The 72089-nt window shown below is 43.1% G+C and overlaps 1 protein-coding gene across 1 annotated transcript; it reads left to right on the forward strand.

The window, feature by feature from the left end:
• The first annotated feature begins 1590 nt into the window (after window positions 1-1590).
• Window positions 1591-59002, forward strand: LOC126188531 (insulin-like growth factor-binding protein complex acid labile subunit). The gene is made up of 4 exons (XM_049930132.1): window positions 1591-1666; window positions 21732-22104; window positions 31798-33153; window positions 58376-59002. The coding sequence occupies exons 2-4, from the start codon at window positions 21781-21783 to the stop codon at window positions 59000-59002; spliced, it is 2307 nt and encodes a 768-aa protein (XP_049786089.1). The 5' UTR covers window positions 1591-1666; window positions 21732-21780.
• Window positions 59003-72089: the final 13087 nt, after the last annotated feature.

Raw genomic sequence — 72089 nt, forward strand, 5'->3', positions numbered from 1 at the left:
GCGTACATTGAACAAGTCGCATCATTAGCTGCGTGAATTAAAATGTTGCCGCTTAGGCGATGGAAAGATTAACTCAGTGTAATTTGCTACCAAGGATGTTACCCAAAGAGTGAAAATTTAAATTAATTCAGAAAACAAAAGAAGCATCTGACACACACTACACAGAAGAGCCAAAGAAGTTAGTACACCTGCCTAATATCATGTAGGTTCCCCCGCAAGCACTCAGAAGTACCGCAACATGGCGTGGCATGAACTCGACTAATGTCTCAAATAGTGCTGGAGGGAACTGACACCGTGAATACTGCAGGGCTGTCCATAAATCCGTAAGTGTACGATGGGGTTGGCGGCGGCGGGGGGGGGGAGGGGGCGGCAAGGTGGACTGGGGGGGGGGGTGGAAGGATGAATCTCATTTGAAGAGCATGTTGCAAGGCTTTCCAGATATGCTCAACAATGTTCATGTCTGGAGAGTTTGGTGATTAGTGGAAGTATTTAAAATCAGAAAATCAGAAGGGTGTTCCCGGAGTCACTCCGTAGCAATTCTGGACATATGGGGAGTCGCACTGTCCATCTGGAACTGCACAAGTCCTTCAGAATGCACACTGGACGTGAATGGATGCAGGTGATCAGACAGGATGCTTACGAACGTGTCACCTGTCAGAGTCGTATCTAGACGTATCAGGGGTCCCATATCAATCCAACTACACTCACCCCACACTATTACAGAACCTCCACCAGCTTGAACAGTCCCCTGCTGATACGCGGGGATCATGGATTCATGAGGTTGTCTCCATGCCAGTACACGTCCATCCTATCGATATAATTTGAAACGAGACTCGCCCGACCACGCAACACGATTTCAGTCTTCAACAATCCAATGTCGGGGTTGATAGGGCCAGGCGAGGCGTACAGCTTTGTGTCGTGCAGTTATCAAGGCTACATGAGTGGGCCTTTGGCTCCGAAAGCCCATATCGATGATGTTTCGTTGAAATTTGTACTAATTTGCGGAAGGGTTGCACTTCTGTCACTTTTAACGATTCTCTTTAGTCGTCGTTGGTTCCGGTCTTTTTTCGGGCGCAGCTATGTCGGAGATTTTATGTTTTACGGGATTCATGGTACACTCGTGAAATGGTCGTACGGGAAAATCCCCACTTCGTTGCTACCTCGGAGATGCTGTGTTCCATCGCTCTTGCGCCGATTGTAACACCACGTTCACACTCACATCTTGACAACCTGCCACTGTAGCAGCAGTAACCGATCTAACAACTACGCCAGAGACTTGCAGTCTTTTATATGGGTTGCCGACCGCAGCGCTGTATTCTAGCTGTTTACATATCTCTTAATACACATTTCTATATCAGTTTCTTTGGCACTTCATTGTAGCTGTGTAAAATGTGCGGTTAATTTCCCACAAATTTTGTGTGACTGACGCTCTTGGAGGGAGCTAGGTCAGTATTTGATGTGCATTCTATGGAAGTGCGGCTAGGGAAGTGCGTGGATGTTGGCTGTGGCCACAGCGACGGGAAGTTCGCCGCTCCCACGAGCGTTTATCTGGTATGTCGCGAGGCCTCGATACCGCGTCACTGAGATAACGCTCTCAGTTCTCGGCCAGATTCCTCGGGAAACGGACGGCCCGTCACGTCACATCACAACGTACCATATGTTCGCAGTAAGCAATACTTGTATTTAAACATTGTTTTCCTTAGAACTGCAATCCTTGTGTTCTTTGTAGTCATTGGAAGCAGCTACTCAGCTCCGGCCAGTGTTCAGCCATTTGTTGGTAGACTTATACTACTTGCGATGTTTTATATATTTGTGAGGACGTAGTTTTTATTTGCGTTACAACGTAAGGATGGCTCTCAACTGTTTACTACTGTTTCCCACATACGTATTTGTGTTGTAGACAGTTTTTATTTGTCCAAGAACATAACCTTATTTTCAAAACACATGGGAAGGCGTTTGTTGTAACCCCTAACTTACGATAAAACGCTCAGTACACTCACACGGTAAAATAAACTATCTTGCCTGTTATTCTCACTTACGGCTAGGTGTTTAAAGGACAATGGCGTTAACTTCTAAATGAATTCGAAGGACATGAAATTTACGCTCTGCACATGTTGTGTATACGCGCTTGACATCACGTACAGAATTCCGATGGAGAGAGAATTTCTTAACCATTACTCGTCACGTCACGTTCCGGCAGCTGACAAGACAGCACAGTACTGCCGAAGTACAAATTTTGAAACTGCGACTTCACTTGACGTACGCCAGATTTCAACAACAAGCCGTATTATCTGTCGATATATCAGCTAGAACATAGCATACTCTTCTCCGAGCCAAATCGATCTCCCCTACTGACGCAACAAGATAGTGGTGTGGAGAAACAGAACGATTTCATTAAATACGGTGTCACAAATCGCTGAAACGGACCGTACAGTAGGGAGCGGACCGCCATTCAGCACCACTTGTTTCGTAACACAACTACGTAGTGATGGTTCCAAAGAAGCCCACGTCAGCGGAAGTGTGAGGTTAGCGCACGCGGGAATCACGACCTTGATAGCTGATTTCTGAATAACCGCCAGTTAGTCGACAGAAGAAGCAATCTACTAGAAACAAAATCGACAAACCGAGTCTTCGTTATCGGGAATATAGTGACTGTTAACAATTAACGTGCAGTTAAGCCACCATAGGTCATTTATTACTTTATCTATTACTAGTTTCACTAATCAGTCGCGAGCGTCTTTAGACGTTCATTGCCCTGATGGCAATATGTTAGCTGATATACAACATAACGCAGGCGACTCACGACGTTTTGAGTAGAGGATTGCGCCGTATGGTGCTTTAAACAATCAACGAGTTGTATTCGGGGCAATTAAAGACTGAAGATACTCGCAGCCTATGACCGAAACTAGTAATAGAACATATAATAAGCAACATTTGGCCGCTTCTCTGTCGATTAAGAAACAAAATTTTTTATAATATCGTAGTTTGAACTAACAAGTTCCACAACGTTTCACTTCTGTATTTGGCTAAAAAAGATCTTTAAAACCCGACAATGCAGGACCGAAGAAAGCTCAATATAAACATTTGTAGAATAGCGTGTATTTGGACTAGCATGTGACTATGAACAAATACCATCTTGAAAAATTACAGATCTTGGAAAATTTCTAGTAACGCAGAAAATATGGTTATTAAAAATTTGTGCAATTCCTTAGGTACTGGTACTGTTCATTTTATTGATAAAAATATTACTATTCAGTAAGAGTCTTGTTACTTACACTGAACTCCCTGTGAAGAATGAATGAAATATTTGCTAGGAAACTAAGCAAATCAAAGTTCTAGACCCTTTTTTCTGAAGATACATCGTAACTGATGAAATTTCCTCGGGCTACAAGCCAAGTCGTGGTGTCGTGTTTTGGCAACGGCGTGTATGAACTTGTAATCTTGAAGATGACGTATAGGAAATTTATCTAAACGTTGCGACAACACGATGATACGGCTCAACTTATAACACGCGAATATTTCATTATTAAATTTTCCGAGAAAACCGTGATTCCCATACTTTGTAACTACTACTTATTACGATTAAAAGATATCGAAAAGACATCGACGGCCATTTTGGAGATAGCTGAGTTAGTTCCAACAGAAATGATACGTTTTCTTGAATCTCGAAAGTCCTCTCACGTCCATTCTAACGTATACGTACACGTCACTGTCGTCTTTTGTCAGGCTAGTAATTTGTTAATAATTTTATAGCGTATTGCACTGTTTTATTCTCTTGTTTATATTAGTTTTGTGTATTTTACTGATTTCTTCATCAGTTCATAAACGAAGTACTGCAAAAAAAATGATTATTTATTTCTTCGGTTGGAAAGCAGCATCTAGTAGCACGTTCAGTGTTTCTTATCTCACTATTCGCTAGATACAATGCCCACTAAATTTCAAGGTAGATTCTAAAACAGTGTAGCGTTTCAAGATATGATACGAAATACTACAGTGAAATAAACTCACAAACAATACGACAGGGCAAAATTTCTTCTTTTGTGGTTCACCATCTACGGAAAGCAGAACAGAACAACACCCAGGGAGAGCCAGCAGACAGATAAAATAACGGTACAGAATCGGTCTGTGAAATATACACTGAGGAAATTCGGGACATAACAGTGAAAAGGTACTGTAAATGGATATTCAAAAAAGTGCAAATGAATACAAATGCCGGAGTAGAACACATCACTGACAACATCTGCATTGTTAACTCTTCGTTTAAAAGTGAGGTTTATCCGCAGCCTCCAGGTTACACCGTACACCGAATTCCAGTGTAATCTGACACTGTTGTGGCTTTCTCTCAGTTTTTGAGAGAGTGCTACTGCGCAGTTGTGTGTATATGACATTATCGGTAATTCACGAATTTTTGGATCAACGCTCCTAACTGCCAGAATTCTCAGCACTATTTTGTATAGTCGGTTAGTTGCCATAAGCCTAGCACGTCTGCTTCAAGACTTCAGTGAAATCATGTACAATACGAATTCTGGTCTTGATATGTGTTCTCTCATTCTGCCACATTTTTAATGTTTTTAAAAGTGGAGTGGTGTTAAAAACATTCAGCGGCACCACACACGTATGAACCTAACATTGTGACCACCTGCTTAATAGGGTGTTGGTTCATTACTGCAACACAATGCAGCTCCAATTGTGAGTGGCATGCATTCGACAAGTCGTTGATAGGTTTCCGGTGGTAAGTGCCACCAGATGTAAGCGCACAAGCACGCAATCTTCATAAACTATGGGCCGGTGGTATGTGGCAGAGGAGCTGACACCCGATAGCGTCCGGGATATTTTCCAAAACAAAAATTTGAGTTCACTATCACGCTCCTCAAAACACTGCAGCACTATTCTCACCTTATTATATAGGGAGTTATCGTGCTGGAAGATGCCATCGCCATTGGGGAAGACATCAAGCATGAAGGCATGCAAATCGTCTGCAATTACATTCACAGCTGTCAATGTGTTTTTGATTGTTAATGAATGTTGTAAGAGGTCCATGACTAAGGATTTTATTGTCAGCGCACTCGAGCAGATGTAATTTCGATGGATTGCTCACGCGCTGCCTGCGGTATGTAAGCGAGAATCTCAGACCAGAGAGCAGTGTTGTACGCAGTAGGAACTGAGTGGCAGTAGGAGTAAGTGGTAGCTAGGAGTCTCATGTATCGAGTTGGTTGGGCCGGTCGTGGGGAGCGAGGGCGATGCCTGAGCGTTGTAGTATAAGGTAAAAGCAGCCTCGCGCATATGTAATATTGTTATATCAAGTCCCATGTAAATACTTTTAAAAAATCTCTTAATAATAATCTTTCTTATAAAAATTAACTTTTGACAATCAATCAAGTTAATTAATTTTTGACAATCATTCATCTGAATGATTGTCAAAAGTTAATTTTTATAAGAAAGATTATTATTAAGAGATTTTTTTAAAAACATTCACATGGGACTTAATATAACAATAGTACACATGCGCCGCCTACGCTGCTTTATAGAGTGGTCATGCCTCAGACTTCCAAGTTCTCTGATGAGGTATGAAAGTCCAACAACTTTTCTACTGGAATTAGATGTTCACTCTGTAGCACAGTGTGCGCTGTTATGAAACTTCCTGGCAGTTTAAAACTGTGTGCCGGACCGGGAATCGGACTCGGGACCTTTGCCTTTCACGGGCAAGTGCTCTACCGACTGAACTACCCAAGCACGAGTCACGACCTGTCCTCACACCTTCAGTTCTGCCAGTACCTCGTCTCCTACCTTCCAAACCTCACAGAAGCTTTTCTGCGATTCTTGCAGAAGTAGCACTCCTGGAAGAAAGGATATTGCGGAGACATGGCTTAACAACAGCTTGGGGGGGGGGGGGGGGTCCAGAATAAGAGCACTTGCCTGCGAAAGGCAAAGATCTCGAGTTCGAGTCTCGGTGCGGGACATAGTTTTAATCTGCCAGGAAGTTTCTGCTTTTCTACTACTCTTGGTTACACCGTCCTTAAGCCATTCTCCATGGATACCCATGATAGTATCACACGAACAGCAGATCAGCTTCGCCATCTGTGGGGTACTCTTCTGGGTCATCACAGTCAGTACTTTGTCAAAATCAAGCACTTCAGAGTATGTGAATCGATCCCCATATGTTTCTGCAGATCATATGCCCATTATCACACTAAGTATCATTCTGTCTCTCTGTGGGCAGTTGTCATAATGCTTTATCACACTAGTGTATACGACTGAAAATACATAAGTACCTGTGGAGTTGTTACGACCAATAACTTTGTGTAGAGATATAATTTACACATGTAACTTCCAATTCAAAAGATACACTTTTTCTGAATATTACTGTGAAAGAGAAATATGAGAAGATTTATTGGATACCTTTTAGATTTATAAGCATCTGTACATGTGAAATTTACCATAATTCTACTACGGACTTCACTAAAATTTTCATCTCTATCTGCAATAATGCAAGTACTTGTTTCATGATTTATTTGACTTCATTTTATAATAGCAAATATTAAAAGATCTGATATAGAGACAAACATTTTATAAGCCCCTGTCATATAGGCTGCCCAGCATGACAGATACATTATGTGGGAACTGCTGCAACCATGTACTATATTAGCAATGCAGCCTACATGTCAGGGGCAAGAAACAGTTATCCAGCGCTTTAGGTGTAGGCTGCCCACCAATACAGGTGTTTTGTGCTGTTGCAGTAGTATTGGCCTACTTCATTGACCTGTTTTGCATCACAGCCAGTACATTATGGGGAAAAAAATGTTTTCAAGCCCTTGACGCATAGGCGGTGCTGCACAAGAGGCATTTTGTGGGAGTATTACCAGCACATATTATCGACTTCTTTCGTAGGCACTACATGGGCAGGTGGGAATGCCTGAAGGGAAGTTGAGATGGAGAGATGAGGAGATGGAGAGATAGAGGCAGGGGACAGGATAGGAAGAGAGTGGCCAAGAGGGATACACAGAGGGAGGGTGGGATGAGGTGGACAGAGAGAGAGAGAGAGGGAGAGGGGTGGAGGAGATAGACAGAGAGAGGGGAGGTCAGAGGGAGGGGGAAAGAAGATATAGACTGAAAGAGGAGAGGGATGATGTGTGATTGGGGAAGGAGGAGAAGTGCAGATAGGGAGATAAAGAGGTGATGGGCAGAGAGGAGGAAGGAGATGGACTAAGACATGTATTATAATTTGTGACATATTTCTACACACACAATGTTTTGTGGAGAAGTCTTTATTAAAAGAAAATTTCTTCCAGTATTTCTCTTAGTTCGATTTATGGTTGTCTCCATATAGAGCCAGTGTAAGGTACCCAATATGAAACAAATTCGTGACATGGGATGTGGATCACCATGTCCAAAATATTGTACAGAGAAAAGAGGTAAAGAAGTCTCTTGGCAAGGAGAGGGTTTTTGACAGATGACATATGCAAGCTTCACATTTTTTCACTGCTATCACTACCTGCTATCACTACTACCGAAATTAATCAATAATTAGTCATGTGCCCATTGTCTAATTTTGTGGGTAACTCTTGAGTCACTTATTAATTGTTTTAAGGCCTACTGCGGATAGTTGCGGCGTCTTTTTCTCTTTTCCGGACTGGTTGTGAGGAATCATCTGTCTGCAAGTGATTTTTTTCCCCTTGAAGGAGCACAGTTTTGAAGGAGGCAACAAAGAACAGGAGCTGAGACGTACTACTATTTTAGATTATTATCAAGAAAGCAAGTCCAATTTACTGTCTCCATCTGAAGGATGAATCACAAGGCAGACAAGAGCGTCACACATAACTTCACTAAAAGTGTCTGTCCTTTATAAGTTACGAAGTAGTTATGACAATGATGTTGGAAATGTTATGGTACACCTCGTAATATGACACCTCATAATATCGTGTTGGTCCTTCTTTTGCCTGGAGTACTGTAGCAGTTCGACGTGGCACAACCAAGTCATTGGAACTCCCATGCAGAAATATTGATCTATACTACCTCTAGAGCCATCCATAATTGCTGAAGTGTAGCCAGTGCAGGATGTTTTGCACGAACTGACCTCTAGATTATGTCCCATAAATGTTCCTTGGGAGTCACGTGGGGCGATCTGGGTGGCCAAATGATACGCTCAAATTGTCCAGAATGCTCTTTACATCTATCGCGAACAGCTGCAGCTCGGTGACATGACATTGTTGTCTGAGAGCATGAAGTTCATGAACGGCTGCAGATGGCCTGTAGGTAGCCAAACATACCAACACAAGTGAATGACAAGTTCAGGTTGACCGGGTAACCCAGTCTATTGCATGGAAACACGGCCCAGACCATTATGAAGTCACCACCAGCTAGCACAGTGCCTTGTTGACAACTTGGGCCTATCGGTTCTTGGGGTCTGCACCACACTCTAACCCTACCATCAGGTCTTACCTAATGAATCGGGACTCATCTAACCAAGCCATGGTCCCCAGTCATCTAGGGTCCAAACGATTAGGCCGCAAGCCTAGGAGAGGAGATGCAGGCGATGTCATGCTGTTAGCAAAGGCACTCGTGTTGGTCGTCTGCTTCCACAGCGCAATAATACTATATTCTGACGCACTGTCCTAACGGATACGTTCGTCGTGCGTCCCACACTGATTTCTGAGATTATTTCACGCAGTACTCCCTGTGTGTTAGCACTGACAACTCTAAGCAAACGCCACTGCTCTCGGTCGTTAACTGAAGGTCGTCAGGCATTGGGTTGTTCATGACGAGAGGTAATGCCTGTAATTTGGTATTCTCGGCACACTCTTCAGACTGTGGATCTCGGAGAACTGAATTCCCTAACGGTTTCCGAAATGGAAAAGCCCACGCGTCTAACTCCAGCTACCATTCCCCATTCAAAGTCTATTAATTCCCGTAATCACCCGAGTATAAACAATGGCTCTGCCAATGCATTACCCTTTTATACCTTGTGTACGCGATGCAATCGCCATCTGTACATGTGCATATTGCTATACGATGATTTGTCACCTTGAGAGGAGGCATGAGCCCCCTCTCATATTTCTATCTTACGATTTTCCTCTCTAATTGCATGCGGTGAAAAGTTGCTATTCCTTCACACGTGGACTTCCCACACAGCGTCTCTCGTCACCCGGGTGGTCCGGTGACAGGCGGGCTCTTCTGATCTTGAAAGGGTAAACCGACGGGTGTGAGGGAGTCGAGTGAATGCTTTCCAGATGCCGACATTGTAGAATAGCGGCGGAGACACGCTTGCAGGGGCCTGAAGTAGCGGCTGGGCTAGAGGTTCCGTTACTTTGCAGAAACTTAGCGAAAACACCTTCTGGCGGGCTGCCAGCGAGGCGTGGGAATGACTTGTGTACCCAGGCAGTTTTGGCGGGCAAATTCCCGCGCTTTCTGCAAAATCGTAACTGTGATTGGCTTGCTCAGGGCATAGCTCCGTGACGTAGCAAAATCGGCGCAGAAATTGGCACCAAGAAGCTCCATTGATGGAATGGTAGTGCTATGGCAATAGAGTGGAATTTTCCGCCGGTTTTCGAGTTGCTGATTGGAACAGTTAACCACGGCCACTGTCGTGGGGGCGGGAATGTTCTGTGTTCAGTTTGTACGGGTGCTCTTGTGGGGAGTCGGCTCTCGCCTTTCGGTCGGAGTAGGTTACAAGACTGAGCTCTCGCTGCTCTGGTCAGCCTGCCTTCCGTTGGCTGTGTAATATACTTTTATTTAATTGTAACTGTTTGACGAAGTTGCTGAAGTTTCGACTTCAACGTAACTTTCCGAGTACAGTTGGCAATTGAGCGTTCTGCGTACAAGAGGCCTATGTTGTCTGTCTTGAGCAGTTTTGGCTAAAATTGACTGTATCGGAGTTACTGGGTGACTTCGCTTGTTAAAATCAATCACTGTACCGTCAGTGATTGTGTGGCGAGCCTTCTTCGTCTCCCTCAGAGGCGCATTTGTATTGCTAGGAAGTCTTTAGTCTGAAACAACCAGGCCAGGATAATTTGTTTCGGGCTATATTCGCGACATTATCATCACCACGACGGGACGTCGAAGCAACCAGCCATCGCCTCCAGTATGCCAGATCGTGTCCGTGCAGTTAAAAAGACAGCTTGGTAATGTACGTCCGCAGCACCAGCAAAGCAGGCAATTTTGCTAGGTGATAATCCGAGCTCAGCAGAGCGCACCTGTTTGTCTTTTCTAACTTTGATCTGTCTTGGGTGTTTATTGTCAGAGTTCTCACTAATGTAGCAGCAATTAATGCTGGGTTGGCTGTGTGTCTCTCTTAAGACTTGAGTTGCAAGGCATTGGCTCCACATACCACTTCATCATAAATGTCACAATCTAGTTTAGGGACAACTTCACCTTCACAGCAATTATTTGAGTCTCCAACTTGAGCCAATTTGATGTATTGTAAATGTTTCATGTGTTTTTGTTTATTATTTTGAGTTATAATAAATCATATTGTTATTTTGGACAGAAATTTCATTCTGTTAATCGGTAGAGCAACCCTATCATTTCTCACTACGTTAATGAAACTTTCCTTTATTTAACTTATTTACCAAATTAAATTATTGCAGGTGCCAAAAACTTATCTACTCCACTTGCAGGGTCGATTACAGCCAGTTCGCGTTTCGTTTTAATCCATGTGCAACAGCAAAAGTCGGAGTTAGAAAAGGGGGGGGGGCTTAGAGCATCATTTACATATGTAGATTCTAGAAGAATTTAGTGTTAAATACACTACTAGCCCCGGCACCTCATAACCTCAGTGGGTTTCGGTTTCGGATTAGTGATAGTATCAAAGGTCAGACACGGTCAGGCCAGTAAGATTCTGGTTTTCGTGGTTTCTCTAAAACTCCTCCGATTAACGAGGACGACAGCTTCAAACAGATCCAGATCGCGTCTCTTTCCATTTTTAGCGTAATTTAGCTACTTGTCTGTCTCCCATGATTCTGATGTCTAAAGGAGGTTTAGTTATAACTGCTACCTATTTTGACTCCTTGACGCACTGAAAATGTTTGAGAATGACTCTACAAGAAAGACTCTGGAAGTGATGTTCAGAAACTGGATGACAGCACATCTAGCCATCGAAATATTTCTGAAGCAACGTTTTGCACAAGAGGGATTCCAAGCGCTGACACGCTAGTACTCTTCCTATGGACGGATAGTATTTGACAATTGCTCATACGAATGAACTAATGATGCAAACTTAATTCATCTGTAGGCAGCTCTCCTGTCAAACAAGCCTTTACTTGAAAGAAACTCGAAACGAGTTGTCCTTTTAAAGAGACTCTTCAGTATAAAACTGAAACTATCCTAGCGATTGTGAAACGATCACAGATCGTCCGCAGTATAAATCGACGGCAAATGTCTGCCACCTTATAGCTTCATTAAACGGCGCGCTACAGTTGCATCATCCGCATTATTTCAGAATAAAAAAAAAAGTTTTGCTCGTTCCCCATTCGGGTCATTAACAAGTAGTTAATTTCGTCAGTTCGCCTTTCATTAGATGTTTTTGATAATTTGAGCTTTTACCGTTTCCCTACTTACACCTGTTCTAATGTAATCGCTGAGACTAACGGTGAGAAAATTGTGCGGTTTCAGCGCAGCATGATGGGCGAAAGTAAACTAATGCGCTGCCAGATACGGAAATTAATTACCATGGAGACGTCCTGTGATCTTATTTGGGAAACGCTTAAAGAAATAAGATGTTCTCCTCGACTTGAGGCAGTGAGAAAATTTTGAAACATGGACTGGGAAATAGACAGTTGCTTCCAACTAATATCATTCAAGTAAGGCTGATAAGAAAGATAAGAGAGAGTAGAAGGCCTGTTAAGGCTCTCGAACTGTGCTTTCTCTTCGGCAGTTCCTGAATGGATCGGGAAATAGCGAGATTCATACTAATAATTAACTTCACGCAGTCTCTGAATAGTCTCCAATATGCCTTTTGACTCCGCACTTCCCAATACTGTGAAACTACGGAGCACATAACATATGAACGCCGTGTATTCATTAGTAACTACGAAATTGGATGCAAAAGCAAATGTCCTTCCCGCTTCATTTATCTGTCGTCAGTATGTTATGGTTGAGAGGCTACAACTTCAATTAAACAACTGTATTCAGGTTATGTGATGTGCAGCAGTCTTGTTGTTACCTGTTTGCACACGCCATTTCGTATTCGCTACAAAAGCTAATCATTATTTACTTGAATTCATTGAAGTATCCGACTATAGATTTTGTGATCTGTAATGGGCACTTTCCCAAATCGTAATGTTGTGACCAATTTGATCGATGTTCTTGGAATATACTGATATACTGAAAACAGATCCTTATTATTTTCTCCAAGTAACAACGGTTTTTTAAATAGAGACAGACTAATTTAGATGTTAGCGGAACGTATTCCGCCACCAATGTTTCTGATACATTTACTGTTCATTTCACCTCAGAGATATCGTGACACTTAACTGCAACAACAATTATGTTTCACTCAAAATTTTTATCATTACTTTCCTGAACTTATGGAAGAACCCTTGAACGTTTTATGTAATGTGTGGGCACTTTTTCAAACTGCAGTTATTACGATTGCCTCAAGAGTTCTATTTTTGTGATTTGTAGTGATAAAGAAATATGGAAACTGAAAGCCTTTCTTTTCAGTTGATACATGAAGTATGACAGTTGTTGTTGTTGTGGTCTTCAGTCCTGAGACTGGTTTGATGCAGCTCTCCGTGCTAATCAATCCTGTGCAAGCTTCTTCATCTCCCAGTACCTACTGCAACCTACATCCTTCTGAATCTGCTTAGTGTATTCATCTCTTGGTCTCCGTCTACGATTTTTACCCTCCACGCTGCCCTCCAATACAAAACTGGTGATCCCTTGATGCCTCAGAACATGTCCTACCCACCGATCCCTTCTTCTGGTCAAGTTGTGCCACAAACTTCTCTTTTCCCCAATCCTATTCAATACTTCCTCATTAGTTATGTCATCTACCCATCTAATCTTCAGCATTCTTCTGTAGCACCACATTTCGAAAGCTTCTATTCTCTTCTTGTCCAAACTATGTATCGTCCATGTTTCACTTCCATACGTGGCTACACTCCATACAAATACTTTCAGAAATGACTTCCTGACACTTAAATCTATACTCAATGTTAACAAATTTCTCTTCTTCAGAAACGCTTTCCTTGCCATTGCCAGTCTGCATTTTATATCCTCTCTACTTCGACCATCATCAGTTAGTTTGCTCCCCAAATAGCAAAGCTCCTTTACTACTTTAAGTGTCTCATTTCCTAATCTAATTCTCTCGGCATTACCAGACTTAATTCGACTACATTCCATTATCCTCGTTTTGCTTTTGTTGATGTTCATCTTATATCCTCCTTTCAAGACACTGTCCTTTCCATTCAACTGCTCTTCCAAGTCCTTTGCTGTCTCTGACAGAATTACAATGTCATCGGCGAACCTCCAAGCTTTTATTTCTTCTCCATGTATTTTAATACCTACTCCGAATTTTTCTTTTGTTTCCATTACTGCTTGCTCAATATACTCCCTGTATTTTACCCCTGCCACCTTTAGAATTTGAAAGAGAGTATTCCAGCCAACATTGTCAAAAGCTTTCTCTAAGTCTACAAATGCTAGAAACGAAGGTTTGCCTTTCCTTAATCTTTCTTCTAAGATAAGTCGTAAGGTCAGTATTGCCTCACGTGTTCCAGTGTTTCTACAGAATCCAAACTGATCTTCCCCGAGGTCGGCTTCAACTAGTTTTTCCATTCGTCTGTAAAGATTCGTGTTAGTATTTTGCTGCTGTGGCTTATTAAACTGATTGTTCGGTAATTTTCACATCTGTCAACATCTGCTTTCTTTGGGATTGGAATTATTATATTCTTCTTGAAGTCTGAGGGTATTTCGCCTGTTTAATACATCTTGCTCACCAGATGGTAGAGTTTTGTCAGGACTGGCTCTCCCAAGGCCGTCAGTAGTTCTAATGGAATGTTGTCTACTCCGGGGGCCTTCTTTCGACTCAGGTCTTTCAGTGCTCTGTCAAACTCTTCACGCAGTATCGCATCTCCCATTTCATCTTCATCTACATCCTCTTCCATTTCCATAATATTGTCCTCAAGTACATCGCCCTTGTATAGACCCTCTATATACTCCTTCCACCTTTCTGCTTTCCCTTCTTTGCTTAGAACTGGGTTTCCATCTGAGCTCTTGATGTTCATACAAGTGTTTCTCTTATCTCCAAAGGTCTCTTTAATTTTCCTGTAGGCAGTATCTATCTTACCCCTAGTGAGATAAGCCTCTACATCCTTACATTTGTGCTCTAGCCATCCCTGCTTAGCCATTTTGCACTTCCTGTCGATCTCATTTTTGAGACATTTGTATTCCTTTTTGCCTGCTTCATTTACTGCATTTTTATATTTTCTCCTTTCATCAATTAAATTCAATATTTCTTCTGTTACCCAAGGATTTCTACTAGCCCTCGTCTTTTTACCTACTTGATCGTCTGCTGCCTTCACTACTTCATCCCTCAAAACTACCCATTCTTCTTCTACTGTATTTCTTACCCACATTCCTGTCAATTGTTCCCTTATGCTCTCCCGGAAACTCCGTACAACCTCTGGTTCTTTCAGTTTATCCAGGTCCCATCTCCTAAAATTCCCACCTTTTTGCAGTTTCTTCAGTTTTAATCTACAGGTCATAACCAATAGATTGTGGTCAGAGCCTACATCTGCCCCTGGAAGTGTCTTACAATTTAAAACCTGGGTCCTAAATCTCTGTCTTACCATTATATAATCTATATGATACCTTTTAGTTACTGAACTGTATTAAATAAGTAACTTAGCTACAAACTACGGCTTGCACACCCTTAATTCAACCTGTAAATGTCACTACAGATATTTGGATTTAGGTTATGACATGTTCGATATGACTGCCATCATTGGCTATGAACTGGCGGAGACGAATATCGAGATTCTGCATGACCCACTGAAGTGTCGGAACATGACTGCTGTCGATGACCTCCTGAATGGCTATTTTCAGCTCAGCGATGATTTTAGGGGTACTGCTGTGCACCTTGTTTTTAATATAGTACCACGAAAAGAAGTTGCATGTGTTCAGATCCGGAGAATTTGGTTGCCAATCGAGGCCATGCCATTGGCCTCTGGGTACCCCAGAGCCAGAATGCGTTCCCCAAAGTGCTTCTCCAGGGCGTCAAAAACACTCCTGATTCGACTGGGTCGAGCTCTGTCTTGGATAAATGCGGTTTCTCAGTCCCCCAAATGCGCCCATTTTGCTTATTGATGAACCCACCAAAATGAAAGTGGGCTTCGTCGCTAAACGAAACCATATTTCTATCAAAGTCCTGCTCGTTATTTCTGTGGACAATAGTGTTGGCGAAACACAGCCGCAGTTCCAGGGTCCTGGGGCTTAATGACTGATGGGTCTGAATTTTGTATGGGAAGAGGAGGAAGTCTTCAACAACAATTTGTCGCAGTCTCCCAGTTGATTTCCACCTGTTGTGCAGCTCGTCTGACCAATTTCCTGGGGCTGTTTTGAAACACAGTGCGTGTCTTCTCGATGTTTTCGGGCATTTTCACTCTTCCTGGACGGCCGACATTGCCGTCATCACGAACACTACCCGTTCTCTCAAATTTGCGATTCAAATTCTTGATTGTTACCACACTTGGACCGGTTGTCTTCGGTTTGAACTCGGTCACAAACTTCCTTTGAAACGCATTTGGGCTGTTATTGCTCGCATCATAGGCCTTCAGTAGCGCTATACTCTCAGGCACGCTGTAACGTGACATTTTCACGTACAAATGGCCGACAACAGCAAGGCGCTTGCGCATACCAATTCCCGTCATGGCCTGCGACCAACCGTGCCGTTTGAACGTCCTAAGGCTACCTTTTAGGAGTTATGACGACTTTGTTTTATATAATTCAATAATTGTCACCCTGTATCTGGAAACATATGCAATGGTTACACATTACATTGCACGCACATTTAACAATAACGTGAGTATGAAACTTGCTAGTCATTGACACCTGCGAGATAGGAATATATGTTAAGTCTTATCTTATGAACCTAAAGAATCTGATATCTACAAGCATTATCTTCTCTCACTGTCAGCAAGAATACCTGCTTTGTAATTTGTAGACTACCATTGTACTCACATTTATCGTATGTACGAATAATAATAATAGACCTCTGATGCAAGTAATATTGCTATTAACTTGTGAGAAACAACAAGTTCTTGTATTTGAAAGGCTATTAGCACCTACACCTATATAGATATTCCGCAAGCCACCATAAGTTGTATGGCGGAAGGCACCATTTCCCCCCACTAGTAGTTCCCTTTCATGTTCCACCCGCAAACGTAACGAGGGAAAACGACTGTTCATACATTTCCGTACGCGCCCTAATTTCTTCGTGATGCTTACTTACGTTGGCAGCAGGTGAATCGTTCTGCACTTGGCGGTTCTACAAATTTTCTCACTAGCGTTTCGCGAAAAGAATGTCGTCTTCCCTCCATGGATTCCAATCTTCATAATAAAACATAAAACTACAACAAATTTTCTAGTGTTATATCACCGTTACACGACATAAAAACGACTAATTTTCAAATTAAATATGCTTCTTTTCGTCAATGGCAAAACCTGGGGTTTGTGTTACTGAAGACAGTAAGTTCCGAAAACGCGTTAATGGAGAAAGGTATAGGTAAACTTAAAGTTTATGTTGAGATTTCCAGTGAGCCAGAAATATTCAGCTCCATAATGTGGGCTGCGGGGACGGAGGTCTGAGTTACCGTTCTCAAATGTATTCCTCAGGAAAGAAGACTGACGTCCTGTCAGTGACGAATTTCAGGCGGTGCAACACTGTCAGGAAGATTGATTGAGTTTTCTGCCTTGTTAAGGAATTTGGAAACTGGCTGTCACATTACTCAACTGCCGAAAAAGTAACTCGAAAGGTATGATTTACTGGCAGTTGGTAGAACGCTTTTCTTTCTAAATTAACCCAATGATATGAGTTTCTATATCTAATATGTCACCTAAGTAACGATGTTTGAGCGCCGAAAAAGCGTTTTAGGTAAAGAAATAGTTGTGGGTTTCAGTGTTTTCCTGGGACTTTTGTGAATGGTACGTCAGTGTAGGAACACTACAGTGTGGATAATTAAAGACAGCTAGGGGGCAAGATATGGCGTTAAGAGATAGACTTTTTTACTCGGATAGCACTAATTCTTGATAATCTTTATACTTTCAGTGATACTTTCAGCGAAAGGAGGTCATATCCTGCCACACACAGTCTCGTCAGTAAGTTTCAGTCTCTCGCTTCCTTCATTGTCAAATGATGGGAACTGAATGCTATTTCACCTCTACCATTTCAGCCAACTTGCTCTATGTCGTTTCGGCAGCGAATTTTAGAAATATGTATCAATATCTTCGTAACGATAATGGGCTGTCCACAACTCAAAGAGAAATCAGGCACGGAAAATACGCATCAAAAAGCTAGAGGATGTCCTGAAATCGCTGAAAGGGAAAGGAAGAAAGACAAGGGGCGAATGAAACCACCCTGTACCTCTTCGTTACGCCAATGGTTCTGTGTTGTCTGCCCTTAGTGTAACAACAACTAGACGAAATTAATAGAGAAATTTTGAAATTATGAGTGAAAATAAGTTACAACACTAAAACAAGATGTAATGAGTACTTCGAGATCAACTGCACAAATTTATAATGATAACGGCAGCTGAATTCTCCGTAGTTGCTGAAAAATATATGATAATCGAACAAAAAAAGAATTTATTTTCGCTTGCAGATACGTTAAGTTAAGAATGGATAATGAAGTTACAGTACGAGCTGACGGTCTTTTGTATTTAGAGCATTTGAAGACAACCTATAAGTAAAAGCAATAAACAGAAGAATAGAAAACAGCGTACTGCAACACTTACCCCACTTCTTATTACAGTCGCTTAAGAGTTGCGAGAGAAACGGTATTATTAATCTCTCCCTGTCAGTTGGAAACCCTCTAACTTTGCCTCCGTGGTCTTTTGGTGTGATATATGTTGGAGGAAGCAAAAGTTTGATTCACTGTTCTAGGAATGTACGCTGTTCGAACTTAAGCTGTGAGCCCCACCGTGATTCGCAACATCTGTATTGCAGCGTTCACCAATGGAGTTGATGAGCATCTTCGTGGCGCTTTCGCACTAACTAAACGATCCTGTGATGAAACCTGCTGCCGAATTCTCAAGTGTAGGTAGAAAAAGGGTTTCGTAAGACGCCTCCTTCGTGAGAGGTCTACACCGCCCGAGAATTCTTTCCATGTATCTCGGTGTAGCACTACCTGTCCTACTATCAATTTCATGTGATGAGCCCACGTGAAAGTATTCCGTATGCATTTCCAAGATGTTTAATGAGAGTGTTTATTTCAGTTATTGTTCGACAGCTATGTAATCAAACAATAACGGATCATTTAATTTACCCTCTTGGTCAGTTTTTTAATGCTTCCTGTGACATAAAATTGGGGCCAGTCCTGAAGTGGGTGAGCTCATGGTGATAACTATCTCCGCAAGTAGTTAGAAGGGCACGATTAAACCATAGCAAGTCAACCCCACTCCCAAATTTGGCGGATAGTAAACGCTACTCATTATTGTTTGGGCGTCCGCCACCACTCACCTGCGAGTAAATGAAACCAGTCGTGCGCCCTTGCGTACATGTTTGTGTGTGTGTGTGTGTGTGTGTGTTTGTTCATATTTCTAGGTTCCGTCCTCTTCTCTTCTTTTGTTATAGCCTCTGTAGGGCTACTGGTATCTCCTTCATATTTTCCTCTTCTCGACCCCCAACATCGCGCTTTCCCTTTTTCCCTTCCACTCTTTTTATGAGCTCTTTCAAATGCTTTTCTCCTCTCTGTTACACTGGTGGCTCTCCATAGTTTAGCTGTATTGAGTACCTGCTTTTCAAGTATTCCTTTCCTTCCAGTTAAATCCCACCTCCGAACAACCCATCCTGAATTCAACAACTCGCCCAAGGAAATGGCACTAATAGAGGCTACCAAGACGATGCGTAGTGAAAACGTAAACAATCTTGAAAATGTAACAGCAGTAAGATTGTAAATAGACTCGAAAAAGTGGCAGCCAACGGTGCCACATATTTTAGTAGTCTGTAAATGTGGCAAACATTTCGGTTTTTCTTTTATATGTATGTGTAGTAGATGTTATAATGTAGATGTTATAATGTAATTAGATGTAATAAAGTAATGTGTTAAACACACCACTGCACTGAAGAATACGGTTTAAGAAATTTCCATTATCGCTGTGATAGCCTGTGTTATGAAAATTAATTCTGAAGTGTGTAACTTAGAACTTTCTAGATCCTATCTTAGCAAAAGGTTTACAGTTCTGACGTTATAACAATTACAGTAAATGCACTAACGAAAGTTTTATTGCTCTGACGTCCTAACTATAATTAAGGATATTTTGGACAAACACAGGACTTAACAGTGTCACATACAGACAGGAAGTAAAACTTAGCTTTTTCAATAAGATTATCAAATGTACAAAAATGTTCAAATGTGTGTCAAATCTCATGAGACTTAACTGTTAAGGCCATCAGTCCCTAAGCTTACACACTACTGATCCTAAATTATCCTAAGGACAAACACACACGCCCACGCCCCAGAGAGGACTCGAACCTCCGCCGGGACCAGCCGCACAGTCCATGACTGCAGCGCCTAAGATTATCCTTTACAATGATAACCATAACGGCTTTATTCACTTAAGATAAATTAAAGCTAATTTAAGAAATGTCAGGTTTTATAATGTTTCCTTAACAGCAGGATTGCCAAAGTAATGGTTGTATTAGGTTTATCTTTCAAGTTCAGTTTATTTGAGAGAGACTTCCACAAGAATTATTTTAAAATGGGCTTATTGGACGTCAAATGAGATTATATCACTTAGTACTTACGAGGCAATTAAAACTGTAAATGAGAGCACTCAGGATTTAAGGACTAACGTATAGCAAGAAGGCAGTAAGCACAACTGCATATACAGTAAGTTCTCGCTAAAAATGAGAATTGTAAGTTGCATAGAAATTGTACGCTTAAGCAATTAATAACAGTCTACTGCAAATTAAGGTCTAGACTCCAATAATATAAATGTAGAAAATTTCAAGATTACTAGTTAAAGTAATATAATACATTCACGCACTGAAGAACAAAAGAAGCAGGTACACCTGCCTAATATCGTGTAAGGGCCCCGCGAGCGTGCAGAAGTGAGGCAACTCGACGTGACGTGGACTCGAAAAATGTCTGAAGCAATGCTGAGAGAATTGACACAATAAATCCTGCAGGGCTCCATAAATCCATAAGAATACCACGGGTTGGAGATCTCTTCTGAAGAGCAAGCTGCAAGGCATCCCAGATATACTCAGTAATGTTCATCTCTCTGGAGTGTGGCGGCAAGCGAAAGTGTTTAAACTCAAAAGAGCGTTTCTGGAGCCACATTGCACCAAACCTAGGGGTGTGGTGAGTCCCATTGTCCTGCTGGAATACCCGAAGTCCTTGGCAATGCACAATGGACGTGAATGGATGCAGGTGATCAGACAGGATGCTTACGTACGTGTCACCTTTCATAGTCGTATCTAGACGTATCGGGGTTCCCATATCAATCCATCTGCACACTCCCCACACCATTGCAGAGCCTCCACCACCTTGAACAGTCCCTGCTGACATGCAGGGTCCATGGATTCATGAGGTTGTTTCCATACCCGTACATGTCGATCCGCTAGGTACAATTTGAAATGAGAGTCGTCCGACCAGGCAACATGTTTCCAGTCATCAACACTCCAGTGTCGGTGTTGACGGGACAAGGTAAGGCTTAAGAGTTTGTGTCGTGCAGGTATCAAGGGTACACGGGTCGGCCTTCGCCTCCTGAGGCCCATATCGATGATGTTTCGTTGAATGTTTCGGACGATGACACTTGTTGATGGACCAGCATTGATATATGTAGCGATTTGCGGAAGGGTTGCAATTCTGTTGAACGATTCTCTTGAGTTGTCATTGGTGCCGTTCTTGCAGGTTCTATTTCTCGCCGCAGCGGTGTCACAGATTTGATGTTTTACTGGATTTCTGATATTCACGGTACACTCGTGAAATGGTCGTACCGAAAAATCCCCCATCATCGCTACTTCGGACATGCTGTACCCATCGCTCGCGTTCCGACTATAACATCACGTTCAAACTGGCTAAAATCTTTATAACCCGCCATTGTAGTAGCAGTAACCGATCTAACAACTGCGCCAAACACTTGTGGTGTTATATAGGCGTTGCCGACCGCGGCGCCGTATTCTGCCTGTTTACACATCTCTGTATTTGAATACGCATGCTTATGCCAGTTTGTTCTCGCTTCAGTGTATATCATTTAACATAAGCGTGCTTAACGAAAGAAAACCAATTTTTTTCAGCTTAACTTTATCAATAATTTCTCGAACTGTTTAAAATGTATGTTATAGTTTGTATCTTATATCTGTGCATATTTATTTGTAAATATGTAAGTAAAACTGCAAAATACTATTCAGAAAAGAGGGCACAGTGCTCCACCTCCACGTTGCTCGGACCACGGGCAACACCGCCAAAGGCAACAGTAGCAGCAGTGGAGAAAAAAATAAGAAATAAACAAAAGAACCTCGATTCCAGTATTACCTCTTTCCCACTCTCTTATTTAAAACGTTTGCTTCTCCAGACATGTCACACACCAACCCACCAGTCTCTCTCCGTGATGATGGTGATCGATGGACGTGAGTCACGGATTAGCAACGGATGGTGACATTCGGCGATTCTCGCGGCGGCGAGGGGACATGTTTCCCCTGGTGACGGCCGTGCTAGTGGCGCTGGCGGCTTCGGCGGCTGGTGCTGCTGGCGGCTACGTGCACCCCGTCAACTGCCTGTGCAGGCCCCCGCCCTCCACCCCGCAGATGGCCTACTGCAGCCACGGCGGCCTCTCCAGGGTCCCGCGCTGCGTCGCCTCCGACGTCGCCGACCTGCACCTCGCCTACCCGCTGGTGCACTCCGTGCTGCCGGACGTGTTCGTCGGCAACGAATTCTACAAGCTTCAAGTATGTCGACTTCTATCGTTGTAGAGTTGCTTCGTCCCGAGGCATCGAGTTAGTCTTATCCACTCTTGCGACGAGAAGCCATCAGCGGCTCGTGAGGAAAATTAGACCCCCTATCGAACCTTTGACAAATTCGGAAACGTTTGTTTGGGACGGTTTCTTGTTCCTAAGACTTTTAGTATTCTCATATTTAAATATGTCGACTTCTTTCGTTGTAGCGTTCCTTCCTCGCGAGGCATCGACGGTAGTCTTATCCACTCTTGCGGCGAGAAGCCATGAGCGGCTCGTGAGGAAAATTAGACCCCCTCATCGAACCTTTGACAATTTCGGAAACATTTGTTTGGGGCGGTTGCTTGTTCCTAAGACTGCTAGTATTCTCATATTTAAATAACTTGCATTAACCAATCCAGTCTCATCCCCACGAACATTACATTGGTCACTGACAAGATCACACGATTTAAACACTACTTACACACAAATATCCTGATGTCAGACACTCAATCGGTTCCAAACGTTGTATGTCGAAAGACTATCAACTAAAACACGGATTTAGATCGTGTTACGTGCTCTCGTCCAACAGAACATTGCAAATGTTAATTAAAAGTAACACCGGAACTACTGAGCACAGGAAAAGCAGGTCAGTGCACAGTGGTTTTGTAGATGTCACGCGATAGGTTTAGCACAGCGTGAGGTATCGAATCAAAGGTCCCGCGTTCAGACCCCACTGATGACAATTATTTTTAAATGTTTTGGCGTGAAACTCTTATATGGTAGGACACTTCCTTCACATGTAGAAGGACCTTTCGGATTTTGTGGCAATGTTCTTTTAACAGTCTGCTTTCCCTCCGGTAGTTGAAAGTAGCGTCCAAGCTGCGCACTGCGCGGCGGGTTGGATTTCAGAAACATCAGTGGCGCAAATGATTGTAACAGGAAAACGTGGTGCTGAAGCCAAAAAACGTGGACTATGAAGCAATGGAAGAAAGTCATTTGGTTGGGTGAATCTTGCTGCAGACTGTTTCCAACTCCCGGCCCGTCCGAAGAGTGAAACAGGAAGGGATTTGGTGATGGTTCGGGGAGCGGTATCGTTGTATTCCATGTGCCCCACGGATACTCTGCAAGGTCGCGTTACAACCAAAGTTTATGTGACGGTTTTGTCTGATTAGTTTCATCCTATGGTACAATGTTTGTCCCCAGTGGTGATTCTGTATTCCAAGAAGATAGAGACGCTGTTCACAAAGGTCGCATCGTCCAACACTAGTTTTGTGGGCACGCGGATGAGTTGTGCCATCTCCCCTGGACACCACAGCCACCAGATCTATATATAATTGAGCCTTTGTGACGTACTTTGGGGAGAAGGGTAAGTGATCGCTATCCACCTTCACCATCTTCACCTGAAGCCGTCTCCAATGACAAGGAAGAGTAGTATAATATTCTCCTGAAAACCATTCAGAACCTATATTTATCCATTCCGAGAAGACTGGAAGGTGGTTTGGGTGTGAGTGGGTTTCCTACACCGCATTAGGCATGGTGACGTCCGTTTTTGGTGTTCCCATATTTTTCTCCACCCCCTGCCTTGTCATATAAGATTTCTGGAGGGGAAACGCTGGGAAGATAAAGTCTGTCTGTATAATACAGAGCGAGCTGCACGTGTGATGCGGGAAGTGTCTTTTCCCGGAAGAACACTGCAGCTGCCCCACATGATGACTAAAAGTCAACGTTCCTTGAGCAGCGCAGATTGTTCGTACTTCACAGCCGAATAACAGGCGAGCTGCTAGTGAGGCAAAGGTAATCCCAATTGAGACTAATTGGGAGGGTATTTTTAGTCCCCCGCAACTTCCTTACAACCAAGGGAAGCTTCCAGAAAACCTTTATCCTAGACGAGAATGAAGAACTATTTCTTATTCTGTTCTAGGATGAAATATCCTTCACAGACTTGGAATTCAGAAAATTGTGTTAATAAATGTCGCCATTGTTACTTGGAACTGCAGGATTGGGTTAAAATCGTCACTAAACCAGTACCATCGGTTAACAATCATCAACTTTCTAACTGCTTTCAGAAAGATTTCTAGACTGGACTGCAAAACGTACATTGTTAAAAGTCAATACAGTGCTTCCACCTTGTTCCTAGTATCTTTAGCCAATAGTTCAAATGGCTCTGAGCACTATGGGACTTAACATCTGAGGTCATCAGTCCCCTAGAACTTAGAACTACTTAAACCTAACTAACAGAAGGACTTCACACACATCCATGCCCGAGGCAGGATTCAACCCTGCGACTGTAGCGGTCGCGCGGTTCCAGACTGAAGCGCTTAGAACCGTTCGACCACATCGGCCGGATAGCCAGTAGTCTCCACAAAGATAAAAACAGGATAAGAGCTCACAATATCTAGCCAGAAGAGTTCTATTCCACGAAAACAAACTCGTTTTGTTGGGTTAATATCATCCACAGCGCAAAGGAGCGAGGTGTGATCATATGTTGTAACACCCCACCCGTCACTTACCTGGTTTTGGTGTGTGTTCACCCCAGGTAATTGACTAACAGATCAACAGAGAGTGCAAAACTGCCGCAATATCGGATAACGCAAAGAAAGTAATAAGGCCCTGTGACTCCCGATGGAACTGCGGTGGCAGTGTTGACATTAATTGATTCAGAATTGATCCCTTTTAATTAAAAAGGGGTGAACATTGATGTTATATTCAGCTATAGAACACCAGATGCAAATATTGAACATAAAATTAATTAAGAAAGTGACTTGGTATTTCAACTACTTGATTGAAAACAGATGCAGACGATTAGCACAAATTTATTTTAACTCACGACCTTCAATCACATTACATGACTCTCCTAACAGGCAGAGGTAATAAATTGCGTTTGCGTGGAGTAAAGTGCGATAAATCAAAAGTAATTCCTATCGACTGACCCAGGCGTAATGTGAAGTGCTAGAAGAATTCTACAATACACGACCCATGAAACCCTTGTGGAAACTTTGCCGACGTGATGCAACAAATTAATCAGTGGCCGGAGCGGGGGCAATATCACCGAATTCAGTGTGGCGGAGCGGCGTCGTTGTGCGGACGTCGGCCCACCTCCTGGTGCTGCAAGGCTGTGCTCGTCTATTCACTCCTAGATATCAGTACATAGCTGAACCAAAACTTCCTATCTCCAAACTCAATCGTTCCCTTTGCTAAGTCCTAAACTGCAGAGATGCTCACTCTTTCTCAGGCAAGCTGATTCAAGATCGCCACGTCCGCACTCTAGGCAAGCTGGGAACGGAAGTCCCCTATGGAGACTTCTCCCAGTCCGCTCTTCGCCTCGGTTTCCCCTCCAGCAAAATCACTTACGCCAATTGCAGCGCAAGTCGCGTTAATTATGCGTCGCTTCCCAGCGCCGACCAATGCCTGCTCTGGGAAGTGAACAAATTCCCACAAAATTTCCCTTCCTCTCAACTTCTTCTATTTAGCTCCCCCCCCAGGCCACCTATCAAGGTTAGCGTCTGCACAAACACCAAGTTTTCCGGAATTCTGTCTCCCAGGAGAGTACTTCAAATTCCTTGGTCCTACGTTCCCATCGGAGGCCGGCGTATTTCGTGCTGTCGCTCTTCACCTTATTTACTTCAGGCTCTGCAGACTGTGAATTCAGCGTGAAGTTGCTATAGTCACGAACACGCATATTTTGACCTCTGTTGACCGCTCCACCGTAGCTTTGTGCGGCTTTGTCGCATGTTTCACAGAAAACGGGACGACAGACATTTATCAACAGGCGTACAAGTTCTCCGTCTGTTTCCCGGTACACCAGCATGGAGTCGGGGTCAATCACCCACTCACTGTCACTCATCTTAAGGCGGCTGGAGGCCATGCCGCGTTACCGCTTTCTCAGAGCTTGAGCCGCCCTAAGCTGTCTATTGTCACTTCCCTTCACCATTCCCCAGCTGGCCACGGTCAACTCTAAATGTTTCCCATTGGTAAACTAGCGTGCAGTAAATCGACTCGTTTCCACAAAGTTTTCATGTCGTATGAATTACTTTAAAACCCTCACCCGACATTAATTACTCCAATACGTCCATACTATATCCTCTACAAGATGCATTGTGCCTTGTCAGTCATTTTTTGTTCAGCCCTACTGTTAGATCAGCGTGAATTAGGTGATCTTTAATGACTTCATGGAAGGGGCATAGTTCCTGCCATCTTACAATGTTAACAATTTGATAGAGTAAGTCGTATGAACCGCATTAATAAACTTCATCACTTTAGAATTAGTTTAGGTTAAAACAGGCGTGTTTCCGAAGAACTGGATTCCATATTGAAACACACACTATCAGTTTACTGAATAGCTTGTGCTTTCATTCGTTGAGATATGCTGGTTATTATGAAGGATGTAACGATTCAATCTTCTTGTGAGCTACTTGATCACATTGTAGAAGCTAGGCACTTGGATGCTGTGCAATGGATAACCTGCGTTGGGCAGGACGGACGCTGTAAGCAATTAGTGATGCCACTTGCAGACTGGTGACATAGCACGTTTTCTTAAATGACCTCCCATAAGGCTACGACTAACAAAATCTGTACTCCAAATACTGTCCTAGCAAATCACAGAACAGAGGTAACTGAATCAATACAACAATAATTAAAAGTAACGTTTAGAAGAAAGAAGTAGTCCCTGAAGGTATAGGCAAGTCTGACTGAGACAATGTAACCAGAATCTAATTTACGTAAATATTAAAAAAGAATAGCAAAATCAGACATTGTGGGGGAAGGTGTCCCTTTGACTGGCGCTCTTTCAGAAAAGCTTCTCTAGTAGAAAGCCCACTTGCATAGCATTCTGTCCCACTTCGCAGGGAACGATGGTAAAGTTTACTTCTAGCGGATATCTGTTGGCTTTGGCTTCTCATGCATGACTGGTGGACAGAAGAAGGGGAAGTGGTAAGCCGTCTTGGTAATTTCTAGCACTGCTGAGTCTCATTTCCGACAGGTAAATTTTAGACACATTTATGTTTTGTTCCACTAGTGATATTTTTGTGTACCGAATTACTACGATTCACGTGTTAAGACAAGCAGTCTAGTAGAGTATTAGATGTACTGACGGTAGGAATGCTATGTTAATGCTTTCGTAACGACTTTAGTAAGGTGGATGTCATAAGCTTTAATGAACGTAATTGCAAGTTTTACTGGAACAATCAATCTCTTTGCGAACTAATTATAATACGAATTTTAATGTAATTGTCATATTTCGAGCTAACTTTATTCGTCGCTTGTGGGCCATTGCCAACCAACACACATATGTACGAAATCTTTCTCACCTAAGACATGTACGTTTGTCAGGAGTGTCTCTGAAGGTAGGAACTTCCCAACCTCATTAGTTTTAATGTGATCAATTTTCCATGTGATCAACATTATTAATGCGGTTGGGCCTAGTTACTGTCTTAAATTTTCTGTTCATTGGCTTCTACTACATTTTGTCAAGACCGTCTTATTCATAAAACACCATATCCAGCTCGTTCACCACTCCACAGTCTCAAAGAGGTTACTTCCTTCCAACCAAGTGAATGCAAAAATCGAAAAATGAATAATAGTAATTCGATACCTGTGCAGTGTAATCACTCTTCTTTCCTTGCAAGTTGAAATGCTTCGTGGATCCTAATTCAAAAATCAGTAATACCATCGACACACCGTTTTTACTCCAGAGAACCCACGACCCTTCCACTCACAATGGTTGCCGACCATTCCTACAATTCTATGAGCTTCTCAGAAATCCCGAAGGGTTTAAAATACACACATCAAAAAATGTTTTGCATCACCTCGGTTCCGAGACTTCCGGAAACTGTACAGAAGATTGGAATAGAGACCAACATAAACATCATTTCCGCTCTTATTATTTCTCATGAAAACCACACATTGCATGTTGTACCACCATAGAGCGAGACCTTCAGAGGTGATGGTCTAGATTGTTGTACACACCGGTACCTCTAATATCCAGTAGCACGTCCTCTTGCATAGATGCATGCCTGTAATCGTCGTCGTATAGCATCCACAAGTTCATCAAGGCACTATTGGTCCAGATTTTCCCACTCCTCAACGAGGATAACGGCGTAGATCCTTCAAAGTGGTTGGTGGGTCACGTCGTCCATAAATAGCCCATTTACAATCTATCCTAGGCATGTTCGATAGGCTTCATGTCTGCAGAACATGTTGGCCACCCCAGTCGAGAGATGTTATCTCGAAGGAAGTAATTCACAAGATGTGCACGATGGGGGCGCGAATTGTCGTCCATGAAGACGAATGCCTCGCCATTATGCTGCCGATATGGTTGAACTATCGGTCGGAGGGTTGTATTCACGTATCGTACAGCCGTTATGGCCCTTTCCATGACCACCAGCGGCGTACGTCGGCCCCACATAATGCCACCCCAAAACAGAAGGGAACCTCCACCTTGCTGCACTCGCTGGATAGTGTATCTCAGGCGTTCAGCCTGACCGAGTTGCCTCCAGACAGGTCTCCACCGATTGTCTGGTTGAAGGCGTACGCGACACTCTCCGGTTAAGAGAACGTGACACCAACCCTGACCGGTCCATTTGGCGTGTTGTTGAGCCCATGTGTACCGCGCTGCGTGGTGTCGTGGTTTCAAAGATGGACCTCACCATGGACGCCGGGAGTGAAGTTGCGCATTATGCAGCCTATTGCGCACAGTTTGAGTCGTAACACGACGTTCTGTGGCTGCACCAAAAGCATTGTTCAACATGGTGGAGTTGCTGTCAGAGTTCCTCCGAGCCATAATCTGTAGGTAGCGGTAATCCATTGCAGCCGCCCTTGGGCGGGCTGAGCGAGTCATGTCATCGACAGTTCCTGTCTCTCCTCCATGTCCAAACAACATCGATTTTGTTCACTCTAAGACACTAGGACTCTTCCCTTGTTGAGAACCCATCCTGGCACAACAATGTGGATACGACGGAACCGCGTTATTGACCGTACAGGCATGGTTGAACTACACAGACAACCTCCTTCCTGGTGGGATGACTGGAACTGATCGGATGTCGGAGCCCCTCCGTCTAATAGGCGCTGCTCATCCATTGTTGTTTACATCTCTGGGCGATTTTAGAGACATCTCCGAACACTCGAAGGGACTGTGTCTGTGATACAACATCCACAGTCAACGTCTATCTTCATGAGTTCTGGGAACCAGGGTGTTCCAAAACATTTTTGATATGGGTACTTCGACATTTCAGCCAGTCTGCCCCAGCAGCAGAACACAAGCATTCTCTTTGGTCATTTTATTTACAATAACACTCTGTAGGAACTGCTGCATTCTGCCAGAACTTACCACAAGATAACTGTAGCAGGCACGGGAAAACAACTGCCTTTATTGGTGACCTTCCATCTCACTAAGTAGGTTCCGACCACAACCGTTTAAGACACTATAGGGAAAGATAAACCCATCACCTCCAGGCTGGATAAAGGCCAAATCCACTGGATGCCAGAATCCGGCGTTTGCATCCCTGACGGGCAGCCTGAAGACCGTACAGCGTGGTCGGGACTAATATATTACGTAGTCTGTGCCATAGCAAAAGTAACATTATATTTTGTCGTCGTGGTGTCTTGAAGCCAATTGAAGTTGGAGTCTGGCTCAACTGTACTAAGAAATCGGCGATGGCCTAAATCTAAGTATTCAAATTGTTATTATTATAATATTATTACGATTTCAGATCAGGATAGTTATTATTACTAATATTAGAACGGTTACTACTACTACTAATAATAATAATAATAACAATAAGCATGAAAGTTTATCTTCCATACACCTGAAAAATGCTCTAAATTTTCATTTCATCGAGCAATAGAGCTTCAGTGTATTTGTTCACAAAATAATGTTAGGTGAAAACAATTAGTATGTGATTAACCTACAATGAATAAGCTGCCTTAGGCAAAACTTAACGTATCAGGACAATAAGTCGCATTTAGTGGCTGGATCAGTCCTGCACATAAACATTTCTTCTTTCTTTAGTTACGTGTTTATTTATTTGTTGTTTAACCAGTTCAAGAGGCCGGGATAGAACTCTTCGTGTCACTTTATTCATTTGTTTTACATGAATAGCATTAAAACTATACAGCTTGAAGAAGTACAATCACATGTTAATTAGTTCAGGGAATGTTTGTTTGAACCTGTGCGTTTTCTATAGTTGGCATATTGTTGCTACTGCTCTTTCACTGAGTGTAGAGATGCATGTTTGTCAGTTGCGTTGCCTTCGCAGGTGCAATCGACATAAATTGACATACAGAAAATCGCAACACAAAAAATTAATGTAGAGTAGTGAAATTTTGGAAATTCAGTTGTCTAGGTAACTTATTTCAGTGAATGAAATTACAAGATCATAGGTTAACGCCGAAGTGCGAGATAAGCCATTACAAATGTAAAATGCTGGTGCATTGAAAACAGGTATAACCGACAGAAAGTTGCATGCAAGCATGCAAACGCGGATGCATTGTGCTGTACAGTTGTCGGATGTCAGTTTCAGGGCTGCAGTTTCATGTCTGTTGCACTTAGTCGATCGATACAGTGGCCGTTAACACAGCTTGTGGATGACACTGAAGCTTTCGTCCAGTGATGTCCCACAGGTCCTCGATTGGAGGCGGATTTGGTGACAGAACAGGCCAAGGCAACATGTCGACGCTCTGTAGAGCGTGTTGTGTTCAGCAGCAATATGTAGGCGAGCGTTATCCTGTTGATCTTGTCGGAACCCTCCCTCCCCCCGCCCCCCTCCCCGTGAGAGTACTCCTGCTATCTCACGAAATCGCATCCCAGACCATAGCTCCAGATGTAGGTCCATTGTGTCCACCACGCAGACAGGTTGCTTGCTGCGCCTCAACTGGCCTTCTAACCAACCAACACACGGCCGACACTGGCACCGATGCGGAACCAGCTTTCGTGAGAAAATGCTACTGACCTCCACCCTGCCCTCCAATGAGCTCTCGCTTGACACCATTTAAGACTGAAATGGTGGTGGTTTAGGGTCAGTGGAATGAACGAATGCTCTAGGGCGTCTGGTTCGGAGCTGTCCTTGAAGTAACCGGTCTGTAACAGTTCATTGTGTCACTGCGGTGCCAACTGCTGCTCATATCGTTGCTGCACATGCAGTAAGGTGTGCCAGAGCCATTCGCCAAACACGATGGTCTTTCCTCTCGGTAGTGCCACGAGCCCGTCTGGAGCCTGTTCTTCTTTCTACCGTACGTTGTTGTGATCACCGCTGCCAACAATCACGTAAATTGTCTACATTCCTGCAAGTCTTTCTGCAGTATCGCAGAAGGAACATTCAGTCACTCGTAGCTTTACTTCACGACCTCGTTCAAACTCCGTGAGGTGCTGATAACAGCGTCTTTATTGCTTCAAAAGCAACCTTGATTGACATCAACTCGCCACGCTACTAGAGCCACGCATATGCGACTGGCGAGAAATCTGAATAGACAACATTTTTCAGGTGTAGAAACACGCCTACCAACTTTCGTTTATGTCGAGCAATTCTTTTTAGTGTTGTGATTTTTGCCGTAAGTGTATTTAAAATTTCCTGTTTAATTTAAAAACGTGAATTTATTGGAACACGTCACATTTTATCACGGGACGTTAAATTTTTAGTCAGATGATAAGAAATGTAAAATGTAAAGAGGCTGCACTTTGGATGCGTACTGAAAATACTTTCTGTCAAACAGGTGGTTCTTCTCGACCACAACCGGGTGCGTTCTCTGCTCGGTGACGAATTCAGAGTGACGCCCAGTTTGTCCGCCGTGGACCTGTCGCACAACATACTGGAGGGTCCGCTGCCTGTTGACCTCTTCACGAAGAACAGCGCCATGCACCACCTGGACTTGAGCCACAACCTGGGACTGGGGATAGTCCCTGACAACACCAGCAGCGCTGCATTAGTGACCAGCGCCACGCTCCGGTCCCTGGATCTCAGCCACTGTGGACTCGTCGACCTGTCCACTGACACTCCAGCCCTCCAGCGGCTCACCGCCTCCTGGAACTCTATTGGAGAACTTCTACCGGAAACTTTCGCCTCCATGCCACAACTCGTTTCAGTAGACCTGTCTCACAACGTACTTCGCTCGCTGGCGAATGAGACATTTAAAGATTTGACAGCACTGTCCGATCTCAACTTGTCGTACAATCTGCTGGAAGGCCAACTGCCGGGAGATCTTCTGACGTTGTGCACCGAGGTGCGTCGCCTCGATCTAAGCCACAACGCCCGTTGGGGCGCGAGTATTGAGGACGACGAGTTGCCACTCGTGTCCAGCAGCAGCCTCCTGTCGGTGGACGTCACCCACTGCGGCCTGGTCCGGCTCTCCCTCGACACACCCGCCATCCAACGTCTCAACGCCTCCTTCAATTCTATCAGTGAATTGCACGATGTGACGTTTCTCGCAATGCGCAACCTGTCAGTACTGGACCTGTCGTACAATAAACTGAAGACCTTCAGTCTATCGCTCCCGAGTATCCGCGTCTTGAACCTGTCCAATAACGCTATCGAAAACTTGGACCAAGACACCTTCGGAAAAATGCCACAGCTCTCAGCGTTGGACTTATCTTTCAACAAGATAACAGCTATCAGTTCCATAATCCTGCCCGAAATTTACTTTTTAAATATGTCTGGCAATGCTCTGACGTTTTTTACCGACTCCGTGATAAGTGAAAATGCTTCTAAAATGATTCTGGATCTGAGTTTCAATAAGTTAACAGAGGTTGCGATATCTTTAGATTATGAAGAACTACTATTAGCTGAAAATCCGTTCATTTGTTCATGCAAAATGCTAAAAGAAATAGGGAAGTGGCTCCGACGGACAGCCGACAACAAAAGTAGAAGATGCTGGGAACCGAAGGCGTTGAGAGGACTTCTTTGGACACATTTTCTAACTAATCAGTATTGTTTGCATCTCGAAGGACATATTCCAGACACTGCTACTTCGTCCAGGGAATACACCTATTCCTCTACCGTTAACGTTACAACTGCCGCCAACACAACGCCTTCGTCTCTTACCAGCCAAGTAGTTCATCAGGAGGAGATGAAGGTATGTACAGCACTTATCTTACCTGTTGAGAAAAGTGGATCTGATTAACGTGAGGTGACCGTTAACACTACTTCCTTCCTCTTCTTCATCTTTAATCTTCTCACTCATCCGGGCAAATACATTTAATTTTGAAGTATTCCTTGAGAATCTATTTTTTTGGTACTCGCCATAATTGAGATCGGGTCAGTGTAGGAACTGCCTACTGCTCATTACTTCTCGCATCGAGTGCCAGTTGCGCTACTCATCCTTCACTAATAATGTCGATCTCGATCTTTCTTCAAATTAAATTTCTGATGACACACGGTAAATTCACTTATTTGGTCTTCACGGCTTGTATAATGTATACAGTACTATGTTCCACATTCCTGAAACAAAATTTCCGTTCAGAAAAACCTGGTTCCTCCATCATTGTCAAATAACAGTCTAGAAATCAAATGTTCGCAGGCGTCTCTTAAATTAATCAGACTGTTTTACGCAACAAATACTTATTACATTGTCTCCCTTTGCTCCCAAATTTAGCAGAGAGAAATATGGTTACAATACAGCGTGAAACAATAATCAACATCATTATTCTGCTGATTAACGTAAAGAAGTTAATGAAACATACGTACATTATAAGCGATGTCTTTTGCGCAAAAAACAGTAAGTCATCTTGAAAACAACTACATTTCCATGCAATAGATTTGTTTTTAATTTATTTCACACTACTTGAGAACAGTCCATGAATTACACTCCCGGAAATGGAAAAAAGAACACATTGACACCGGTGTGTCAGACCCACCATACTTGCTCCGGACACTGCGAGAGAGCTGTACAAGCAATGATCACACGCACGGCACAGCGGACACACCAGGAACCGCGGTGTTGGCCGCCGAATGGCGCTAGCTGCGCAGCATTTGTGCACCGCCGCCGTCAGTGTCAGCCAGTTTGCCGTGGAATACGGAGCTCCATCGCAGTCTTTAACACTGGTAGCATGCCGCGACAGCGTGGACGTGAACCGTATGTGCAGTTGACGGACTTTGAGCGAGGGCGTATAGTGGGCATGCGGGAGGCCGGGTGGACGTACCGCCGAATTGCTCAACACGTGGGGCGTGAGGTCTCCACAGTACATCGATGTTGTCGCCAGTGGTCGGCGGAAGGTGCACGTGCCCGTCGACCTGGGACTGGACTGCAGCGACGCACGGATGCACGCCAAGACCGTAGGATCCTACGCAGTGCCGTAGGGGACCGCACCGCCACTTCCCAGCAAATTACGGACACTGTTGCTCCTGGGGTATCGGCGAGGACCATTCGCAACCGTCTCCATGAAGCTGGGCTACGGTCCCGCACACCGTTAGGCCGTCTTCCGCTCACGCCCCAACATCGTGCAGCCCGCCTCCAGTGGTGTCGCGACAGGCGTGAATGGAGGGACGAATGGAGTCGTGTCGTCTTCAGCGATGAGAGTCGCTTCTGCCTTGGTGCCAATGATGGTCGTATGCGTGTTTGGCGCCGTGCAGGTGAGCGCCACAATCAGGACTGCATACAACCGAGGCACACAGGGCCAACACCCGGCATCATGGTGTGGGGAGCGATCTCCTACACTGGCCGTACACCACTGGTGATCGTCGAGGGGACACTGAATAGTGCACGGTACATCCAAACCGTCATCGAACCCATCGTTCTACCATTCCTAGACCGGCAAGGGAACTTGCTGTTCCAACAGGACAATGCACGTCCGCATGTATCCCGTGTCACCCAACGTGCTCTAGAAGGTGTAAGTCAACTACCCTGGCCAGCAAGATCTCCGGATCTGTCCCCCATTGAGCATGTTTGGGACTGGATGAAGCGTCGTCTCACGCGGTCTGCACGTCCAGCACGAACGCTGGTCCAACTGAGGCGCCAGGTGGAAATGGCATGGCAAGTCGTTCCACAGGACTACGTCCAGCATCTCTACGATCGTCTCCATGGGAGAATAGCAGCCTGCATTGCTGCGAAAGGTGGATATACACTGTACTAGTGCCGACATTGTGCATGCTCTGTTGCCTGTGTCTATGTTCCTGTGGTTCTGTCAGTGTGATCATGTGATGTATCTGACCCCAGGAATGTGTCAATAAAGTTTCCCCTTCCTGGGACAATGAATTCACGGTGTTCTTATTTCAATTTCCAGGAGTGTATTAGTTGCATAAAGTAGTACCCTGTGTTTTATAATTTTGTGCTATTCAGCGCAATAGTAGGCAGATGTAACATGTACAAAAACCCATTTCTACACTGTACCGAGTGTTTGGATTTTTATTACATTAAATAGAAACTTGATATATAAAACATGTAGTATAGAAATGGGAACTGACATCCAAGAGATATTACTCTCATTTAAACAATGCAGAATCCGCCTCCAGGGACCTTCCTGCCCACGGAAAGCAAACAATTCAATTCTCCCTCCTACCTTAATTATGCTTATTCCATCACCAATTGAACTGTGTGGTAGTTGTGATATATCTGTCTTTTCTTCCTCGTCGAAGGAACCTTTTTTTGGTTGGTTGGTATTATTTATACTTCCCTGAATTGGAACGTACTGAATGAATGACTCATTCAGCTCTTTCTATAACACTCCAGGCGACCTCAAAATTTGCATTTCTCTCCTTATTTTCACTTTTCATTTCCTGTATCGACTTGTGTAACGTTCTAATTCATTTCAAACAGTGGAAAATCCAGGACAGAATGTAACAATATTATGAAAAGGATAGTTGCTACTCACCATATGGCGAAGATTCTGAGCTTCAGATAGGCACAAAAAACTTACTAACGCAAACGCAGTTCACATACACGTCGCTACAGTCACTGGCAACTGAAGCCATATTCATTTCAAAATAACTATTTCTGCTATCTATAACCTTCTTAATATTCTCTTTATTTGTAACATATATCATGACTGGTTGAAAAATGAGAGTAGTTATAGTTTTGTGAAACATCATGTTTCGATTATTACTCGTATTTTATTTCATAAACACCTATGTGTTTTCTCATAAATGTTAATAGTCTTCAATGTCCAGTTCGCCTTGGAAACACAACTGCGACATAGGAAGCTGAACGAAATTACACTTTCCGTGCCTTTTCGTGGTCCGCCCCGAAAGCTCAGTGGTCAGCGTGGCGGTGTGTCTCGCCCGGGTTCGATTCTCGGCTGGGTCGGAGATTTTCTCCGCTCAGGGACTGGGTGTTGTGTTGTCCTCATTATCATTTCATAATAATCAGTGGAAAGCAACGGGAAACCACGACTGGAATCACTTCCTAAGATGGTCATGCCGTGGACCTCTCTGACGAGGCTTCCCCTATGACCAGACCAACTGAGCTACCCAACACGACACGCGCCCCATCCTCACAGCTTTACTTTCGCCAGTACCTCGTCTCCTACTTTCCAGAGTAGAGCACTTGCCCGCGAAAGGCAAAAGTCCCGAGTTCGAGTCTCGGTCCGACACACAGTTTTAATCTGCCAGGAAGTTTCATATCAGCACACATTCCGCTGCAGAGTGAAAATCTCATTCTGGAAACATCCCCCAGGCTGTGGTTAAGCCATGTCTCCGCAATTCCTTCAGGAGTGCTAGTTCTGCAAGGTTCGCCGGAGAGCTTCTGTGAAGTTAGGAAAGTAGGAGACGAGTTACTGGCGGAAGTAAAGCTGTGAGGACGGGGCGTGAGTTGTGCTTGGGTAACTCAGATGGTAGAGCACTTGTCCGCGAAAGGCAAATATCCCGAGTTCGAGTCTCGGTCCGGCAAACAGTTTTAATCTGCCAAGAAGTTTCATGTCAGCGCACATTCCGCTGCAGAGTGAAAATCTCATGCTGGAATTATTATACATTGGATATTAGGTTCATTTTAAGTACAGCTGTTTCCATTCTGTATTCATATTTTTGAAACATCATAGATAAAATAATTATAGATAAATTTTGTACACCTAACATATATGTAATTTTGAAAGGCTTTCTTTCTAACAACGACCATCTCTGATCCTGTGTAGACGCTGTTGAGAGCTTTTATTGAGTCTCAATGTAGACTGGCCTACTGTAGAATTATCTAGTATTTTTCTCTGATAGCTTCCCATTACTTTATAAAGAAGAATGCAAGTTTCTCTCTGATAACCTAGACGAGTTTCGCGTCTTTCCTTAGAATGAAAGTGCTGTGAGTACATGATCTGTCTCGTGTAATCACTTTTACAATACAACCAATCTGTTTTGATATATTTTACGTAGTACCTGGATTATTCATTTGGAATATAATACATGTTTTGAACACCTTTTTTTAAAAAATGTATCTACATACAATGGATTACACAATGTCTCTTGTTTCAGTCACTATACACAATTAAATTAGGCAACGTAAGATTGCAATGTTATGCTATCAATAACAATTTAGTGTTTTCTCATTTCAATGCTGCATTTTTCAGAATTTTATTTAGCCCTTAATGTGACATTTTGCTTAAAGTGTTCAGGAACACTGAAATATGCCGCTTAAAACTAAAACGAAAATTTCTCCATCATCAGGGAAACGTGCAGCAAGTTGATCTGAAACCGGTTCCTGGAGACCCAGGCTATTTGGAGATGGGTGACATTCAGAGTTAAGAGGGCACAGATTTGTATCAGTTTTATACGACAGCAGTCCATCTCTCAGATGCATTGGCTACAACTGTGTACATTAATTTTTTCTGTGGTTTAGGTGCTACAGAAATATTTAGTTATATTCCAATGAATAACTGAATGTTACTATAGTAACTTTGCATGGTAGTTATTGAATGATCAGTTTATTTATTTCAACAGGGAATATACCAAAATTAATTATTTTTACTGCATAGAAAAGAAGTCATGTGTACAAAGCATATTTTGAAAACAGGTACATATATTTGTATAAACCTTGATTCTAAAATAATTAAAAATTCTTCTAAGAGTATGAGACTATAAAAAACTTTCCTTCCTCTAGAAAAAATTGAGGTCTGAAAGGATTAACTTGTCTTCTTAGCCGTCCTGTCTTTGAGAACCACGTGCAGAATAAAGCGATACGTTTACTGTTCGCTGTAGCCGTTCCTTTTGAATGTGGTCTTTAGGTTGCTAAATTTAGCTGCAGGCTCTCTAGATCTGATATCATCCATCTTCTGTAAACAGTTTAAGGCAACTTCCCACTATGGAATATGTTTTCAGGTAGAGATATAGGCCTACAGGCCTACAGGTGTTCCAGGGTAGGGTAATTTTTCTCTCTCTCCAGAACTTCCATGAACGTGGGAGACATCCTATGGTCGTCTTTCATTGTACAGGGAACTATTCTGTTTCTGTGGCAACATAGGTGATACATGAGGTATGTGTCCAAATGGATGGAAAAAAAAAATGGCAGAAATTCTGAGCCAGCTGTCGGCGGGAGGGAGTTTATGCTGTATGTCATTCTATACTCGGCTATTTGGGTTAGCCATCACTAGAACTGGATGACACAAGGTAACTCTGAGTATGTAGTATCTAATTAGAGTTGCTGATGTCTCTGCCATCTCAAAAGGACGTGAAAACAATTAGCCTTTCCTTATTCGAGAGTCATTCCCGCTTCTACAGCATTTCTAGCTTACACTAGAATATACTCCATGGAAATCACTGAAAATGTATTTGGATAGTTAATCTAATAGATTGAAACATGAAAATGCATTGCATAAGTAGTCAAGGTTTCTCATAACAACTGCCGAGATATCAAACCCTACGCTCTCGCGACGTTTCATCTATTACTGCAGGACTGCTATGAGCAAATCAGAGAAAAAGTTTTCCCATCACGCACGTATTCTGAAAAAATGAAGCTCTTTTTGGTGACCTTTCTGAAAATAATGGAAATCAAACGCATGACACAGAATGCAAGCTTAGTATTAAAGGACCATACTCAATTTCCATTTGATGATTATGTTTTCGTTGCAAGTACTAGATTCAAACTACGAGTTTATCTTATTTCTCATCTGTTGTCAAATGAACCTCCACATAAAAACTTTCTTTACCCCTCCCGTTTCTTAGTTAATGCAATTATTTTTATGTTACAAAAAATGTTTTCCTACTTAAGCACTCTCTCATTTTTGTGTCTTGTGTACCTATAATGTTTGTTTAACTCGCACATCATGTTTATCTGAGTTCGCGATGTTCGTTTGTCAACTGAAGATGGACTGAGAAGCCGAAAGCAAGTTCGTGACCAAATAAATATAGTTTTGGAGACCATTGGGAAGTGTTTAATATTATTTTATTTATGTTCACATGGCACAAAAAATTGCGTGAAACTGCTAACCCTGACAAAAGTGCTGTTCCCCTTTATTGTTACTTCTATTTCGATATGTTCAGTGGCACATCGGCGTTAACGGTTATTTATATTTTGTTTCTTTTGACCTCTCACACTGGTGTCTGCTTGATGGCTGCTCCTTGATGTTTTGTGTTACCGTCTGAAGGCAAAATGGTTGAACTGTATTTAAACTGCTTTGTGCATTTAAAATTCAGGTTTTATTCTGTGCAGTTGTCGAAGTACTACTTAAAAGCTTAAAGACTTTGGGTGTGTCTCAGGCAGCCTGTTACTGCTTATCGGCGTCTGGTATTGTAAGGAATTTAAAATCTTAAGACATATCCTAGTGGATGGTCTTTTTTCCTAAAGGTTTCTTTTCAACAGATGTTCTCTAACTTTTGGTAAATGATTTGAAAAGCAATTGCCCACCGGAGGCGGATAGTTAAATTCTGATGTGCGTTGTTTTGGCTGTTTAATCTGGATGCTGCTACAGTTAGTTGACAAACGCTATGTCTGTAAATTTGGCCTTTATTGGTTGCCGACTAAGACGAGCTACTGGCTATAACTGTTTCAAAATTGTTTTTAAACACATCGGTCGCTGTGAAGGCGCATAGTTAACTACAGTGCACCTTTATTTTGTTGCCTTTTAAGGCGGCTAATAGTTGCAATTGCTATACGTATTTTATTGATCGCATCCTTATTATACTGAGTATTTACCAGAAGTATAGGGTGTAAACTATTTTTCTTTTTTTTTTTTAAGTATTCACCTGGGACATTAAGAGAGTTGAAATTTATGGTTCTTGATGTTTGACATTATTGTTAAATAAGGTAATTGAAATGGTATCAATTTATTTGATCTAACGCCTTATCACGTTTCATTGTGGCTTATGAGAACCCGTAAGACCACTGGACCCAACTCTGTGTACCACCCTACGCATGGCAATTGTCCTAGCCGGTCTGGTGGTAGCACTTAGGAACTTATTATTAAGTTGTATATATGGTTCTCGGGCGAGACGTCGGATGTCATAGTGAAAACTCCACAATATTTCATCAGTGCAACTGGCCGACATCTTCAGGTGCGACCAACACACTGCTAAGGCAGAACCAGAGTCAGCCTATTTATGCCAGTCTTAGGCAGGAAGTGCACATGCGTGGAGGCGCCAAATTCGATGGCCAATAGCGACGACATCAACCGATTATTATTAAGTGTTTCCACTAATTTCATGCGATTTGTTACATCCAACGATCAACGGACACTGTCCGCCAGTACATGAGTTCTGGCTCGTCTTGGTTTAGCAGTGGTTGTTTCTTCGCGTTTCTACTTCACAATCACATCACGGAACTGTCGACTTGGTCAGTTTCATAAGGAGTGAAATATCAATGATGTACGACCCACGTGATATCTAGTAACCAGTCCAGTCACTGACATCTCCTGACCGACTCATTCTGTTTTTGCTGCTTTGCAAATGACAACAAAATACTCTGAGGGTGCTCCCTTTCGTCACATCTAGTGATCGGTTCTGCATTACATTGGGGTGTCTGGATACTTTTGGTCAGTTAATGTGTAAGCGGGAGAAACTCTTGGAAGAACGGGTCGGTTCTTGACAGGGTCTAAATAAAGTATCCCCCAAGTAAGGAAGCAAACGTGGAGAACTTCACACATTGTGCAATATTTTCTGGTGGTTTTTGGATGTACGAAAAATCGCACTTCATTTTATTTTCCTGTTCAGAAAGTTTTAGGAGCTACGTTTAGCAAATCCGAGGACAGTCCTGTACATACTTTTCCTGTAATTAATTGGAAATCATCGGAACCTAAAATTTTCGAAATATGTTGAGTTCATAGCTGTCACTTTCCTTAATCATGTAATTTTTAATACTAACACTAAAATTAATTTTAAACGTAAGTATAAAAAGTTGTTCCAAATTTTGTCACAAAACTAATTGAAACTGCCAAATAATGTATCATTCTAAAAAGAGAAAAGGAAAGCTGAAAACGTAGGAATTTTTCACAAAAGTCTAGCAGATCATATACACTCCTGGAAATGGAAAAAAGAACACATTGACACCGGTGTGTCAGACCCACCATACTTGCTCCGGACACTGCGAGAGGGCTGTACAAGCAATGATCACACGCACGGCACAGCGGACACACCAGGAACCGCGGTGTTGGCCGTCGAATGGCGCTAGCTGCGCAGCATTTGTGCACCGCCGCCGTCAGTGTCAGCCAGTTTGCCGTGGCATACGGAGCTCCATCGCAGTCTTTAACACTGGTAGCATGCCGCGACAGCGTGGACGTGAACCGTAAGTGCAGTTGACGGACTTTGAGCGAGGGCGTATAGTAGGCATGCGGGAGGCCGGGTGGACGTACCGCCGAATTGCTCAACACGTGGGGCGTGAGGTCTCCACAGTACATCGATGTTGTCGCCAGTGGTCGGCGGAAGGTGCACGTGCCCGTCGACCTGGGACCGGACCGCAGCGACGCACGGATGCACGCCAAGACCGTAGGATCCTACGCAGTGCCGTAGGGGACCGCACCGCCACTTCCCAGCAAATTAGGGACACTGTTGCTCCTGGGGTGTCGTCGAGGACCATTCGCAACCGTCTCCATGAAGCTGGGCTACGGTCCCGCACACCGTTAGGCCGTCTTCCGCTCACGCCCCAACATCGTGCAGCCCGCCTCCAGTGGTGTCGCGACAGGCGTGAATGGAGGGGCGAATGGAGACGTGTCGTCTTCAGCGATGAGAGTCGCTTCTGCCTTGGTGCCAATGATGGTCGTATGCGTGTTTGGCGCCGTGCAGGTGAGCGCCACAATCAGGACTGCATACGACCGAGGCACACAGGGCCGACACCCGGCATCATGGTGTGGGGAGCGATCTCCTACACTGGCCGTACACCACTGGTGATCGTCGAGGGGACACTGAATAGTGCACGGTACATCCAAACCGTCATCGAACCCATCGTTCTACCATTCCTAGACCGACAAGGGAACTTGCTGTTCCAACAGGACAATGCACGTCCGCATGTATCCCGTGTCACCCAACGTGCTCTAGAAGGTGTAAGTCAACTACCCTGGCCAGCAAGATCTCCGGATCTGTCCCCCATTGAGCATGTTTGGGACTGGATGAAGCGTCGTCTCACGCGGTCTGCACGTCCAGCACGAACGCTGGTCCAACTGAGGCGCCAGGTGGAAATGGCATGGCAAGTCGTTCCACAGGACTACGTCCAGCATCTCTACGATCGTCTCCATGGGAGAATAGCAGCCTGCATTGCTGCGAAAGGTGGATATACACTGTACTAGTGCCGACATTGTGCATGCTCTGTTGCCTGTGTCTATGTGCCTGTGGTTCTGTCAGTGTGATCATGTGATGTATCTGACCCCAGGAATGTGTCTATAAAGTTTCCCCTTCCTGGGACAATGAATTCACGGTGTTCTTATTTCAATTTCCAGGAGTGTAAATCTGATCCGTGTATTATTTTAAAACCTTGAGTCTTCTGTGTTTTCACCATAGTAGATTCGTACTTTAGATAGATACCTCTAACAGTGGCGAGTTCTACACTGCAGCTTTTGCTTGGAGAGTAGATTTTTCTTGCCGAGCGATACTTCAGCATGACAATAACGTAGTAGAAGGGAGAATCTTAGCACTTTTTTTCAGCGGTGGGGTTAAGCTATGTTTCTTGTACAGAAAGAGCCGTTCATCTACAATATTAAGTACTGGTTCAGACATATCGTTTATGTGCTGTGGTTGTGGACCAGTACCACTAGTCAATTAGATACATTACTACAGCATCTACATTCACACCGTAAAAAATTCAGTTTACGATGGAACTGTGGGGCTCTTCTTTAGTTTTCTTGGACCTTAATATAGATATTAGTACAAGAAGCCACTGTAAAAAACACAACTACTGATGCAGTAATCCTTGCAAATTCCCAGCACCCACACAGCCACAAAACATGCAGCTTTCCATTCGATGGTGCATTGCCTCATGTCTCTACCATTATCTGAGTCAATCTATCAAAGAGAACTGCAGATCATTAAACATATTGCTTCCAGAAATGGCTAGAGCTCTGCTCTGATTCACAATATGCTACAAAAATTACACTGTTCCTGTGCGAAGGGCAACAGCAGTTGCTCAGCAGCTACAAAGCCTGGTGCAAAATCATATATATCAGCAGCATAGCAGACAATCTAGCAAAACAGACTCGCAACAACAGACCCGGATTCTATGATACCAGCTTCATATCAAATTTTTCATTTAGTAGTAAAGACAAATTGTAATGCTTGGCACAGACTGGTGTAAATAAAATCACTTATAAACAGTGTGAAGAAGTGTGCATTGGAAGTCAGGCAGAGGTGTGGCATTCAGACTACGTGAAAATGAGGGCAGCTGGAGATTAAGGAAGAAAGATTCAACCTTTACTGATCATCTTTCAGTAGAAAACCATTCATATGATGAAGAAAAGTTCTACATTCTGTTAAAAAAAGAAAAGCAGAACGATGACCCTTCTGGAAATCAACAAACACATGACACAGAATGCCAGCCTAATGTTAAACGATCAGACTCAGTTTCCATTTTCCCTTTGTTAAATTACGTTTTCCTTACAAACACTAGATTCAGGCTAAAATTCGTCTTATTTCCCATAAGTTATTAAATATACCTCCACAGAAAAACATTATTTACAGCTAATGCAATTATTTCTATGTGACGAAAAAGTGTTTTCCCATGTAAATACGCTATGATTTTCGCATCTTATGTACAAATAATATCTGTGTACGTCGCATATCGCGTTCATCATGTTTATCTGCTTTTGCGATAGTCGGTTCTCACCTGAAGATGAGCTGAGAAACCAACAGCCGGTGTTTGACCAACTAAATACAATTTGGCAGAACATTAAGACGTGTTTTATTTTTTATTATTAATATCATTTTGTGCCAAGCAGAGATGGAAAAATCCGTTCATGCTATAGATAAAACAGATTAAACACGGACAACGTCCGCTCGCCAGCTCACTGACTGACAAAGCAACACTCCGCTAAATGTGAGGCAGAACTTCAAAAGAATTTAACAAGAAGTAAAACACTTGCTTATTACAAGCACAGAAGCAAAACCAGTGCACCCACACAGATCGCGACCACATGATATCAGAGGGCGATATGTCACGATAACCAGGGTGGCGGAACCTTAAAGCAGAACACAAGGATCTTCCAAAAATTTCCCTTCTAGGCACCGAATGGTTGTAAAGCAGATGCTCACCGTAGTTTTCACGTCGTCCTGGACGATATTAAGACCGCCACAAGCCGCCGGTGCACCAGATAAGACAGCATATTCAGGGACTCGGAGTCCAACCTGTGATTCGCCGATGTCGAAGCAGGAAGCAAACTGCCAGCCCAAAAGCCTGGCCGCCCCTCTAACGGTGGTTAATTAGTTCGTCTCGGTACTCCAGGTGGTCCTAACTGCAGAGGCCAGTCCCTCGGCTGTTACGCAGGGCCCCCAGGAAAATGTCGTCCACAAGTCACAATATTTCAGCGGACGCTCAACCCTTGCCATAGCTCATGCACGAGACTTGATCCTCACGAAGCACTACATCGCTGCTACCTAGCAGGACTCCCGAGCCGCAGTTACCAGGCAACGGCCTTGAGGCGATAAGCTAGAGCGGCAACAATAAAGTCTCTCTCACGCCTCACACTTGTTTCTGATGTCAATGCTAAGCGACGTTGGAGTAGGTCTAAGGAGTATCCCATTGGATAGTGAATGTGACGTCGTCCTGGACGATATTAAGACCGCCACAAGCCGCCGGTGCACCAGATAAGACAGCATATTCAGGGACTCGGAGTCCAACCTGTGATTCGCCGATGTCGAAGCAGGAAGCAAACTGCCAGCCCAAAAGCCTGGCCGCCCCTCTAACGGTGGTGAATTAGTTCGTCTCGGTACTCCAGGTGGTCCTAACTGCAGAGGCCAGTCCCTCGGCTGTTACGCAGGGCCCCCAGGAAAATGTCGTCCACAAGTCACAATATTTCAGCGGACGCTCAACCCTTGCCATAGCTCATGCACGAGACTTTATCCTCACGAAGCACTACATCGCTGCTACCTAGCAGGACTCCCGAGGCGCAGTTACCAGGCAACAGCCTTGAGGCGATAAGCTAGAGCGGCAACAATAAAGTCTCTCTCACGCCTCACACTTGTTTCTGATGTCAATGCTAAGCGACGTTGGAGTAGGTCTAAAGAGTATCCCATTGGATAGTGAGTGTGACTCGTAGAGTCATGTGGAGAGATGAACCGCACTATACAACGTCACAACAATCCGATGAGTTTTGGGTTTGACAGATGTTTGCAGAACCTTACCTGCCAGCATGTGTAACGCCAATCGTGATGTACGAAAGAGGTTCTGTTACAACACGGGAGTGTTTTTCGAGGTTATGGTGTCGTGCGCCTATTGTACTTGAGAAAATGCTAAACACTGTGTACTTTGTACGGTAGAAGAACAGCATCCGTGAGGCAATGTTTTGTGGATGAAAACATTCCTGAAGTGTTCTGGCCCGTCTAGAGTCACGACCTGAACCCAAGAGAACAACTTCGCGATGAATTAGTGCGTCGTCTTCACTCCAGTCTGCAGTGCCCGAAATCACAACCTTCTCTGGTATCAGTTCTTGAGAAACAATGGGCTGCCATTCTTCGTAGACATTTAGACAGCCAAACAGGGTGCGTCTTGGGGTTCTACTGGGTTGTTGTTTCTATTTTGTGTACAATAATTCGACGATCGACCCAGCCGTCTTCAGCTGCTGCGAGGTTTGCTGTTGTGTGTACGCGCTGCTTAGTTGAAGTCGAGCACCTGAAGGAGACGGTACCGTTGCTCGTCGAAATATTGCGCATTGAATAGAAACAATAGCCCAGCAGGACAACCAGTAAAAAATTATCAAACAAAGCGCCGAGAAAACGTGAGAGATCAATTTTCTACACTTCATTGAAAGTGCACCCAGAAGAGCTCAGGCCATCATAAGCCGAAGAGTGGGGTCATCACATTTTATTGCATGAAACGTATTCACAGTTGCGAATGTGTACAACCAGCAGCTATACGATGGGATGACGATGATGAAAATTTTGCTGGACCAGGACTAGAACTCGGATTTCTCGCTTATCGTGAGCATTCACCTTACCAGTAGGCTATCCGAGCACGCCTGCCCGCCACGTACAAACTTACATATGTCTCCAACAGAAGTCGTACACCCGTAATGTATACAGAATGGTCCATTGATAGTGACCGGGCCAAATATCTCACGAAATAAGCATCAAACGAAAAAACTGCAAAGAACGATACTGGTCTAGCTTGAAGGGGGAAACCAGATGGCGCAATGGTTGGCCCGCTAGATGGCGCTGCCATAGGTCAAACGGATATCAACTGCGTTTTTTTAAAATAGGAACCCCCATTTTTATTACATATTCGTGTAGTACGTAAAGAAATATGAATGTTTTAGTTGGACAACTTTTTTCGCTTTGTGATAGATGGCGATGTAATAGTCACAAACGTATAAGTACGTGGTATCACATAACATTCCGCCAGTACGGACAGTATTTGCTTCGTGATACATTACCCGTGTTAAAATGGACCATTTATCAATTTCGGAAAAGGTCGATATCGTGTTGATGTATGGCTATTGTGATCAAAATGCCCAACGGGCGTGTGCTATGTATGCTGATCGGTGTCCTGGACGACATCATCCAAGTGTCCCAACCGTTCGCCGGATAGTTACGTTATTTAAGGAAATAGGAAGTGTTCAGCCACATGTGTCACGTCAACCACGACCTGCAACAAATGATGATGCCCAAGTAGGTGTTTTAGCTGCTGTCGCGGCTAATCCGCACATCAGTAGCAGACAAATTGCGCGAGAATCGTGAATCTCAAAAACGTCGGTGTTGAGAATGCTACATCAACATCGATTGCACTCGTACCATATTTCTATGCACCAGGAATTGCATGGTGACGACTTTGAACGTCGTGTACTGTTCTGCCACTGCGCACAAGAGAAATTACGAGACGATGACAGATTTTTTGCACGCGTTCTATTTAGCCACGATGCGTCATTCACCAAGAGCGGTAACGTAATCCGGCATAATATGCGCTTTTGGGCAACGGAAAATCCACGATGGCTGCAACAAGTGGAACATCAGCGACCTTGGCGGGTTAATGTATGGTGCGGCATTATGTGAGGAAGGATAATTGGCCCCCATTTTATCAATGGCAGTCTAAATGGTGCAATGTATGCTGATTTCCTACGTAATGTTCCACCGATGTTACTACAAGCGTTTCACTGCATGACAGAATGGCGATGTACATCCAACATGAAGGATGTCCAGCACATAGATCGCGTGTGGTTGAAGCGGTATTAAATAGCATATTTCATGACAGGTGGATTGGTCGTCGAAGCACCATACCACGGCCCGCACGTTCACCGGATCTGACGTCCCCGGATTTCTTTCTGTGGAGAAAGTTGAAGGATATTTGCTATCGTGACCCACCTACAACGCCTGACAACATGCCTCAACGCATTGCCAATGCATGTGCGAACATTACGGAAGGCGAACTACTCGCTGTTGAGAGGAATGTCGTTACACGCATTGCCAAATGCGGTGAGGTTGACGGACATCATTTTAAGCATTTATTGCATTAATGTGGTATTTATAGCTAATCACGCTGTAACAGCATGCGTTCTCAGAAATGATAAGTTCACAAAGGTAGATGTATCACATAGGAAGAAGCGAAATAAAATGTTCAAATGTACTTACGTTTTGTATTTTAATTTTAAAAAAACCTACATGTTACCAACTGTTCGTCTAAAATTGTGAGTCATATGTTTGTGACTATTACAGTGCCATCTATCACAAAGCGAAAAAAGTGGTCCAACTAAAACATTCATATTTCTTTACGTACTACACGAATATGTAACAAAAAATGGGGGTTTATATTTTAAAAAACGCAGTTTATATCCTTATGACCTATGGTACCGCCATCTAGCGGGTCAACCATAGCGCCATCTGGTTTCCCCCTTCAAGCTATACGAGGTTTGTTCTTTGTAGGTTTTTCGTTTGACGCTTATTTCGTGAGACATTTGGCTCGGTCACGATCAATGCACCACCCTGTATAACCATATAGGGGAGACATTGTAACTGCATTCATTTCGGAAGAACACAGCCACACATCCGTCGACTCCGGGCAAGCGACTTTCAATTAAACTCCGTGGTGTCACCGCCAGACACCACAATTGCTAGGTGGTAGCCTTTAAATCGGCCGCGGTCCGTTAGTATACGTCGGACCCGCGTGTCGCCACTATCAGTGATTGCAGACCGAGAGCCGCCACGCAGCAGGTCTAGAGAGAGTTCCTAGCACTCGCGCCAGTTGTACAGCCGACTTTGCTAGCGATGGTTACTGACAAATTACGCTCTCATATGCCAAGACGATAGTTAGCATAGCCTTCAGCTACGTCATTTGCTACGACCTAGCAAGGCGCCATTTGCTATTTATCTTGTGATGCATGTACCGTCAGACCGATGTTCACCAATTATGAATTATGTTAAGTATTCCAGTAGTTACTTACGTTCTTTGCTACTATAAATTCCCTTAACTGTTCCAGACCTTACGCCAGCCTGCGTGAGCTTAAACGCGTGCCTTTCGGCTTCCTCATAGTGGCTTGGCTGTCTTGCCAAGTCACAACAAAAATCTATCTCAAAGAGAATATACATAATGGATGTGCAAATTGTAGACAATTGGTTCACGACGTGTGGTAGTTTGGGTCCAGCTATGAGCCGTCATCTGATAGCCTGGCTATAAGGTCAGTGCTCGGAATAAGTGGGGAATCTAGGTTCGAGTCCTGGCCCCGCACAAGTTTTCACTGTCGTCGTTCCACCATTTAGCTACTGGTTCTCCATATTCGCAGCTAACACGCCGTAGCGCCTGTTCCTGCGGACATGCATGTTTCTCCATAGGAATATTGTGTCATACTGCAATATTTTCCCCATACTAATTTTCCCTAACATGTGTCCGAACACTTTTGATGAGATATTGTATGTTCTTAACCTCTGGTTGGACAAGGTTATCAACTAATAATTTTCTTTCAAGCTGAATTCACTCCATATTGCGTATAAGTTACAGATTCACAAAGAAAATATTCTATCATATCATAGAAATCGCCCATTGAAGTTTATCCGAAGATTACCTGTCTGCTTAAATGAGCAGTTAACGCACATGAAAGCTGTGTAAAACAACAGAGAAACGGTCTCTTAGAGTCTTGTTGCTGGGTTAAGTATAGGAGGTATCTAGTTCCTCATCACCAGATTGTGTACACTGAAAAAAAGAAAAAAGACACACTACGAAGGAATAATCTGAATGGTTCGGAAATCGGTGGATGTGATTTACTTATACAGACAGACAAATGATTACAGTTTCACAAAACATGTATGATTTATACAAGATAAAGAGCCTCACGAACTGAGCAAGTCAATATCGCGTTGATCCACCTCTAGGAATTAAGCAATCAGCTATTCAGCTTTGCATTTATTCCCAGAGTTGCTGGATTTGCCTCCTGAGGGATGTCTTACCAAATTCTGTCCATTTGGTGCGTTAGATCGTAGATTGTAGATTGTGAAAACCTTGAGCTGACGGGAGTTCCCTGGCCATAATGTTCGAATCGTTCTCAGTAGCGGATTGATCCGGCGACATCGCTGACGAAGTTAGGGTTGGCAAGTACGAAGAAAAGCAGTACACACTCTGGTCGAGTGCAGGCAGACATTATGTAGCTGGAGTATAGGCCCAGGTTTGCTTGCCATGGAGACAACAAAACGGGGCGTAGGATATCATCGACTTACTGGTGTGGTGTAAGGGCGCAGCGGATGACAACCAAGTGGCACCACGAACCACCACTCTCTGCTGTCGGGCCGTATGGCGGGTGACGCTCAGAGGCGTCTTCACGCACGTCTTTGCTGGTCATCGGGGTGCAGTTCGAAGAGGGACTCATCACTAAAGACAATTCTACTCCAGTAAATGAGATCCAGGACGATGATGCTTCTGCTGAGGCCATAGACAGCAGCGGGGTACCATCCTGACTGTCACCTCCGTACGTTTCGACAACCTGTACTCATGGTCTGTGGTGAAATTTCATTTCATAGCAAGGTCCCTTTAATTTGCATCCGCGGTAGCTTTACAACACAGCGGTACTTCGACGGTATTCTACGATCCGTTTTGTTGTCCTTCATGGCGATCCATCCTTGGTTTACATATCAGCAAGATAATGCCCACCTGCATACGGTGAGAATTTCTACTGTTTATCTTCGTGCTTTCCACACCCTGTCTTGGCCACAAAGGTCGCTAGCTCTCTCCGCAACTGAGAACGTTTGACGCATTATGGGCAGGGGCCTCCAAGCAGCTAGGGGTTTTGACGAGCTAATGCACCAGTTGGACAGAATTTGGAACGATATCCCTCAAGGGGACATCCAACAATTCTGTCAGTCATTGCCCAGCCATATACAGTAACTGCTTGCACAAGGGCCAGAAGTGAACCAACGCATTATTAACGTGCTCTATTTGTAATGCTCTTTTCCTTAATAAATCATCTAGTTTTTGCGAAACTGTAATGATTTGTTTGCCCGTACATTTTTTTCCTTACAGTGTATTATGTTAATTAAGAGAGCTACCTCTCAATGTCGCACGGATGACATGGATTGTGAGTATATAATAGTGTTGACGGTGATAAAAGTGGTGTATTGACGCCATTACCTCAGCACCACTCCGGCTAACGTCATTCACAGACGAGGGCATGGCGGCAATTTGCACCTTTTGTGAAATAACATTTTGGATATGGGGTAGAACCAATTCACTGGTTATACAGTAGTTGGTTCAGGGAGAAGAGCAGTTAGCCATGGACGGATGAATGACACACGTGAAACGAAATGACTGCTCGCAAAATCTAATATGTAACGAGCAATGAAGTACTGAGATGTAACTACCGTAACGTATAGTAGTCGTGCAGTTCTCAGGAGCTGGAGATTATGTGATTGGAGAACTACTGTCTATTGGATTTTCTGTGGAAGAATGATAGAGTTGGAAACATAAGTACACAGTAGTGGCTCTGGACCACTCAGTGTTCACTAAGTATTAAGGAGGGGTTTGCTGCCACTGTTTTCAGTAAAAATTACTGCACCTTGGGAACGACACATTAAACTGCCCCGTTATAGAATGCTCACACTAATAGGGAACTGCACAGTCGTTCTTGTGGTCTTCATTCCGAAGACTGGTTTGCTGGAGCTAACTACACTAGTCACTTGTGTGCAGGTTTTAATTTCTACGTAACAATTACAACCTAGAATCATTTTAACCATCTCACTGTCTCCAACCTATGGGCTCATTAATATCTTTACCCCATACCTCCCTCCATTACGTTTTCATGGCGCCACTGCAAGTGTCTTATAAATCGATTCGTTCTTTTAAGTCAGGTTTTGCATGATTTATTTTCGCACTTAGACGTAGTACCTCCCCATCAGTTATTCAGTCTACCAGTATAATCATCAGCATTCTTCTGTAGCAATATATTTCAAAAGTTTCTGTTCTGTTCTTTTCCAAATTTGTTTATTTTGTCCACATTTGATTTGCTCACAAGGTTACACCCCAGACAAAACTTTAATAATTATTTGCGAACACTTAAATTTCCCTTACTATCGTCTGATTTAGTTGAACTACATTGTTTTACCTCTGCTGATATTCATTTTATAACCTCTTTTCAAAACTTTGACTGAATGACAACGTTATCAGCAAACCTCAAAATGTTTTTCTTCTCCCTGAGCTTTAATTCCCTTTAAAATTCATTCCTGTATTTATCAGAGCTTGATCAATGTACAGATTAGGTAATACAGTGAACAGGCTACCATTCAGTATCACTCCCTTCTCAAGTACAGCTTCCTGCTCACTTCTTTCGATCTTTGCAAATACAGTCCAATTTCCGCACAAGTAATAGTTTTGTTTAGTAATTTAGTAATATCATGTTCCGTAGATCATTTTCACGATTACTTTGTCGATATGATGTGGAACAAGTCAGATTACAAGATATATATAGACACACATGAATAGTGCTAATATTAATATTACTGAAGTGATTCTTCAGTTTCTACCGGCGTATTTCTTGCTCGAACAGTCCATGGGTGTACTGCCGGTCCATAGTGTACAACGGGCACAATATTTCGGCGATCAGACATGTCACCATCGTCAGGTGCGCTGACAAACTGGGCTCCTGAGGGCGAGCGGGCGACTTAAATCCCCTCCCTTCGCGAGGCGTTCTCTCCGCAGTCCACGCCCGCGCGTCAGCTGTTGGTGAGACGCAGGCGTCAGTGTCAGTGGTGGCGTCGGTGTAATTGCCTCGTCCTCCCTAGTCGCCCGTTCGTTTCCTCTGCTGAGCGTCTTTTTAATTAGACTCAATGCTGGTTCCCATGCCCTGCTGAGGTTATAGTAACAATATCGGTTGATCAGTCCGTCCCTGGTACAAATTTCGATAGGCTCTCTAACGATGCTGTCCCAGTATTTAGATGTCTGTGCCAAGACCTGGTATGTTGGTTGCCCATTTCGTGATTTGCAGACAAACAGTGCTCTGCGACCACCAACTTGTTGGGGTACCCAAGTCGACTGTGGCTCTGATGTTCTCGGCAACGATCTTCCATGGTGAGCACTGTCTGCCCAATATAAGTCATCCCACATTGACGCGGAATGTGGTATATGCCGGCCTTCCGCAAACCGAAATCGTCTTTGACACTTCTGCGGGCGCGGACCGAGGAGAGAATGCCTCACGAGGGGAGGGGATTTAAGACGGCCGCCCACCCTTAGGAGCTCAGTTTGTCAGCGTACCTGACGATGGTGACATGTCATATCGCCCAAATATTGTGCCCGTTGAACGCTCTGGACCGGCAGTGCACCCATGGACTGTTCGAGCAATATTACTGAAATTTCCAGTTCAATACATGCAACTACATTTAGAGGTAAAAATTTTTTACCAGTTTTGAAACAGAAGCTTGTGCATGGAATAGAAGGAGTTGTCCAAAAGAAATGATTTCAAGCTAGATTACTTTATATTGTTGGGCAAATGATCAAAGATTTTTGTTGCTGGATAATGTACTCCTTTTTGAGCAACTGACAGCTTCAATAACGGATAGTAAAGGTCATTCTTCCTTCTAGTGTTATACGTATGAACATCACAGTTCTTCGCGAATTGAGATGGATTATTTTAACGAATCTCATTATCGAATATATGTACATTGATGGTGCAGTTAAAATACCTATCTCCTCGAACAGGTGACTTCATGACGTCCTCGGGTGAACACCACTAGTTATTCTTACTGCTCTCTTTTGTGCAATGAATACTTTATGTCTAAGTGGTGAGTTACCCCAGAAAACTATTCGATAAGACATTACTGAGTGGAAATATGCAAAGTACGTTAGGAGGCTGATCAGTTTATTTTCAAGACTAGCGATTATACGAAGAGCAAAAGAAACTGAACTTAATTGTTTGATAAGGTCAGTAATATGCTTCTTCCAGATCAAGTTGTCGTCAATGTGAACACCCAAAAATTTGGAGAAATCTATCTTATTAACTGAGCCCTGTTCATATGCTACATCAACAGTTGGTATGACTCTATTCGGTGTACAGAACTGGATATAATGAGTTTTTTCAAGATTAAGGAAGAGTCCATTTTCTGAGAACTACTTAATAATTCTTTGAAAGACATCCTTAACAATATCTTCATGTGCTTTTTCTGGAATGGTATTTATTACAACACTCGTGTCATCTTCAAAAAGTACTAGTTCTGCTTGCTCAACGTTAAGTGAGATGTCATTCACACGAATAAGGAACAGCAAAGGACCCAAAATTGAACCCTGTGGGACTCTGTTTGTGATAACTCCCTATTCACAAGAATTTACCACCCTCCCAACATTATCTGAGTTATTCAGTACAACTTTTTGCTTTTTGTTCGTTAAGTATTATTCAAACCAGCTGTGTGTGTGGCCTTCAATTCCATAAAACCTAAGTTTTTCTAAGAGTGTAACATGATCCACACAGTCAAATGCCTTGGAAAGATGGCAAAAAGTAGCAACTGGTGATAATTTGTTATTTAGGGCTTGTACTATTTGATGGATAAATGTGAAGAAAGCATTCTCATTCGAGTAATCCTTCCGGAATCCGAACTGTGACATGCTGAGTAAATTATTTTCACTTAAATTGGGTACTACTCTTGAAGACATAACTTCCTCGTATATTTTAGAAAATGAAGTAAGCAATGAGAGTGGTTATTATTATTTAAGTCTCTTGTCCCCTATCTTATGAAGAGGTTCGACAATTGCGTATTTCAATCCGTCTGGAAAAATTCCCTGTGCCAGCGAAGCATTACATATATCATTAAGGACTCCACTTGTTAAATTAGAACAACACTTCAAAATTCTGTTAGAGATTCCATAAACACCACGTGAGTTCTTGTTTTTCAGTATATTTATAATTCCCTTAATTTCAATGGAGGATGTTAGTGCTTTTTCTAAAGGCCTAAAGTCCTGGAGAATGGCATTTTTGTCATAATCTTTTGATTCTTCAACTGAACCCTTTAATCCTATTTTTACTGCTACATTCAGAAAGTGATTGTTAAAAATACTTGCAACTTGTGAATTATCACTCACAACATCATCATTTCGCTTTATTGCTATGGTATGCTGTGCACTGTCAGGCTGCCCCGTCTTCCATTTGACAATATTCCACATTGTTTTAATCTTATTATCCACATTATTAATATCTGTCAGAATACCCAAGCTTCTCGACTTCTTGATGACTTCCCTTAAAACATTACAATATCTTTTGTATAAGCAAGTAACGTCGGACCTTGACTTATTCTGACCTGTACATACATTTCCCTCTTCCTCTTACACGCGACCACTGTAACCCCATGCATTTTAACTCCATATGCACAGCATTGCGGTAGCTGGACGCTCGTACCAGTTTGGAACTGACGACTGATTCCTTTCGTTGATCTCATCTGATTTTTACAACCATCCTCTGGAATGCTCGACAGTACCCATCTGTCAGTACATGAGGTCTGCTTGGTCTTGATTCAACTGTGGCTGTTTCGTCGCATTTCCACTTGACTATCCCATCATCAAGAGTCGACTTGGCCAGCTTTAAAAGGATTGAAAATTCGCTGATCGATATGTTACTCAGGCGACATTCGATGATGAATTCACGTTAGCAGTCACTAAGCACTCCTGACCGACCAGTTCTGCTTTCACTGCTTTTTATATGTAGTACCTTAATATCTCTATACATCTGTGTGTTGGTTGTTTCTGCTCTGAGTCGAACCCTCTTCCCACAAACACATCACAAACTTTATGACCCGATGTTTTCTGCATGGTCGTAACTGCATTACTTAGTGGACTACACCTGTTAGTATATATTAACTGCTTCTCGTCCATATATTCACACTTCAACACCTGACCTGCTGTCCCGGACGACTAGATCTAGCGATATGTGGACCCACCATATATAAAAAAAGATGGATAGGTACAACTGCAGATATTTCAATTGGTGACTGAAGACTGCATAGTGAACAACATTGCATCAGCATTTGTGTTATTTCCAGACTAATAATTACTGCTATTACAAGTATTATGTTTTCAGTTTGGTTAGTACCTCCGAGTAAATGTGTTGAGAGCAAGCAGTTAATGTTTATTTTCCCCTGGACAGCAGGTCAGGCGTTGAAGTGTGAATTTATGGACGAGAAGCAGTTAATCTATACTGACAGGTGTAGTCCACTTAGCAGTGCAGTTACGACCATGCAGAAAACATCAGGTTGTGAAGTTCGTGATGTGTTTGTGGGAAGAGCGGCTGGCCGGAGTGGCCGAGCGGTTAAAGGCGCTACAGTCTGGAACCGCACGACCGCTATGGTCGCAGGTTCGAATCCTGCCTCGGGCATGGATGTGTGTGATGTCCTTAGGTTAGTTAGGTTTAAGTAGTTCTAAGTTCTAGGGGACTTATGACCACAGCAGTTGAGTCCCATAGTGATCAGAGCCATTTGACCCATTTTTTTGGGAAGAGCGTTCGACTCAGAGCAGAAACAACCATCACACAGATGTGTAGACATGTTAAGGTACTACATATAAAAATATCTGCACTTATACCCAATACACACTGTATGATAAGTTAGCATGTAATTCAGATCAGGGTTAGTACACGATGGGATGATAACTAAAGATATGTTCAAAGCCATTTTGAAATAATTCATTCAAAGTACCAGATTTATCAATACAACTTCATTTCCTACCGGTTTCACATCACAAATCCCAGGGAAAGCTGGACTTTGGTGCATTCAACATACTTTCCAGAACCATGGCACTTACTACGAATTTGCCTATGTCTTGGCTATCATGTTATTTGCTAACCATTACAACTTATTTCAGAAGATCAAAAAAACACCTTCTTCTCAATTGCTATAATGATTAGCAAATATCATGTATTTTTTGTATGTTCTGTGTAAATCACCAATGTCCAGGTTTCCCTCCAGTGATTATGGTTTTATGAACCAAAATCGGTAGAAGAATGACTGTTGTTGCAGGAAGAATAAAATTGTGTTGTTGCAGCTGGTGCTTTGCAATTCATTTTTCAAATACTCGACAGCTCTATACTATTGTTTCAACTAAAGTATAATATACCCAGAAGTCTCAATCATTGATACTACCTTTTGACCACTCTCTGAGCCCATGAGTCATGAACACTCATTTAAAAGAGGAGGAGGAGGAAATTAGTGCTCAACATTCGGTCGACAACGAGTTCGTTATAGTCATAGCACAAGATCGGATTAGGCAATGGTGAAGAAGTAAAGCAGCTGTGGCCTTTCAAAGGAACCATTCTTTCACTTGCCTTAATGGGGGGTAGGACGTCAAACGGACCGACTTGGAGCAAGAGAGGCACCACAGGACATTTTAATTTCCACTGCCTATCCTTTTACAAATAAATTCATAAAACTTTGTCAGCATGACCAGGAAGGATCCAGGATTCACAATCATAGCAGTGAAAGCTCGAAAACATAACGAAACGATTTTTTTACATGTTAAATTTCATCATTTTTTTCACTTACTAATGGCAGTATTTGTTGATATAGGAACACTTTTCTTCATAAGTAAGAGAGATTCTTTGAATTTTGCACAACATACAAACCACACGTAAAGGTAGATAAGACTCTAGAATTTTCCAAATATATTAAAAACTGTGGTAAAAATTTAGGTAATTAACTACAAAATTTGTGTTTTTTCTAAACATGAAGTTTAAAATATAACAGCTAATTCGGTTTTTCATAAATTAAATTAATTCTAGAGTTTCATACACCTGTAAGTATTATATGTATGCAGCGCAAAATTCATCGAGGAATCTCTCTAACTTATAAAGAAAAGTGTACCCACAGCAACAAATGCAGCCATTAGTAAGTGAAGAAATTATGAAATTTCGCACCGAACAAAAATTATTTTGTTATGTTTTCGAATTTCCACTGCAATGAGTGTGAATCCTGAATCGTCTCTGGTGATGCTGACAAAGTTTTATGAATTTATTTGTAAAAGTATAGACACTGGAAATTAAAATGTCCTGTGGTGCCTCTCCTGCTCCAAGTCGGCCCGTTTGACGTCCTACCCCCCTTAAGCGATTTTAGGAAATCACGGAGAAGCTAAATCTGGATGATCGGAAGCTGGTTTGAACAGCCGACCTCCCGATACGAGTCCAGTGTGATAGCCACTGTGTTACCCCGCTCGGTGACACTCATTTACATGACACACTATTTTACTGATTTCATCGCCATCTGTGTGTCAAACTGTTAACGTTGTACGCTGCAGTATCAGACAGCAAAAGTTTTCCACAAAATTCACTAAATTCTGATAATAATTGCACTATTTTGTCGACACCCAGGCCTCGGAGGAAGACGTCGAGGAGGGCATGAGCGCGTACAACGCGACGATGGTGGCGCTGGTGGTGTGGGGCTTGGTGGCGTACCCGTGCGTGGTGGCGCTGCGGCGCGCCTCGCGCTCGCTCTGCCACTACGTGAAGCGCCACCGCTCCAGCGTCGCCCCGTGCGTCGCCAGGTGCGACGAGGACGGCGATGGGGGCGGCGGCGGCGGCGGCGGCGGCAGCAGTGGCCCGTCGCCGCGTCCTGCACAGCCCTCGGGGCGGCGCACGCCGCTGCCCTCGCCGCCCACGCGGCCCACCACCCTCGCGCTGCCCCCGCAAGCTCCTCCCACGCTGCGGCGCCCGCCACCCCCGACGCCACAGAGACCGACGCCGCCCTCGGGCTACGACGTGCTGCAGTTCGAGGCGCCGCGCTTCCGCACGCCGCTGCCGCACTACCAGCAGGTCGTCACGCCGACGCCGACGCCGACGCCCACGTCAGAAGACTGCTCCGAGATGCAGCCGCTGTGCTTCGAGCTCAGTGAGCGCGCGCCGCCCAACGTCTACGTGCAAGACCCAGTGCAGCCGCGCATCCCCGAAAGGACGGACGAGCCGGTCTACGCGGAGATTTACGATGTCGTGCGGCGCTGATGTTGCCCAAGGCTTCCGTAACACTCCTAGTCTCTAATCTGCTGTCTCTGCCACTCTCTGTGAGCTGACTGCCTTATTTGAATATACTTCTTTATCCTCCATCCAAGTACCAAACCTATGCATTATTTAACTTTCATAAGGTATTAGCCTAAAGATAAGATATTGTTGCTCTAAACGCCATGAGACTTCCCAACCAAATGAAAAAAAAAGAAGTCCTCGCCACCCTAGGCAATACCATTACCATTCTCTGGCTTGTTGTGATGTGTCAGATGAGCAAATTCCTTTTCTTTCGCTCATTATCCCCCTTCGACGGTTTGCACATAGCCGCGCGGTCTAAGGCGCCTTGCACGGTCCACGGGCCTCCCCCGGTCGGAGCTTCGAGTCCTCCCTCGGGCATGGGTGCGTGTGTTGTCCTTAGCGTAAGTTAGTTTAAGTTAGACTAAGTAGGGCGTAAGCTTAGGGACCGATTACCTCAGCTGTTTGGTCCCATAAGACCCACAAATTTCAAAATTTTTTGCAGATATTTCACATCTGATGTTAAAAAAGAATGTGCCCTATTTTGAGAGGTGGTAGTATAGACCAAAACATGAAAAAAGTCCAGCAAACATGTCATCTAAAATGTATCCCTTAAGAGCTGCGAGCACTTGTTTATCTTCAAATGGTTCAAATGGCTCTAAACACTATGGGACTAACATCTGAGGGCAGCAGTCCCCTAGACTTAGAACTACTTAAACCTAACTAACCTAAGGGCAGCACAGACATCCATGCTCAAGGCAGGATTCGAACCTGCGACCATAGCAGCAGCGTGGTTCCGGACCGAAGCGCCTAGAAACGCTCGGCCACAACGGCCGGCTTTGTATCTTCTACTGCAAAATACATCTCTTCTATTACAAGTTCTTTGCTATTAGGAACCACATACAGAACAATAGGAAACAAACAAGGGCACATTCCTTTGTTCTTGGCCATGGATAGATCTTGCAGTAAAAATCTGCAGCAGTACAGTGTATTCACAATTCTAGATAACTGTAGCGCTTACATTAGTGCAAATGGAGTCCGATTTTGTTTTGATCCGTATGAGAAATACTTTTACACTGTACTTTTATCTTTGCACATATCAGCATTTTTGTGTGTGTGTGTGTGTGTGTGTGTATGTATGTGTGTACAGGATACGGGCTCGACGGTAGCACGCATTTTCTAGAGAATAACAGAATATCACGTTTGCCATTATCTGTGTGCAGTAATAGGCTGGAGAGTGCAAATATAATATTTCAATGTAAAAGCATTTCACAAACATATCACAGTTCCATTACAGCTTACGTAGTCCTGTGTGCTACACGTAGGCAGAACTGTGAACCATGGTGAATACAGTTTACAGGAACAACACTAATAGGTGTTTACTGTACCATGTATCCATGGAATGTGCCCTCATTTATTTGCTGTATTCTATAGATCGTTTGGAATATAAAGAGCTTACAGCAGACGAGACATTTTTCAGTAGCGGATTGAACAAGTGCTCACAGTTCTTAAGCAAAAGATTTAAGAGCCTATGTTTACTACACATTTTTATCTTGGTTTTGCTTTAATACCGTGAATACTTTATTCATTTCTTCTCAGCATTTCTAAGCCCTATGATAATATCGAATACTGTTTTGAAGTCTGTGAATGACAGACAGATATGCTGGTTTTCCTTCATTTTTCCTTCTAAGGGCAAGGCCACCATATTTGCTCGGTCCGAACTAATATTCTAACGCTACCTTTTTGTATATTACTCCGATCTTTGGTAAATTATTCTACTCACTAGTTTGAAAATGTGAGATCCGAGATTTACATTGTATCTGTTCCTCTTCAGTAGAGCAGTGATGAAGCCTCCCTCAGAAACTTTGGACATACGAGCAGTTGAAACGAACTCCATGATGAGAGACTGAAGACCACGGTTGCTCTGACGCGCTGCTCTGTGAGCCTCTGCTGGCAGAGCTTACTGTGAGCCGCATGGAAGGGGCTGCAGCCACTCAACACTAGCCCAGTCGTTGTTAGCTTTCCTGTCTTGGAGGCGCTAATTTCAAATTCCATTAACTGAACATCTGGCGTCACGAGGCTGAATCATCCAGTTCAGTCCTTCCATCGAGCAAAAATTTCCTGTCAGTGCCCAGTTATGGGAGTGCATCCAAAACAGATCACAGATGGTCGTTACTCTCGCCACCGACAGTGCTAACTCCTTACTAACTCTAACTAACTTCTTAGAACTTCTTCTGTTGTCAAAATCTGTCTAAATTATTTCATTTAACTTTGTGGCAGAATGCCCTTCCAGGCCACACGGTAGTCCCTTAACCTAGGGGAAGGAAGTGTGTACGCCACCCCCATGTGAACCTTGGTAACTTGTCGTATATTAGCTGTGTGTGTATCATATCTTCTGAAGCGGAAACTGGGGTTTTAACTAGACGAGCGTGGAAAACCGCCGAAAACCACATCAGGCCGAGCCACGTACCAGAGGTTGTGACAGTTGCACTGAGTGTCACTTGTGTGCAGATGGAACAAAATGACATTTCTGGGGAGCCCAAGACACTTTAAATATCATTTGCTTTCACATTCATTGCCTTCTCCAGCTCACAAACGAACAGTGACACTTTAACCTAACCTAGACCTCGGGCTACAGTTCAATCCGTCACGATCCAGGTTTGCTTTCAGGTTAGTTACTTCTGCTAACTCACAAAACGGGATTACATGTGAAAAGCCGCTTATCGCAGTTAGAGCCCCAGCCTCCGCGGAAGTGACACTCCGCCGAAGTGTTCCAAACTTGTACCAGACTAACGGCCATTTGATCATTTTTCCTTCATGTGAAGTCACAGTCATACAAAACTCACGGAACGGCCGTTTATTGACTGAGTGGATTCTATTCTGGGCACGTTCATCTCCATGTAATTTGATTTCGATATTCACTCATGAAAATACACACAAGCACATGTTCTTCACAAGTGCTTTATTCCATAGCCTTATTAGCGCAGTCTGTGTGGCGCTAAATCGTACTTTCTGCGCACCGACTGACTCTCACACTTTTTTCAGTGCCTTGCACTTATCATCATTTTCGTAGTAGCATAATGATGTATGTTCAAAGAGCTATGGTTGTGGAGAGGTAATGGCAGGTCAGCATTTCCTCATTTTTCTTACTACGACGAGGCAATATTCCGGCTACCACGCAGGGATAGAGTGCAACCAGCACCCTCGAAGTCTTCAATTCTGTAGACAATGTTCATTTTCTGTGAACAACTTCAGTTCAGTGTACAAATAGCTTGGTTTAAATACGCTCTGCATCTAGTACTGAATGCCACTCTTAATAGAACTTGAGACACGTGCCGGCCGCGGTGGCCGTGCGGTTCTGGCGCTGCAGTCCGGAACCGCGAGGCTGCTACGGTCGCAGGTTCGAATCCTGCCTCGGGCATGGCTGTGTGTGATGTCCTTAGGTTAGTTAGGTTTAAGTAGTTCTAAGTTCTAGGGGACTGATGACCTAAGATGTTGAGTCCCATAGTGCTCAGAGCCATTTGAACCATTTTTTGAGACACGTAATTGTCGGCAACGCATCTAAATACAGGATTTTATTAGAGATCCTTGTCTAATCTCCTCGTAAAAGGTACGAAAACTGTAATTACTTGGTGTATCGTAGAAAGAATCGTCCGTTGCGCATAAAATGTTTCCTTTGTCAACAGATATGGACAGTATCAGTGCACTATCAAAACTGCTCCGTTTTAGTTTATATATTTGTACGCCTAAATAAGCGTTTCTCAAAGAAACCAGACTGCTTTATTAGACTTATCTAGTGTTTGATATCTATTTCACTGTTTGCACTCCAGTATAAAATAAGATGGAGGATTGTCTGTACAGTGCATCACTGTTTAGTGTATTTATAACTGTAATAAATTTTTCGTACTTATATCACCAAGTTCTGTCGATTAATTTCTTTATCCGTAAAACACAGCTAACAAGTTACAATTTTCGTATTATGTTTATTTTCATCCCATGAAAGTACAGGTACTTTTCCACCTATAACACGACGGGTGTAGCATCGTCTCTGTTTTTATTTTATTTCTCAGTTATTCAATAGCCATTTAAGAACAGTGGAATATATTTCGTCATTTGTTGGGTAGCATTATCAGGTATATTATTAAAAGTTATATGGTTCTCGATCCATCGCCATTTATAAATCGATATCTGACTGTAATTGAATAGTTGTTTATGGAACGTCAGACCCTAATTTTCTTACAATTTCTTGAAATAATGATGTGAAAAATAGTCTGAAGCGTATCAGTATTAGAAATTAATATACGGCGTACTTTTCTACTGATTAATTAGCAAATGTGAAGTATGAGATCAATCGTGCAACAGATGTTGCACTTTTCCCTCTTCGGCAGAACAATAAGGAAGCCTCCCTGTGAAACGTGTAAGTCTATTTTTCATAGGCTTTTGACACCAGATCAGATATAATTAATCCATTGATTACAGCTGAAGACTGCGACTTCTTATCGGCCGCCGCACGGTGGAACAACTCGCTTCCGACCCTGGAAGTCCTGTAACAAACATAAGCGAAAACGCCGCGCGTAGAATTGCGGTTTGGAGGGGGCCGGGGGAGGATATAACACTACCGTCCGTTATGTTATACTATAGCCTCAAAGATGGAGGCAGTTCGTATATTGAAATTATTTTTATTAATGCAATTACAGTATAAAGAAGCAGAGTAGTGTTACCCTCTGAAAGGAATTTTGTTGTGTTGACCGTGATGTACCTAACGGAGGTAGCTTATCGGAAGTGAAAGTCACAATTACGTAAATATTTAAACAGTAACAAACAATATTTTACCTATCCACACTGTTCAAAGAATAAAGAAAAAGGTCGCCAGCCTAATTAGGCATGAGAATGATTAACATTCTCGTTCAAGAAAATAGATATGAGTAACTTTAATGGAAAGACATAGCCTATACTTTGTCACACGAGAGTGCAATGAACTCTGTCACTAGCAGAGGTTGACGTTAAAGAAACTGCTAACATTTATAGAAGAACAAAGCTATTTACATAAGTACAACAGATAATGGCATACACTTTTGCCTTCACGGCTTGGTCAAACTGAAAGGTTTCAATAATATTACTATTAAAGTGCACTTTAGAATCATAAATTGAACATGGATTTAGTATCACTTTTCAAACACTTTCCTTTCTAACAAGAGATGTGAATAAAGTTCACTGCAAAATTATAAACTTGGAATAGGTTTAGTCTTTCTTTTACCAATTACTTTTCTAACTGACATGGGAATAAAAAAAAAGTTCACTAGCGAACTATTTCTCACTGACCTCTGAATAGAAAAAGTTACTGTTTTCATAGATAGTGGTCTTTCTATTAATTGTTATCTATTATGTGCATAAAGGACAAACTGTGGATCCTGTTACACTATTAATATGGACTTTCAATACACAAGAGAAACAAGTACTTAGCAAGCATGAGTGTATAACTTTCCACAATTGCGGTTTTCAACTTTTACTGCAGTGAGACACAAAACTGACATATTTGTGAGATACTGACTCACCTTTTGCGATTTACAACGTGCAGCAATATGATCATTTACTAAGCAAACCTTCATAAGCCTCAGTTTTAAGAACATTTAACTTTGAAGTTGACAGCGAACTGTTATAATACCTCTTTGTACTACTTTTTTACTTTAAATTCTATTTTTCACTTTAGTTTTTATCAAGCCCACAAACTTTTAATAAGCAGTTTTAGTTGCAAAATTACTTTCAGCAAACATTATTTACTTTAGCTCGCTGTTTTGCCACATTAACTATAAGTTTCTTTTTACTACGTTCAAGACGCATTAATTAGTAAAAGCCCGCATCTCGTGGTCGTGCGGTAGCGTTCTCGCTTCCCACGCCCGGGTTCCCGGGTTCGATTCCCGGCGGGGTCGGGGATTTTCTCTGCCTCGTGATGGCTGGGTGTTGTGTGCTGTCCTTAGGTTAGTTAGGTTTAAGTAGTTCTAAGTTCTAGGGGACTGATGACCATAGATGTTTAGTCCCATAGCGCTCAGAGCCAATTAGTAAAACACTGGGCTTTCATGTTCTTTCAGTAAGCACACTCGGTAATCACTTTAGCATGGGACGGATCCTTAGTGGAAACGTGACAGGGGATAAATCGAGGTAAGTTTTCATAAATAGTCCTTTGGTTTCCTTATAATTGAAAACAAATAAATCATCCACATGAGCTGATCCTTCACTGTACATTTCTACAATTCCTTGGTTACTTTTCAATGATTGCACAACGTGGTGGTGAGTGCATGTTGATGGGTGGATTTGCAGGCGGAAATGCTGGACTCTGTCATTTCTTGGTGGCGATGATAGATACCAATTCCATAATAGTTCCAGCTCTTTACCCATCCGTCCGAGGCATTCGCACATTGGAAAACGGCAGGATAAGCCTCTCTCGGCACCAGCACAATACACAACTTTTACACGAGCAGTTGACAGTTTGGTAGCTCGTCTCCGACTGACTCTTTCTTCCACCTTTCTATCCATGCCAACCACATTTTGCCCGTGCTATAAATATCCATTCCTGAGGGGTGCCACACCACCTTTTACATACAAAATAACTAGGAACCCTAAGTGAGGATCAGCAATTACCTAACAGCAACCAAACATATTAAATAAAATAGATCAGTTACACATATTGGTATTACTACAAAAAAATATTCACACAGAAATTACAGTTGTATACATTAAGTTTTGTTCCCTCCAAACGAGGCAAAGAATTTAACTAATAAAGACGATACATTGCACAGTATTTTATCGAAACATCAAAGATTTTACAAAGAAGGAAGTATACAATTTTGTGTAATCGATTCAAACGAACCACATTTACAGAAACTCGACGATGTAATACTGAAAAAACATATAGCAAAAAAAAAAAAAAAGTCTGTAAACAGTTATGTAGAGTCTGAGTTGTGACGTTACAAGGAGGGTGGTGGTTTGAGGCTCGGTTCTTATCTGAGCTAGGAACATAGGTAAAAAAGTTGGAAAAATTTTTGATTTAGCCTGGACAAGCAGCCATTTATATTGCCATTCGAGTATCTCTCCCTTACTGCACCTATATTACAGTATATTTAGCAAGTTTTGACGCCGAACCGCACCACCTTTTACATACAAAATAACTAAGAACCCTCAGTGAGGATCAGAAACTACATAACAGCAACCAAACACATTAAATAAAATAGATCAGTCACACATATTGGTATTACTACAAAAAAAATTGTTCACACATAAATATACGTTAAGTTTTGTTCGCTCTAAACGAGGCAAAGAATGTAACTAACAAAGACAAAAAAATTGCACAGTATTTCATCGACACATCAAAGTTTTTACAAAGAAAGAAGTATACAATTTTGTGTAATCGATTCAAACCAACCACATTTGCAGAAACTCAGCGATATAATTCTGAAAAATCATAAAACAAAAAAAAAAAAACAAAAAAAAGAAAGCCTTGGCAAAGAAAGAACGTCTATTAAATTTGCGCAGATATGCGCAGGCAAATAAATTTGAACTCATAACTACACTACTGAGGTAGTATAACAGCCATTTCGAAAAGCGGAGCCTCGCAGAGGAAATTTGGTAGCCAACGGTTTCGGATAATATTAGTTGATATTGTATCGGCTTTTGACTAGAATGTCACCAAAGCGTTAGACAAGTATACACTAGTAGTCTACACAAGGTTTCGCGCTAATAAAGTTGGAACGTGAACCATTCTCTGTTTCTGTTCTGCCCAGGTTTCGAAGGGAGTTGGCCCACAGTGTGCTGTGTCGACCTCTGCAGCGATCAAGTTGGTGCACTGATGAGGCTCTAGACTCGTATTCGGTATGGCAACGATTCAAACCCCTGTCCTGCTATCCACGTTAGATTTACCGTGGTTTACCCAAATCGCGTAAGGCGAAAGCAAGTTCGATTCCTTTGAAAGAGCATAACCGTTATTTTCCCCGTGCGTTCCCAATAGAAGCTTTTGCTTCTGCTTTAATGACCTCATTGTCGACGAGACCATAAAAGGTAATCTCCCATTCATCGTACCTTCATTGTATGCTATATGGGAAGGCCATTGGTCACCTCAAAGATCACCTATCTATTGTCAGCTTTCACCGAGGAAGGGGATGCAGTGGTTAGTACACTGGACTCGCATTCGGGAGGACGACGGTTCAAACCAGCGTCCGGCCAATCTGATTTAGGTTTTTCGTGATTTCCCTAAATCACTTCAGACAAGAGCCGGGATGGTTCCTTTAAAAGGACAGGGCCGACTTCTTTCCCCGACCTTCCCTAATCCTATGGGACCGGTAACCTCGCTGTCTGGTCCCCTCCCCCACATCAACAAATCAAACTTTGTAAGCTTTCAAACCTTGGAGCTGCACTGCTCGTTCAGTTATGAACAAGTATAGTTTTTAGGGTTTCATTTGATGTCTCTGTTACCCGTTCTCGGTTTTCCTTTCTTTTTTTTCTTCCTCATTTCACAAAAAAGATCACGTTGTACATACTCCATAATAATTGGCTACTGTCTCAATAGGCGGACACGGACTTCGAAATATTGGAAGTTCATTGCCGCAGCGTACATCAAAACAAATTCGCAATGTTTGCTCACTGTCATATAGATACACAAACAGCTTGGTGAGTGACTGCTAATAACGGAGGAAACAATCGTTCGTGATAGATGTTGAACATTTGACCCCAGTAACTACACAAAGTTAGTTTCGAATGTACTCGTCATATACACTGACAAGCTCTCGTGTTCCTAATTCCATATGTGAGTATCAGCAAATCGTGGGTGTGTGACAGCGAATTTTTTCGACGGTGGTACGCCCAGCTCCATATGACGGCTCAGCCTGCCGCAATGGGCATCGACCCATTTTTATCACAGCGGGTGCTAGTCACGTGCACAATACTTGGTATCTCATCGCAGATACACGTTATCTTATCAGAAACATAGCCGGGATAACATGGGCGACGGCACCGCTTCACCTGACAGCGAAATAATCACACTGAACGGACGGTGTTCACTGGCGGCCAGTGGTCGTTACAATCGCCTATGGTTGTTATATTGTACTGCATTCGAAAGCTACGTACTTGCTGATAAAAGTAAATTCATAGCACAGAAATCCAGTGATGTGTAGAACACTGCATAGTACAATATAAAGCAAAAAATCGATGTGATGTCACTGTGAGTGGAAACCTCTGGCAATATATGAAAATTTTCATGATTCCTTGTATGAGACCAGCTATCTTACCTACAGAGAAACCTTTGCCTGTTCAGATTAAGTGCACAACAGATGAATGTGGCTGTCTGTAAAATACACTAAAACAACCACAAAAGTAAGTAGGCTGTTTAGGTTTTTATGTTGGTAACGCCACGAAGCGCTCTGTACGAAAATCACTGATTGTGTTGTGTGCTGTGGTTGATTTGCATTGTTGGAATATTTGCTATTGTAGCGTTGGGCAGTTGGATGTGAACAGCGCGTAGCGTTGCGCAGTTGGAGGTGAGCCGCCAGCAGTGGTGGATGTGGGGAGAGAGACGGCAGAATTTTGAGAGCGGACGATCTGGACGTGTGTCCATCAGAAAGAGTAAATTTGTAATATTGGATATCATGAACTGATATACACAGGGTGGGTACCCTAACGTTACCGTTGGATATATTTCGTAAACCACATCAAATACTGACGAATCGATTCCACAGACCGAACGCGAGGAGAGGGGCTAGTGTAACTGGTTAATACAAACCATAAAAAAATTCACGGAAGTATGTTTTTTAACACAAGCCTAGGTTTTTTTAAATGGAACCCCGTTAGTTTTGTTAGCACATCTGAACATATAAACAAATACGTAATCGGTGCCGTTTGTTGCATTGTAAAACGTTAATTACATCCGGAGATATTGTAACCTAAAGTTGACACTTGAGTACCACTCCTCCGCTGTTCGATCGTGTATATCGGAGAGCACCGAATTACGTAGGGATCCAAAGGGAACGGTGATGGACCTTAGGTACAGAAGAGACTGGAACACCACATTACGTCCACATGCTAACACCTTTTTATTGGTCTTTTTCACTCACGCACATGTACATTACCATGAGGGGTGAGTTAGTATCTTTTATTTAGCTGGCAGTATTGGGGCACTCTGTAATGTAGTAGTTTGAGTAACGAAGATTTTTGTGAGGTCAGTGATTCATGAAAGGTATAGGTTATTCTTAGTGAGGGCCATTCTTTTATAGCGATTATTGAAAGTCAGACTGCATTGCGCTAACATTTATATATATATATATATATATATATATATATATATATATATATATATATATATATATATATGGTGTCCCAGCTATCTTGTCCACCCAAAATATCTCTGGAACAATAACAGCTCTTGGAAAACGACTTTCACCGGTATCAATGTAGGGCTGGGGCCCATGAATGTACATATTTGGAAACATTCTAAAACGAAAGCATATGTGTTTTTTAACACAAACTTATGTTTTTTTTAAATGGACCTCCTATATTTTTTCTTCAGAAATCCATAGCATGACAAAGCACATACACAATGGCGTTGATTGCATCGCAATATTCCCATTACATCCCGAGATATTAAGAGGCGAAGTTGACGCTTGAAACACCCGACATGCGCTGCTAGCGCACGTCCTGACGCTCAGGCGTGAACGCCATGCTGCCCGTAATCGCGATGTGATTGACATGTGTAATCACTCTTCCAAACTTATCAAGAGGTCCGAAAAGAATAATACGGTCTGCTGCCATCCTGCATTAACGTCGTACATTCCAGCAGGTATTTATCTCATAGGCTAGGGGTGATGCGGTTCTGTAACATATCTGTGTACCGCAACTTCAGTCACAAAGTTAACTTCGCTTATCGTTAATCTGTTACTAAAAAGGTAATGCCGTTCAACGTTAAAACTTTACTTTACTTTAGATCTAGCGCAAGAGACAGTTAATCATTCACTCGTAATAGTAAAATTCATGTTGATGGTTTTAGTGAAACGAGCAAGTTGACTAAAAGTTTTACCGTTGTTTAGGTAAAAGGTTTTGATTTGGGAAGTTCAGGTAGGACATAGAAGATGAATGTAAACATGTTTAACCAATTAGTTTTATTATCATATAATTATCAATGTTATGTTTATCTAATGCGTTAAATGACAAATTGCTGCAAACAAATGTTTCTTATCATCACTGGGTAAAATGGCCCTTTGTAGAAACTTCCACTGTGATACTAGCACTACATACTAAACATAGCGCTAACATCTCATGCTCAAAGTGATGCCCATTGGCTTGCACACATAGGGTCACTCTGCGGATAAAGGATGCCCTACTTCGTGCTACTGTTTCCTCTTTGATGGCTGTACAAGCATCAATAATACGTTGCTTCATGTCCTCTGGTGTTGTTGGTTCATGTTGGTAAACAGCATCCTTCACTGCTCCCCAAAGAAAATAATCCAGCGGTGTAAGGTCCGGAGATCGGGCAGGCCACCTAACTGGGCCACCTCGTCCAGTCCACCTACCAGGGAACTTACGGTTCAAAAGTCGTCGTGCTCATAAGGCGTTATGTGCAGGGCATCCGTCATGCTGATACCACATGACCATTCTCCTGTAAAGAGGTACGGTGTCCAAGAGAAAAGGAAGGTTGTGTCGTATAAATCTGGAGTATTGTCTGCCATTTTGGATCCATTTATAAAGAAATGTCCGATAATGGTATCTCCAATAATCCCACACCAAACATTAACTTTTCACGGACGTTGATGCTCAACCTGACGGAGCCATTTTGGATTGTCTGTGGACCAATAACGCATATTCCTCATATTGGCAATTCCTTTGTTGGAGAATGATGCCTCATCGGTAAAGAGAACATCTGCAAAAAAAATTGGATTAGTCAGAAGTTGAAACTTCCTGGCAGATTAAAACTGTGTGCCCGACCGAGATTCGAACTCGGGACCTTTGCCTTTCGCGGGCAAGTGCTCTACCATCTGAGCTACCGAAGCACGACTCACGGCCAGTACTCACAGCTTTACTTCTGCCAGTATCTCGTCTCCTACCTTCCAAACTTTACAGAAGCTCTCCAGCGAACGTTGCAAAACTACCACTCCTGAAAGAGTTCGAGTCTCGGTCGGGCACACAGTTTTAATCTGCCAGGAAGTTTAATATCAGCGCACACTCCGCTGCAGAGTGAAAGTCTCATTCTGGAAACATCCCCCAGGCTGTGGCTAAACCATGTCTCCGCAGTATCCTTTCTTTCAGGAGTGCTAGTTCTGCAAGGTTCCCACGAGAGCTTCTGTAAAGTTTGGAAGGTAGGAGACGAGATACTGGCAGAAGTAAAGCTGAGAGTACCGGGCGTGAGTCGTGCATCGGTAGCTCAGATGGTAGAGCACTTGCCTGCGAAAGGTAAAGGTCCCGAGTTCGAGTCTCGGTCGGGCACACAGTTTTAATCTGCCAGGAAGTTTAATATCAGCGCACACTCCGCTGCAGAGTGAAAGTCTCATTCTGGTAGTCAGAAGTTCTTTTTGAGCCCACCGACAAAATGTTACCCTATTGCGGAAGTCATTTCCATGAAGATCCTGGTGTAAATGAACACGGTAAAGATGATATTTATGACGTTTAAGAATACGCTGTGCACCTGATTTCGACACACCAACCTCACGTTCAATTTTACGTGTGCTGATTTGAGGATTGACAGCTATGGTGGTGAGCACAGCAACTTCAGCATGTTCATCTGTGCGTGTTCTAGGACGATGTCGAGGTCTTGGATTTAAGCTTCCCGTTTGACGTATACGAGATGTGAGACGACCAAGCATCCGGCGCGAAGGCGATGGCTTGTCAGGGAATCGTCTTCTGTACAGTCGTTATGCCTGAACAGCATTTCGTCCACCTACAACAGGGTACAGTACAGGTATGTAGAGTAGGGTAGAAAACAGACATATTAACTTAATAATCATAATGTTCGCTAACAGTGCTATCAACAAACAAGCAATCTCATAACGTATTTCCCGTCAACGTACACTCTCCATAGATCAGCAGCATTTCTACC

The sequence above is a fragment of the Schistocerca cancellata genome, chromosome 5 (assembly GCF_023864275.1).
Source record: "Schistocerca cancellata isolate TAMUIC-IGC-003103 chromosome 5, iqSchCanc2.1, whole genome shotgun sequence".
Lineage (NCBI taxonomy): Eukaryota > Metazoa > Arthropoda > Insecta > Orthoptera > Acrididae > Schistocerca > Schistocerca cancellata.

Excerpts from the sequence above, each read along its gene's own strand:
- LOC126188531 (XM_049930132.1), top strand. The coding sequence starts at position 21,781 with ATGGACGTGAGTCACGGATTAGCAACGGATGGTGACATTCGGCGATTC. Across the intron at positions 22,105-31,797 it reads ACGAATTCTACAAGCTTCAA|GTGGTTCTTCTCGACCACAA; the intron begins GTATGTCGACTT and ends TCTGTCAAACAG. Across the intron at positions 33,154-58,375 it reads TTCATCAGGAGGAGATGAAG|GCCTCGGAGGAAGACGTCGA; the intron begins GTATGTACAGCA and ends GTCGACACCCAG.